Here is a 72,089-nt window from a genome sequence, read left to right as displayed (position 1 = left end):
TATTGAATTTATTGTGACATTGGTTAATAAAATGATAGTTTCAGGGGTAATTTATCACTTTTCTTGATTTCTCATGTTTAGAGGTCTTTTGACTTTCTGAAAGTGAAGATTTAGCTATTTCTTTTACTGTCCTACTAAGTTTCTCCTATCTAGTCATATAACCATTTTTTTTTTTAAGTCATTCAATATTAATAACTAAATATTTTGTTTGCTGATATGCACAGCACGAGTGTACTGTCTCTTGCTTTATTCTACTATTTAAAAAATTGTTTGGAGTTCCTGACTGCCCTGTGTGTATACAGTTTCTTTCCAAGTAGGGAGCCCAGAATTTTAAAAAATGATTATTGATGTCAGTTTCCCATTAGTCTTCTAAGTTTTCTTTTTAGTAATCCATACAGTTATTTCTTCTGTACCTCTTTTGATGTTCTTTAGACCAGGTTGGGGCAGTTGAGTTATTGAGAACTTGAAAAAATCTGGAGAGGTGAACTCTAATTATTCTGCTGTGTCTACCTGCTGTGTCTGCCTTGATACAGACACTAGTCTAAGAACAGGCCAGCTACTGCTTTATTAGTTAGCCCATAATCATTCTGTCTTCAGCCAAGAGGACATAAGTAACTGGGCCAGATCTGTCAATAATAGGATAGACTAGACTCCATGTTACAAAATTCACCCAAGTTAAGGAAAGGGTATCAGTAATATACATTTTTAGAGAATAATATTGATCTTTGGGTATTAGCAGCCAGCTCTTGGCTGAAACATTTTGTCACATAACAATGGCATCACTGTTATTAAAATATAGAAAACTGAAATATTTGTAACTGCCTTTTTTTTTAAGTCCATTTAAAAACTAAAGATTATTTCTTTTTTTGAAACAGACGTTATGATAGTGTTATAAATCGACTGTACACTGGTATTCAGTGTTACTCTTGTGGAATGAGGTTTACAACATCACAGACAGATGTATATGCAGACCACTTGGACTGGCATTATCGGCAAAATAGAACTGAAAAAGATGTTAGCAGAAAAGTCACTCATAGACGTTGGTACTACAGTTTAACAGTACGTAATCCATATGTCTCTGAACTGTCTTAGCCTTCAGATTCTATCATTCTAAAAGTACATTAGTTTAAATAATTTCTGGGATCTAACTTGTGAATGTTTTAAATGATAATTGACCCCTAGAATATAAAAGGTTTTTTTTAAAAAAGGAATTTGAACAGTATATATTTGCTTTTTGTTGAAATTAGAACACAAATACCTTCTAGGCCTAAAATTCCAAGTTGCTGTGACTGAATTAAAAAAAAAAATTGTATGTAAAATTTATCTTGTTTAAATTTAGTAGTTGTAATTCTAGATGTAATGGAAAATTAATATTAAGGTCTTAATTGTAATTAATTGTTTTATGTTGTCTATTAGTTATGGGGCTCAAAGGGAATGCATAATTTTAAATAATATTAAAGTATATTGTAGAAGTACCTATACCTTTAAGTGGCATTATATTGAAGATATGCAGTAAGTGTTTAGGAACAAATGAAAATATTCTTTTTAAATCAACTCCTTTTAAGGACTGGATAGAATTTGAGGAAATAGCTGATCTGGAAGAACGTGCAAAGAGCCAGTTTTTTGAAAAGGTACATGAAGAAGTTGTGCTCAAAACTCAGGAAGCTGCTAAAGAAAAGGAGTTCCAGAGTGTACCTGCAGGGCCAGCTGGAGCAGTTGAGGTAAGAGAAGAATGTTAAATTTTCAACCTCTGGTCCTGTTGCTCACTTTAAATAAATAATCATAAACATTTTATATCACTTTATTTACATCCCTCTTTCAGTGATTTTAAGATTTTATGTAAGCTTTACTCGTTAGTTGTACTCTGTGATCTGACTTGGGGTTTTATAACCACTGTAGTTATTTACGTAATATCAGTCACCAACAGCAGTGAAATGTTAGCTATTTTTGCATGGAAGAATGCAAAATTCTTAGAATTTATTTTGTGTTTGTATTATATGTCGGACATTGTTAAAACTTGCAGAAAACTCAAATTCCTTCCTCCACTTAATAAAATGTTTATATATTTTTACTTAATGTGTTCTATTAGTAAATTTCATTTTATATGATTCTGTTTTAGAGTTGTGAAATCTGTCAAGAACAATTTGAACAATACTGGGATGAAGAAGAGGAAGAATGGCATTTAAAGAATGCTATTAGAGTGGATGGAAAGGTAATTTTCAGTTCTTTATTAAGAAGTTTTAAAATTAGTGTTTTTTTTTGTAGGGGTAGCTCACCATTTTGAAAGAAATGTTTTTGTTTTTGATTTTAATAAAAAAGGTTTTTTGGAGGTATTGGAATTTAGAGTCAGTGTTTGAGTTGGAAGGCATCTTAGTAGTCATCTGGTTCTATACTCATTTATATAAGGGGTTGCATAACTAGTTAATGATAAACTCAGGACTAGGTTTTCTGAATCTAGTTAATTTTCTTCCTGCCTAACCATACTTTCAATTCTAAATTTATATTTCATCATTAAAACTGTTACTGTCTTGAAAGCATACCATTGCTATCTCCTTAAATGTAGAAAGTCACGTTTAAAGCCAAGAGAAACCAGGATGAGAAATTTTTTTATCCATTGTCTGCTTTCCAAAGATAGTTATCTTCTGGTCTAAATTAGAAAAGAAAATCTTATTAGAATAGCCACTAGAAATGAATATACATGTGAATACCTACTTTTTCTTTTTGCTTCAGATTTATCATCCATCATGTTATGAAGATTATCAAAACGTAAGTTCTTTTTGGTTAGTGTTTTCATTTACATTAATAAATTGTGTTATTTTTTGCATCAAAGCATTATTGCTATTTTTAATCTTATTTAGCTATTGAGCTGTTTTTGTGTTTTGATATAGCATTTAGGTTGTCCACTAAATATTGGTGCTAGATTGACAGAATCTGATTTAAATTTTGAAATTTCTGTATTCCTTTCATTCCATTCACTTCAATCTTGATGTCTTTTACTAGACCACTAGTCAGAGAGAAATGTGAGGGAAACTGAAAGATGAGAAGGATCATGATGGGAATAGGTTTCTGGAATTATGGGTAGCATTTACTGCTTTTTTTTCTTACACTTCACTCAGCCGTGTAACACAGGAATAATTTTTAAATGATCACACATGAAATCTGAAAAAGACATCAGTGTGTTTCCCTTAGAAATTAAAACCAAACAATGGAAACACATTGCCTTTCAAATATTTGTTCCATGGGTTCAAGAGGCAATTAGGTACATATATGTAGGTCATCAAAAGATTAGAGTTTCTAGGATGTTTTGATTTTTGTGGGACTTTTAAAAATCCTTTGAGTGTTTGAAATTAGGAGTCACACAAATTCCAGGATATATGTAGGGGTTACCATCTGTGTGGAATAAAATACAGAAGCATGTCTAATCAACCTCTTCTGGCCTTTTATTGGTTACTGCTAAGTAATTATTAAATGTTTAGTAATCTGCCTTTATGGCATGTTTTGTGGGGAAGCAGGTATTTCAGTTGCATTTGGTATGTTTCTTTGCCCACATAAGTGACTTATAAAACTGTCATTTAATGTGGTACTTTTGAAGTTTAATCAGTACTTATATAGGGCTTTTCATTTTGTAGACATCGTCATTTGATTGTACACCATCTCCCAGCAAGACACCAGTTGAAAACCCTTTGAACATTATGTTGAACATTGTCAAAAATGAATTGCAGGAACCCTGTGAAAGTCCCAAAGTTAAGGAAGAACAAATTGATACCCCACCAGCTTGTACAGAGGAAAGCATAGCAACACCCACTGAAATTAAAACAGAAAATGATACAGTCGAGTCAGTTTAAATAAAATGAGAAAGGTATGTTTTTCTTTTTTAAAAAAGCTGCTGTTTGGATCTAGAAGGTGAAGAATTTTTTTATGTATATATAGACATATCTATATAAATTGTCTAGCTGAGGCAGGGCCTTCAGCTATCATTTGGTTAATAAATACATTTTAGTATTTGCATATCCTACTGCCTGCACAGTTTCAGGTGCTTGTTGTGTGAAAGTTCTGTAGATGTGTGCAAATTTAAAATGAAATTGTATGTGTAAAAATGTACGATTTTCACTTGTGAAACTGTAAATTATAAATAAAAAATATTTTTGCTATCCATGGAGTGTAATATTTATGCACACCATCAAATAAAGACAGTGTTTCTGTACTTTTTATTGGGTGAAAATGGAATTAAACAGCAACCTCAACATAAGATTTTTTTCTGGTAGTTCCCATGATTAAAGCAAAGTCTAAGTTTTATCCTTCAAAGGGGGTTGTGAGAGAGTGCTGTAGAACTTTTCTCAGAAAAGCCAGATTTGAAAAAATTTTAAAAATAGGACATACATGCATATCTATCTATATCTATATCTCCAGCTATAGAGAACCATCCAGATGTCCATTTTTTGAATACTATCGAATGAAGCAACTTTTATTCTTTAACTTGGGCACTGATGCCATCAAATAATTAACAAATATACTTAAGGATTAAAGGTGATTTTCTTTTTTTTTAAATGACATTTTTCAAATTTGTCATGATTTAATGCAGTGAACATATTTCTATTTTAAGTTACAGGGGAGTCTGTAAGAATGTTCATTTGAAACATGGTTAACGTTTTTCATTTGTTGGTTTGACTGAATTAGATGGATACCATGAGATGTTAATACTTCATACATGTAATAAATAGAATGATGATGAAATGTCGTTTGTGTCTCTTTATTTCTTGAATGGCTTTAGATTGTGACTTCTTTCTTTCATCAGCCTTAAAACATGAAGTGGTGGCACTTATGAGCCAGGCACTCTGAGATGCAGCATTAATCTTTCCTGCCATCTATTGGAGGAGATAGGCATATAAAACTAATGAAACAGTTTAAGCACTATGTGGTAGGCATTGACAAACATTTTCCAGATATTCTCTGGTACTTATTTTAATCCTATATTGCCCGGCCTGGCGTGGCTCAGTGGTTGAGCATTGACCTAGGATCCAGGAGATCGGGGTTCGATTCCGGGTCAGGGTACATGCCCAGGTTGCAGGCTTAGGCAGCCGATCAGTGACTCATCATTGATGTTTCTCTCTCTCCCCCTCCTTTCCTCTCTCTGAAATCAATAAAAATATATTTAAAATAATAATCCTATATTATAGATAGTATCCCCAATTTACAGGTGAAATTTAATCACCCAATTAGAAAGGTGAAGAATGTAAACCTGCTTTGCTTCATTTTAATGCAGTTTCCAGTTAAAAAAAATAGCCTAAGATAAATGCTAGAATAGAAACAGGCACACCAAACTATCTGGAGATAGGTTAAGCAAGACTTTATAAAGGTGGTGATAATTAAGTGTTAGAAGATAACTAGCAGTGGAGTCTACATTCCTGGGAAGGCTATGTATGGAGAATGAACAGCAAATGTAAACACTTCAGGTGTTTTCAAAAATTAAATTTGGTATGGTTAAAACCCAGATTATGTAGTCTTGTTGGTCATGCTAAGGAGTTTGTATTACACTGATGACAACTGGAGCCACTAGAAATTTAAAACAATATCCTAATGTGCACCTGAAGTTTTCAAATGCTATAGAGAGGTCTAGTAAAAAAACTGGTTGGGTCCACTGGATTGAGTTATAAACACGTGAGATAGCAGAACTTTTGAATGAAGAGTCATGGAATAAATGCTGGAGTCTGAATCTAAAAATGTGGGAAAAGTTTTCTGTTGTGCCTTTTTTTGGGGGAGGCCATCATAGTTTTTATCAAATGATTAAAAGTATGTGACAATCGCCTTGGCTGGTGTGGCTCGATTGGAGCCTTGTCCTGTTCACCAAAGAGCTGTGGGTTTGATTCCTCGTCAGGGCACATACCTGAGTTGTGGGTTCAGTTTGATCCCCGGTTGGGGTGTATACAGGAGGCAACTGATGTTTCTCTCTCCCTTCCCCTCTCTCTAAAATCAATAAAAACATACAAAAAAGGTAAAAGACACTTCAGTTAAAAAAAAAGTACCAATTAAAAGCAAGGTGATATTCAAACTTCCTAGTACCTGTATAGAGGAAGAGATCCTTGGGGAACAAACATTTAGATTTGCAGGTAGGAAGGTGAGAGTATTGAAATAGGAAAACCAGCAATGGGGAAAAATTTCAAATGGGTAGTCAAGAAAATATGGTAAGATTGAGAAACATCCCCTAACCTGAGTATGAGTGCCAGTGCCAGTTGCAATGGGTTGTATCGGTGAGAGGTGACAAAATAGTTAAGAGCTACTCCTAAGAAATTTAACTGGAGATTTGTGGTTAGAATGAGATGAATAGACATTAGTATGCTAAAAGTTCCTTGGAGAGACTGGTAGAAGAGGCAGATGACTGTCCAGTTGGAGCTGGAAATACTATTGATAGCACAAGAGAAATTAGCTTTGGAATGGAGGGACAGTACTGAGATGGTCACAGGTACTGGGCCTGGAATTAAGAATTCAATTCCCAGTTTTTCTTTGAGGTAGGAGGCTAGATGTAGTGATTTAGATGCACCCCACCCCCAATTAAACTAAAGCTGTGCACTAGAGTGACAGTGAATGTTAAGAACGAATTCCTTATCTCTGGAGAGTCATTTAGATTATCATTCAGAGATATCTAGTATTTAAGATGCTCCATAGTTATACTCAAAACTAATGTTGATTATATCAATAAAAAAGTTCCATACTTAATTCTAACCAACAGCCAAATCTCATAACTGATCTAGACACCAGAAACATTGAATTTAGCCCCAAAAGATGGGAAATAGTCCACACATAGCCCTGGGAACTAGCAATAGTAATTTATACTGGAAAGTGTAGCAAGGAAAGCTAGAAACCACAGGGTAGAACACTGTCACTTGAAATGAGTTTGTGAGAATAAAAGGAATAGTGTATTTCCTGAAAACTACAAATGTCATTGTTTATACCCTTTACAAAGTCAATATAATTAACCTACTTAAAACTTCCAACTTTCATGTTCTGGAAAATATAGTAACCTGCTATTCAGCTAAAATCAAAAGCTTTAGGGAGAATAGGACTTGATTACATATTAAAAACAAGATTTTCACTTAACAGCTTAACCTAAAATACAGAATTCTAGATTTTTCCTGGCTGGCTTTTTTTACAACCTATTTTAGTGCCTAATATGTGCTCTGAAAGGTTTATACAAAAATAATAAGCATCTAACCATGTATCCAAGTGAAAAGACTATGCTGACTAAAGAAGTAATCTGGAAGTAGAAATGGAAAATCAGGCTATTGGCAAGGCCTGAACTTCTGGAAGAGTAGGAAGTTTTCTCCTAATCCTATACAAGGTCAGCTCCCTGAAATAATCGACACTTTGTTGAGCAGGCAAGGAAGAGCAAGTTAAAGAAACAGCCAAAAAGCAACAGTGGGGTGCCCTAGCGAGGGTTTGGAGGTGCACACCAAAGAACGTGCAAGATGCCTGGAAAGCATGAGGGTACAAAGGCAGGAGTAGAGACGGTTACCAACGCGGCCCCCCCCCCCCCCCCGTTCAATTTTTGGTCTGGGGTTGGCCCTGCTTCCTTCTCTGGAACTATATTGCAAAGAGCTGATTTATGGGGGATTATGGGGACTACCTAATTACCTCACTTTGGAAAAGCTGAGGTAGACAGGTGGAGGACTAGACATTTTTCCAAATTGGAATAATTTTCCTACTTACAAAGGGTTCCAATTATCTTGAAAGCCCAGATGCCCACTTCAGTGTGTGTTCTGAAACATCTCACTTGAGAAGCTTCCTTCATGTCAATCCCTTACTTACCTTGAATCCTGTGCAATCTGGCCTTTACATCTTGACCGCTTCATTAAAATTGCTCTCGTATTATCAATGACTCCTTGCCAAAACTAATGTGTGTTTCTTAGCCTCTTCATTGCTCCTGGCCCACATACTCTTTAAAGGTATCTTTTGCTTTACGTGACAGTGCATGTCTTCCTGTGCTTCGCTGTTTTCACTTAGGAAGAATTAAACTTCAAAAATCAAATACAGGAAGTATAGAAAATAAAGTCTCCTTTCACACCCTCTTTCTTGTTGTATAAAGTAACCACTGAGTTAGCAATTTGGTATAGACCCTTCCCAAACTCTGAAAAAAATTCTTTTACAAAGTAATTTTTAGAAATTAAATGAGATTACATATGTACTTTTGCCTCTTCTTTCATTCTCCACACCTTACAACCCTTTCCTTGCTGATTCATGCATGTATTTCTGTAGGTTAGTCCTTTCACTGATGGATATTCAAATTTCTAATTATTTACAACATGAAGTGTTACAATGACTGTCCTAGTACATACATCTGAGCAAGTTATTTTGAAGATTTTATAACTTGATAGTTGTTGGTTCAAGCTTATATACATTTGGAATTTTGACAGTGCAAAATTGTCCTTCATGGGTCACACCACTTTAGTCTTTCACCAGCCCGGTCTTCAGAGTGCTTGTTTAGACCACCTCTTCCAACACAGTATCCATCTTTTAGTTTCTATCACTGTGATGTTCCAACAGTCTGAGTTTGAGTATCCTTTCTTTTGTTAATTTGCTCTTGGTATTTTAATCATGTTTTTGCTCATTAATTATTCAATTGAGTTGTTCTTTCTCACTGACTTAAATTTTTTAGAAGAAAAAAAACTAAGTCTTTCTGGTCTTGACTTTATAGTAACATAGCTTGTAGCCTTTTAAATGTTTATTATACTAATTTTTTTCCTTTGTGTTCTGGGGCTTGTCTTGCTTAGGAAAGTCTTCCTAAGATTTATTTGTAAAACAAATTTTCTGTATTGTCATCTAACACTTTATATTTAATATCTTTAATTCTCCCAAAGTTTTTGTATATGAAAATATCGAAGAGCCTACATTTCTCTATTTGAAAAACTCCACCTCTATAATAAATGGGGTATTTCTGGATTCTTGTTTGACTCATCTATTTGTCTAGTCCTGTTCCAATACCACTCTTCTAAATACTCTATTATAGTTCTAATATGTATTTGAGTTAAGTCCTCATTAATTGTTCTTTTTCAAAAATGTTTTGGTTAATCTTGCACATTTAATCTTCCAGATAAACTTTAAAATCATCTTACCAATTTCCACTAAAAATTAATTAGATTTTTACTTGAAGTGCAACAAATTTAGTCTCAGGAGAATCTCCTCCTCACACAGGGACACAGTGTCTTTTCATTTAGTTGAATCTTCTGTAACATCCATATATGAATTTTCCCTTTTTTTTACAAAGACTTTGCTTACTTCTTGATAGTTTTTCTAGACTATTTCACCACTATTGCTGCTAATGTGAAAGAGATTTTTCTTTACATTTAAAAATTGATTTTAGTTTATAGGAAAACTTACTTCTGTATGTTGCTCTAATAGCTTACCATCTTACTAAACTTTTTATTCTAATATTTAACATTTTAGTTGTCTTAGCTTTTCCAGGTAAACAATGACATCACTTGTCTTAATTTCTTCCTTTCTAATTTCATACCTTATTTATCTTATTACACTGGGTCCAGAATTTTCAGAACAATGCTGACTTGTAGGACAGCAGATAACCTGACCCTAACAGTAAGTGTGCTTTTTGTTCACTCAGTTAAGCAAGCTTCCTTTTATTACTTAATATGAATTTTACCTTTTTTTGAATCAGTAATAGATGCTAATTTTTCAAGTGATTTTTCAGTATCAACTAAGATACTAAACTATATGTTTTTCTCCTTATTAGGAAATTTTTATTGCTATACTGTCTAATGCTAACTCATCCTTGTACTGGTAGGCTAAACCCAATTTGGTCATGACATTACAGTGGTACCTCAGTTTTTGAACGTCTCCATTGACGAACATTTCGGTTTAGGAACGCCGTAAACCAGGAAGTAAATGCTTTGGTGGTTTTTGAACACACCTCGGAAGTCAAACATGCCATACGGCTTCCGCTGAGTGCAAGATCCTGAGGCCTAGCTGTTGGCTGTAGATCCCTTGGTTTTCGAATGTTTCAAACTCGAAGTCTTCCGGAAAGGATTACATTCGAAAACTGAGGTGCCACTGTATTGTCTAAATGCACTGCTGGCCTCATAGTTTCCTGAGGATATTTGCACGTACAGTGACTGATTGAGACTGAGATGTAAGTTTCTCCCCTGTTCTCCTTACTTAGAATCTATTAGGGTTACGGTACCTTCATAGTTGGGAAGTATTCCATTCTTCTCTATGCTTTGTTCCTGGTGACTTCTGTCAGGGATATACATAGGTCATTCTTTTATGATTATTACTTCATCTAACTTGAGCCAATTTTTTGAAATTTATATTTTCCTAGAAAATTATGCAAGTCAATTTTCAGGACCATTAGAATAAGTTCACTCTAAATCATTTCTGATTTTCAAAAACCCACATATCTGTAATATGTCCATCCCCTTTGTTTCTAATATATTATTTTCTCTCCTCCCTCAGATCTGCTAAGTGTCTATTTATTGTTCTTTTCAAATACCAGCTATTATTGTGATCAATTTATTTTCTATTTCATTAATTTCTGCTTTTCTTCTTAAATCCTTTGAAATTTACTTTGGGAGATTTTACTTTTTCTGCTTTTCTTCTGTTTCCTTTTCTGATCTTTCTTGCCTTGTGTGTATCCTTTAAGGATGTGCTGCCTCATTCCCTCAGTGAGTTTAATCACAATGAAGCAAAAAATGAAGACTTTGCCATTATTATATAACTAGCTACAAGCATTATATTAATTTGCAGTCAATCAGAGTGGGTTCCAATTCCCCACCTCCTTGTTATGTGATCTTGGCCAAATCTGAGCAGTTTCTTCATCTGTAAAAATAGGAATAGGAATAATAATACAGATTAAGTATGAAACTATTTGCAAATCTCTTCGCATAGATACTGTCCCATATTAATAATTCAACAGATGTCTTGTAAAAGGCCTCAGTTGCCCCATTTCTAAAAATGAGGGTATTGGGATGACTAATCCCCAAATCCCTTCCAACTGTAAAAAGCTTTACTTTCAGTCTACAACCTCATCCACCAATCAACCCATCAATCCACCCACTCACCCACACATCAGTAAGCCCTTCCCCCTTAAACTAAGTATTCTAGATGTCAGGAACTCCAAGATGAATAATGAAACAGTCCCTACCTTCCAGAAGCTCAGAGTCCTTGAGGAGTAGGGGTGAGGATCAACTGTTAAACAGGTAATTATAATACAATGTGATAAGTGGTCTAATATAAAGGTTGTGGAAATTCAGAGACTTTGAGGAGTATGTGCAGCTAAATCAAAGATCTAGGTAGAAACCATAATTCAGGTACTTACTACTTATTAGCTGTGTATCCTCAAGCAATTAACTTTGGTTCTTTAGTTGTAAAAAGCAACCTTAATACTATCCTGGTAGGTTATATTAAGGATTAAATAACAAATATAAAGCACTCAACACAGTGCCAGACCCATCTTATGAACTCAACAAATGGCAGTTACTAATATTACCAAGAGGCTATGAAAGTTAAAGAAAGGCAATTTACTGTATTTCAAGAGAGGAAAAGTGGGGTCGGGAGAATTTCCCAAATGTGTACACAGCACAATACCTATGGTTAAGGCAGAGGTGCAGGGACTTGAAGGGTTGGATGAAAAAGGTGAAGGGACTGAGTACAGATTAGTAGTCACAAAATAGTCACGGGGATGTAAAGTACGGCACAGGGAATATAGACAATAATATTGTAATAACTACATATGGTGCCAGGTTGGTACTTGAAATATCAGGGGAAACACCTTGTAAAGTATATGACTGTCTAATCACTATGCTGTACACCTGAAACTAATACAAAATAATATTGAATGTAAGCTGTAATTGAAAAATAAAATTTAAAAAGTTTGTAGCTAAAAAGAAAAACAACCCAAGGTAACAACAACAACAAAAACCCCTGTGACAAAGCAATAACGATGGGGGTAAAAAAAACCAGAGAGGGGAATCACCCACCTCCAAGGTGGGTGATGCCCTTGGAGGTCAGAGAATTCTAATTTCTGCATTCTCAGCTGCTAGCACATTTCCACATATTTGACCCATACATTTATAATAGAGAATGAAAGAATACAAATTCAGCAACAGGGTTGGAGAAAAAGATTTGGACTAAATTGTTGAAAGTAAACAGTTTACAGCGAAAGGAACCTTGGGTTTGAAGTCAGGAGACCTGAAGCAGTCTTTTGACTAATGGCCTGTGTTTTTATACTGGCTCTACAACTTACCTGCTGTTTGGCATTAGCAAAATACTGATACCTTCAATCTCCTCACCTGTAAAACAGGGATAACACCTACCTTACAAAATTATTGTGACAATTAAGTACCAAGCGATTTCAAAGGGCCGGGCAGGGCACTAGTAAGCACTCAATAATGATAGCGGCTGTAGCTGCTAACTTCTCCTTTAGATCTTCTTCCATACTTGTGAGAAGTCAGGGTTAAGAATAGCTTTTCTTCAACGTTCCAACCACCACTGAAAAAATTATACTTGGTTTGCCAAGGACGAAAGGCCCCGCCCGGCACGCGCCACACAGGTCACCTACGCAGACGGCGGTCCCGGAGCCTCCGCCCGAGCGCCGAGCCGCGGAGGGCGCGATCCCGGCCCGGCCGTTACAGAGACGCGGCCCCGACGAGGCTGGGCGCGAGGCCCAGCGCACCTTCACCGAAAACCGGTCTCGACCGGCACCCGATTCCTCTTGAGGCGAGGCCCTGAAAAAGGTGAAGGAAGACAAGTCGGAAGTGACGCATGGCCGCAAGGAACCGGAAATGACCGTAGCGCGCCGGAAGCCGGAAGTTTTCTTCGTTTCCAAGGCGACGGCTCCGCCACCGCTCCAGCCCAGCGGCCCGAGTCGGGACGCTGGAAAGCTTCTCCGAGGAGAGGGTACCCGTGGACGGCGGCCGCCGCCGCAGCGACTCGCCAGGAGTAGCAGCCGAAGACGGCGGCCGCCGCACCGGCCCTCGCGTGTGGAGGACCAACGGCCGGCTCAGCCCTCGCGGCGGCCCCGAGTTCAGTCTCAGCGAGGACACGGAAAGCATCCGTGTGGATGACGACCAGCGCTGCAGTGTCTCTACAGGAAGAGAAGGCGAGGACCTCGGCTTCTCCCGCAGTGACTCCAGAAGGGTCCGTGAAGACCTGGGCCGCCGCCGCAGTGGTTCTCCGGCGGCTGTGGGGAGAAATGGTGGCCGCGGTCTCTGCAGCTCTTGGGAGAGCGTGAGGAGAGACAGCGGCTTTCTCAGCAGCGACGTCAGTTTCAGTAAAGCAGGCGGCCACCAGTTTAGTGACTCGGGCGGGACGGTCGGAGAAGACCGCGGTCCCCGCCTCTGTGGTACTTGGGAGGGTGTCAGAAAAGTCCGCGGTCCCGGAACCAGCGACTCCGGGGAAAGGGGCAGCGACGACCGCCGCCGCCGCCTCAGCGGCTCTTGGGAAGGAGGGAGTGTCGATGGCTCTCCCAGCGTCAGTAGTTCTTGGGAGGGAGTAAGTGAAGATCGCGGCTACGAGGCCAGCGACTCCTCCGGGGTGAGCGGCAGCCAAGACTCCAGCCGCCGCCTCCGTGGCTTCTGGGAGAGGGAAAGTGAAGACGGAGGGTCGGGCTGCAGGGGCTCCTGGGACAGAGCAAGGGAGGACGGCGGCCCCGGTCCTAGCGAAGGCGAAGACGAAGACGGCCGCTGCAGTGGCTCGTGGGGGACAGCAAGTGAAGACCGCCGCAGCAGCGGGGGCCTAGACTCGTCTCCCCGGAGTCGGTGGGATCGCACCATGCCCGGGGTGCCCCTTTCGGGGCCCTCCACCTCCTCCACGGAGACTGCAACCCCGTGTGAGTCAGATTAGTTGCTTCGATGGCCCTTGTCCCCGCCACACTTCCTTTCTGCCTTCTGCCCTCATCAGCCTTACCCCTTTCTGGCAGTTCCCTTTCTCAGCTGTAATTCCGCTTTCCCCCTAGTGACCTGTTTTCAATGGGTCCCAAAGCTGTTCACCTTTCCCCTAACCTCCCTCATTTGAGCTTTACTCCCTGTCTTTCCATCTGCACATTCCTGAGACTTCTCGCCCACTGATGGCCACACTTGTTAAATCTTATGAACCCCTTTAAGTTCTTACTTGACTTCTCTAAAGCATTGGACCCTGTGGAGATGACATTGTACTTGCCTAGTTTTCTTCCTTCCACTCCGTTGACTCTCCCTTTTCTTTGCTGACTTTTCTTCCTTCCTCTCCTTAAATGTTGCTTTTCCGCCTGGACAGTGCCATCACTGGTGCTTTTTTTGTTATGTACTATGACTTCAACCCTCCTGAGGACTTTCATATCTATGTTATTTATTCAGCCATCCAGTAAATATTTATTGAGTGCCTAATATGTGCTGTGTCTTAAGGCTGTATCATTAAAGAACACAGGCATATTTCCTTACCTTCTACTGGTGAAGAGAAATACTGAACAACTAATGACTAATGTGATGAATATTATGAAGAAGAGTAGAGTGCCATTATGGTTCCATTATGGGGTGAGGATGGGTATCAGAAAAACCTACCTAATACTGAGACACATTTAACGCTGAGATCTGAACTCCAGATCTCTCCTCTGAGCTGCAGACTCATATGGAAAAGTCCCTTCTGGAACTCTTTCCTGGGACACCTTACGATCAACATGTCTAAAATGTAATTTTGGCCCTGGTTGGGTGGCTCAGTTGGTAGGAGCCTTGTCCTCTACACCAAAAGGTTTCTGGTGTGATTCCCAGTCGGGGCACATACCTAGGTTTCAGGTTCCATCCCCAGTTGGGGCGTGTACTGGGAGGCAGCGGATTGATGTGTCTCTCTCACATTGATGTTTCTTTCTCTCTCTCACACACAAATCAAATAAAACATATCCTCAAGTGAGGATTAAAAATAATAATAATAATAAAATAAAATAAATAAAATGTAATTTTGTAACCACATGCCCTCTCTGTTCTTCAGCATTCACTGTCTCAATTGCACCACATCACTGAGGGAACTAAGCCAGGCTCCTTGGAGTTATCCCAGTACTCTTTCCTTATTTTGCCCACTATATACATCCAACTTCAGTTCAACCTGTTTTCATAATATTTGTTGAATATTCTGTTTCTAATGCTATTCTCTTAGTCGAGGGTCTCAACCTTTCTGCTGTAGACTACCTTAGCTACTTTATTATGTGGTCGCCCTGAATTGCTAGTGTTGCATTTTTGCTCCCCAATGAATTCCCCTCACCTGTAGCCAGTCCTGTAAACCCAGCATTACAAATCTGATCATTATTGGTCTTTGTTTAAAATTCCTCAGTGACTCCCCATTTAAGTGCTTCTAGCTCTTTATGGCTCCAGTGGCTTCTGCTCCAGGTAAGCTGAACTTGACTGTGTTTCTCTGTATTTGCCTGCCTTTCCAGATTCAGGGTGGAAAAGTCAATGGTTTTCAGTTGTTCAACTTTTCTCCTGTACATAAAGGAATGACATTTCCATGCTCTTTACACATAAGAACTGAAATGGAAGTCTGGTTAAGAAGATGTTAATCACAAACACCTGTGTACTAGGTTTGTTTGGAAAGTCAAAGTGATTTTGTGCTTGCTTTTGACTTACTGCTTTAGTCTTTTTTTTTTTGGTATTGTAATATATTTTAAGCAATTTGATTTTTCAGTAGGTGCCAGGAAGAAGGTGCATTTTAGTAGCATACATGATGCAGTACGTGCTGGAGATGTAAAGCAACTTTCAGAAATAGTAGAACGTGGAGTCAGCATTAATGAAGTTGACGTTCTCCATAAATTTACCCCTTTACATTGGGCAGCACATTCTGGAAGTTTGGAGGTAAGCTAAATAAAACTGGGGTAAGTTTCCAGCTCTTAGGAGTGTTGTGAATTTAACAAACAGGACTGAAGCCCTTTACTAGGCACTGCAAATAATTTCCTTTTCAACTGTGTCTATTATTGGGTGTTTTGGTTACAATGGCTTTGTAACAAATTGTCCCAAAACTTAGGGGCATAAAATAACCATTTATTTATGCTCAGGAGTGAACCGGGAATTTCGATCTCAGGGACAGCTTGTCTCTGTTCCATGATGTCTGGGGCTTCAGCTACAGATTGAAAAACTGGGCCTGGAACCTTCTGAAGGCTTGTTCACGCAGATGTTGGTGGTAGATGCTGGCTGTAGGCTGGGCACTTAATTCTTCTCCATGTGGGCCTATTTGTAAGGATTCTCCACCTGGCTAGCTTGTGCTTCCTCACAGTATGGTGGCTGGGTTCCAAAGGCAAGCATAAAGGATAACTTAAAAAGGATAACATAATGAATACCTAGGTCTCTTAAATCCTAACATTTTTACTATAGTTGCTTCAGATTTTTAGAAAACAAATGGAATATTATAGATACATTTGAAGTCCCTTAACACCCCTCCCAGGCTCCATTTCTCTCTTCCCAAATCTAGAGATAACAATTACCCTGAATTTGATGTTTATTATTCCTATCTATGTTTTATGCCGTTACTGTGTATGATTATATCATTGTTTTAAATGAGATATTTTATATAAATGACATATGTATCATTCTGCAGCTTGATACATATGGTTAAATATATGTACTCTAGTTTATTTCTTTTGGCCATGTTGTAATAGTCTATTCTTAGACTAGTATCAGAATTTATTCAATGGATGGACATTTAGTTGGTTTCAATTTTTAGCTACTACAAGCAGTGCTTAGTGAATTTTTTTATGCAAAACTTCTTATTCTTGGACTGTATACAAAGCCAACTAACATTTTTCTCATGGTTCAAGGTTGTGTGTGGGGAGCTTATTTTAGCTACTACATTTCCCCACCCTGTAGGCTGCAGTAGGTCTATCCACTACGCAGTCTTCCCCCTCTCTCCTCCCCCCTGCTACACAAACAGAAACTGCTTTCTATGAATATGGCTTCTCTGTGTGATTTCTTGTTTGTCTGCGCTTCTCTGCTTCTTGGAACCAAATCTGGTTTGGAGAATCTCTTTTCACCAGTTTGTGTGCCCCGCTTGAACTGTTGTAAACAAGGATTCCCCTTTGGCCTTTTAGTGACTTCCTCTCAGCTGGGAGAAATGTGCCTTGACGGATCTTTCTGCACATGCAGCCCTGGGTGGGGATTTTCTCTGCTGTTTCCTCCCACTTCCCTATTTGATCTACACCTTGGCAGCTTTCCCATCTGTTTTGTGCTTTGAGTTTTAGATGTCTCCTAGTTTCATCAAAGATGGGTTTTCTTCCTGTTTTTCTTTTTCTTTTGATGATTTTGAAGAGAGGAAATACTGATTTTACTCTGCCATATTCCAATAGGATAGGACTTTTTTTTTTTTAATCTTCACCTGAGGAGTGAGGGTATTTTTCCCCATTGATTTTTAGAGAGAGTGGAAGAGAGGAGGAAGAGGGAGGGGGAGAGAGAGAGGAGAGAGAGAGGAGAGAAAGAGAGAGAAAAGCATCCATGTGAGAGAGAGACATGGATTGGTTGCCTCCCACACGCCCCCTTCCAGCAGGTGGGGATTGGACCTGCAACCCAGGTACATGGGACTTGAACCCCAGTGACCCTCCAGTGCACAGGCTGATGCTCTTACCACTGAGCCAGGCAGGCCAGGGCATAGGATAGGACTTCTTGACATACTATTTATTTAATCTCTTTCCTGGTATTCTTTCAGCTTCTCTTATTACTCTCACTTAGGCTTCTTTGGTTAGCCTACCCTGCCTATTCTATAAATATAGGTATTTTTGTATGTTTGCCTTCTCCAGGCAGTTTTTAGACTTTCTTGGCTTTATCATTTCTACATAATAATTCACGGATTTACTTTCCCTCCTGAATTCTGTCGTATGTATTGGGTGCTTGATCAACAGCTCATGTGTATCTGACTAGCATCTCAAATTCAATTGCTGTAAAACTAAGTTTTATTGTTTTCTATCCCTTTTTTAGTTTTCTAGGCTAATGGCCTTTGAATCGTTGTTGCGTTGTCTCAGTTTTTTCACCATCTAAAGTATTTATTTAATACCAACCTCAGAACCCCCCCGAACTATTGTAAAACAATATTGTCAGTCAGTGATCATTGTAATATACAATACAAAGCAATTAATTTCCTCAGAAATCTGAGAAGCACCAAATGTGACTATTTTTTTAAATGTCTCCTTGAACTTTTTCAGTTTTTCACAGAAGCATTACACATTATTGACATTTGTCTAGGTGAATGGTGCACATTGATGCAGTAAGAACTGAATCACTGGTGAGTTGATTCTGTTCTGTCTTTGTCTTTCAAATTTGCCCTCTTCATCCTCACAGCCGCTGTCTTCGATCTAATTGATTTTCTTCTTTTTTGTCTTGTCTCCCTCTAGTTCATATTCTGTATACGAACTTACCACTCTAAAACGAAAATCTGATATTACTTAACACCCATCCTCTCTAGGATAAAGTTCAAGCTATTTAATATGGTAGATTTATATCTCCCATCTCATATCCCAACACACTTGGACATTTTGAAAACTGGACATTTTAGATTGTATATTGTAGCAACTTCAGAGTCAGATCCTACTCTCTCATCCCTACCCAGGAGTGGTGGTTGCTGTGTTTATATGTTTAGTCGCCTAGACTGATTATATGGAGTCTGTTTTCTTCATAGTGTGTGGCCACTGCTGAGTTGTTCTTTTAATTATTGTTTATTATTTTTAAGCCTGGCTTCCTAGGGTTCACCCCTGGGTCAGCCTAGCTTAATGGTCAGCCAGTGACTTATGAGAGCATGTGCTTAAATACCTTGAGCCAGTAAGGATTTCACCTTTTACTGATGGGTCTGTGTGTAGCTTGGGGAATATTTTCAAAATTCAAGTAGCTTACAAGTCAGCCTGACATCTTTTTTTTTTTTTTTTAAATGTGTTTGCAAGGCCTCATGGTTAGCCATGGATGTCTAACTAGCTTAGTCCCTCTTCAGCCTTTTCTGGGTCTGAGCAGCCTTGTACATTCACATGGTCTTTTAGATCTGAAGGGATAAGTGGCCATCTCATTTCTTGGATTTTCCTATTAATTTTCTGGGTAGTATTTAGTATCATTATTTCAGGCAAGCTCTGTTGTTGGCTTTCAAATTGTTCTGAGGAGTAGAATTGTTTTTGACAATGTGCCTGGACATGGAATTTTACATGTTCAGCTCCTAATAAAGTCAGCCCCTCCAGCAGGACAGTGGAGCGGTCCACCCAGGTAGATCTTTAGCACCATGCAGTGGGGGATAGGCATAGCTGTAGTCCCAGTCTCCCTGTTCTTACTGAGATTCAGTAGATTTTCTTGAGTAAATGCTTCTCATTTTGTGATATGCCTGTGGTCAATTTCCAGAGTCTCTAAATTGTTGTTTTTGACAACGTTATTCAGTTTTATCATTGCTTCTTTGGGAGGATTTGCCAAGCTCCTCACTTAGCCGTTTCTGAATTCCTGCTTCTTTGTCCATTGATTTTTGATAAGATGCAAATGTAATGTAATGGAGAACAGGTTATTTTCATTAAATGGTGCTGGCACACTTGGATATTCATATGTAAAAAAACACACAAACCTTGACCCATACCTGGTACCACATGCAAAAATGTACTCAAAATAGATTATTGGCAAATTTGAAACTTAACTTCATAAAACTCCTAGAAGAAAACATAGGAGAAAAATCTTTGCAAATTATGTCTGAACTTGTAACCAGAATAAGAGACAACTCAGTAGTAAGAAAACAAAGAACCCAATTTAAAAAAAAAGGCAAATGACTTCAATAGGCACTTAAAGATAATATGGATGGCAACTGAACACATGAAAAGATACTCATCATCATTAGGCATTAGGGAAATGCAAATTAAAACCACAAGAGATGCCACTACACATATATTAGAATGACAAAAAACCCCAGAAAACTCAAGAAATGACAATATAAAGTATTGGCAAGGATATGGAACAACTGGAACTCTCATACATTGCTGGTGGAAGTGTAAAATGATACAGCCACTTTGGAAAATAGTTTGGCAGTTTCTTATAAAGTTACACATATACTTACCTAGGTTCCAGCAATCTTGCTTCTACACATTTATGTAAGACAAATAAAAAAAACCTGTACATGAATGTTTATAGTGGTTTTATTCCAGTACCTGAACTGTGTTAGTATATAGTAGTCTCTACATAAATATTTGTTGACTAAATGAATGATTTACAGTGATTGTTAATGAAGTTGAGCTTTTTAAAAAATATGTTATTGGCCACTAATCTCTGTGACAGGCAATTGATACCTAAATGGTAAGCCTTTTCAATAAGTGATATGGCTATAACTGATTTCAGTGTATTCCAATGATACAGTCAATTTAAAAAAAAGAAACTTCTTGAAGGTAGAATCTACAAACTTCAGCATATAAAGACAGTAATACTATATGTGGCAGAGACCTCTAAGTACTGTATTATAATGAGACTTAGGGTAATTTTTATAAATCTTAAATGAAGATGCATTTGATTCCCCCCCTTTTTATATAAACCACTGTGGGTTTTTTTAGAGAATATCATCAGAATAACAAAGTTTGCCTTGATACAGAAACTTCTGGACACATTTAATATCTATGGCAGAGGTTGCAAACTAGCAGTCCTTGAGTGAATTTGGCTCACATATGTTTTGTTTGACTTGTACAGTATTGGTCAAACATAAAATTTGGATCAGCATTTTACAGCAATGACTGGCTGGAATTGAATAGCATCTGCACCTTATTGACAAGGAATGTTGTCTCCAGTTTGTCACAGTTCCCACTGCTCCCTATTGTTTACCCAACAATAAGGCCCAATGTTGGTTACCATGTCATTGTGCTTGTGCTTTTGTTTTTCTTATACCTGGTGCTCTTATTCACTTATGATGCTTCTTAGGCTGCAGTATTTCATGATGACAGACTAAATTTAAAAGATATAAAAATGTTTAAAACATCTGTCTTATCATTTGTTAATACGGTTATTTTCTTAATTTAGTGTCTTCATTGGCTCCTCTGGCATGGAGCTGATATTACAAAAGCAACTATGAGAGGCTGGACAGCAGCTCATGTAGCTGCAATCAGGGGTCAGGATGCTTGTATGCAGGTAATAGTAACTTTGTTTACTTTTTAAAGATTCAGTAAGTTTAATTACTTTGGCATAGTTCTGTTAAGCTATTGCTTTTATTCTAATAATTTAATCCTATAGATTTACTTCTGTGTTTTAAATAAAAACTTATTTTGGTATCAACTGTCCACTTAAACAAATGATATAAGACAAAACCCTTTTATCTTCAAAGTAGTTGCTTATCTCAGTTGTTTTAAGAGATGCCACAGTCATGCACAGATTATCTCCTTTATAGTTTTCCATGCCTAAAATTCCTTATTTACTGTGTTTCCAGAATAGCACATTAATATGTGGGAGGACCTAATTTTTTAGAGTAACTGTATTTAATCAATGGACTGAAATAGACTGGAATTTGGAGGAATACAAAATCATATAAGCAAACAGTCCCTGCCTGTAAGAATCCTGAGATTCTGTTTGGAATGGCAGGAGCTCTGTTCACTGAATTACAAAAGAATACAAAGCACAGTTTATGATTAAGGTGCCAATGAAAAGTACAGATGAGAAGAATTATAGAACTTAGCTGGAAATAGAAAAATCTTAAATAGAGGAAATACAGTTTCAGCTAAGCCTAAAAGAATGGGTTGATTTTAAAGAGGTAAGTGGTAAAGAAGCATTATAGGTAGGGAATATATCAGGAGCACATAAAAATAATGAGTAATGTGTCACAGTCTCCCATGCATCACCTCATTTAGTACAGCAATCCTATGAGATTAGGAAACAGATTCAGAGGGTTAAGTACCTTGCTAAGTAAGTGACAAAGCAAGGGTTTAACTATGCTTTGTCCTCTAAACCTCTATACTGTAATTCTGTGTGAAGTCCCTGAATTGGAAAAAGGAGATGTGTTCAGGGGATATACTATTATTTAAGTTTGAGCGTAGATGGTTTGTTCTGTGGACTGTTATGAACTAAGTTTGGATAAGCTAGTTTGTAAAATGTCTGAAAAGTGGAATAAAGATTTTCATTTTATTTGTATTGAAAAGAGATTTTATACACATACTACATATATATGCATATATACATACATATATGCACACATACATACACATGCACATGGACATTAACAGTAGAATGAGGTGATGAAAGCAATATTTCAGGAAGTTATTCTTGTGAAATGTATCCAGGATTACAGAGGACAAAGAGGGAGTTTGGAGGCAAGAAGACCAATTAGAGATTTTTGGTGTACTCACCACAGAGGGTGAATTAGGTGGTGGCAATGGGAAAGAAAGAAAATGATTCAAGACATCTTCCAAAGCAGTCATTGACAGAGTATAGTGGGAAGTTAAAGTTTTAAGTCAGAATGACAGATAATTATGAAACTATAGATAGGGACACTTGAAAGGCTGGGGAGATTTGGGAGGAAAGAGGTTGAATTCAATTTGGCACATTTTTAAGTTTAAGGTGCCTGTAGGCCATTCAGGTACAGAAGGTGCAGGCAGTTTAAAACGGGCTGGAGACAAAGCTTTCAGGAGTAATAAAGTATAGAGAAGAGTGTAGAGTACTGAGGCTTGAATGTTGAAGAATGCTATAGTAGGCATGGGAGGAAGCAGAGAAAAGAGTAAGGAATTTGGAGGAGGAAGTCTGAGAGAGAGAGACAGGATCCATTATGGCTGTGCAAGTGAAGGTAGAAGTTTAAGAATTAGGCAGAGTATCAGGTACAGGATAAAACTAAGGGGAATAAAGCTTAAGGAAATGCCACTGAACTTAAGAGCTCAGGGGGGCTGGTTGTATTTCTATGCAGTGGTTGGGGTGACACTCAATTTATACGTGGATTTCAAGTTGAGTTCTTAATTTGAGAAGTAGGAAGTGGAAATGGTAACTTTAGGGGACATCAGGGTCAAATGAAGCCTTAATACTTTCCTTCCTCTAAGCCAGGGGTGGGCAAACACATTTGGTCTGGCCCTGTCAAGGCAACTGTAGGCAGGACTCGAAATTCAATAAATCTAGGCTTTTTTCATAGCTAATTTTTAAGTTGATAATTTTGTATGGCCCTCGAATGATGTTATAAATATCCAAATGGAAAAAAAAAAAATCCAAATGGCCTTTGGCAGAAAAAAGGCTCCCGACCCCTGCGTCTAAGCAGTAGTTCAAGCCATTCCCTCTGCCTGACTGTCCTCTTCCTCAAAGTGACCTCTTCCTTCTTGGAGCTGGGGTGATGCTTTTTTTGTGCTATACTGTTTAGTTCTTGATTATCAGGGACACCTTTGTATAGCAGATTATCTTTGTCTCTGTATAAGTCCTAATTCCCTAAGTTGATATGTCTTCATATTCTTTGTAGTGACATTGAAAACATAGTGAGCACTCAGTATATGGTTTGTGATGATGATTAACTAGTTTGTTAATGTGAGTCAGACAAAATCATGGAGATTATTCTTCCTAAAACTCTCGACAGAAATTATGACTAAATAAACGTTTGCTGAGATAATACTGGTAAATATGGGCTGGTTAAATAAGAAAAAAGGCTGAGGGAGAAAATAAAATTATATTAACTAATAATTTTTTAAAGCAATAACTCTGTACATTATTTGGGATGTGCTGTGTATATGATATAACCCATATACAGGAACTGGGCCAATTGTAAAATCAGATGGAATCTTCTCAGATGCAGTTAGAAGTTTGATTTGAAGCTTAGAACTAGTTACTTTAATAATGAAATCCTTTTATTGTATTCAAAACCAAGTTAATAAAAGATTCTGTTTTTGAAATTGTGGAAGTTTACATTTCAGTTTTATTAGCTTAATGTTAAAGTGTTTAGCTTAGTGGTTATTAATCAGTGCTCATGAAAAGTGTGCCTTATAAATTGTAGATCCATGCGCAAATCCGAATGTGAAATCAGGTATTATAAATGTCTCCTAACCAATGTTAAAAAGGATCTCAAACATCTTCTTTGGATTAGCTAAGAACTTTCCACACTTTGCCTGTGACACATATTAAGAACATATATAATAATTTAGGTTAATAAGTTGCTTGCCTTTAAATAATCTGTATCTGCATTTCTATGATTTAATATCTATATTCATGTAAACTCATTCTTATTTCTCTATTTTTAGGCTCTTATAATTAATGGAGCAAATCTGGCAGTTCAAGATGACCGTGGTTGCACTCCTGTACATCTTGCTGCGACACATGGACATTCTTTCACTTTACAAATAATGCTCCGGAGTGGAGTGGTGAGAGATTCCTGTTAATATGTGAGAATGTATAATCATGTAAATGAAATAGCATTTGGTAGTCTGATTTATCTTCCTGACTTTCTAAGTACCCTTTCTGACTTTAGGGAAGTAATTTGATTTTTCTCTTTAGCTTTTTCATCCTTAAACACAGGAGCAATAATTTTGATAAGTCTTCAGAAAAACTCTAAAACACCCAGTTTAGTAGGGTAAACTGTTTCAGAGGCTATGGGCTCTTCATGTCAGCTCAGAGTTTAACTGGGAAGATTATGAAGCTTCCAAGCACATGTAAATCTTTCTGATTGTAAATCTTTCTGAATTTCTGTGTGTACTCTTATATAATTTATAAATTGATTTACATCTCCAGAAATTTCATTTATTACGATACTTATTTTTAATATTACCCAGTGGTTGTAAAAAATAACTTCTTATAAGAACTACCTATATTGAAGTGAGAGAGAAAGTGAAAAATCTTAATATTTTTTCATTAACTCTTTGTGCTCTTAAGGCTATGATTTGATCATTTGAATTCATTCCTTTCATTTTACTGGTCAGGAGCTGTTACCAGTAAAATGACTAGTGAATTTCCTTTTTAAAACCTATTTTCATGTGACTAGTTATGTTCTTTTTAAACAGACTATTTTAGCCCCACTGTTGTGGCTCAGTGGTTGAGCGTCGACCCATGAACCAAGAGGTCACTGATTCGATTCCTGGTCAGGGCACATGCCCAGGTTGCTGCCTCAATCCCCAGTAGGGGGCATGCAGGAGGCAGCGATCGATGTTTCTTTCTATCCTTCATCTCTTCCTCCGTCTCTAAAAAATCAATAAAAACATATTTTAAAAGACTATAAAATTTCATTAGTATGTTATTAGCTTGTGTGTTCAAATCAGTGGTTTCAATAAATTTTTCTTTTATTATTTAGTGTTTGCCATATAGCTTTTTTTTAAAAAATATATCTTTATTGGTTTCGGAGAGGGGGAGGGAGAGAGAGAGAGAGAGAGGGAAACATCAATAATGAGAGAGTCATTGATCAGCTGCCTCTTGCACGGCCCCCACTGGGGATCGAGCCTGCAACCTAGGCATGTGCCCTGACTGGGAATCAAAGGAACCTCGACCTAGCCTGGATGATAGGTTGATGCTCAACTGCTGAACCACGCCAGCAGGGCTATTGTTTGCCTTATAGTTTTAAGAGCAGCCTCCAGTTTTCAGTTGCCAGGTTAAGCTGCTACACTTAGTGTTTCCCCTACAAAATGGAAGGAAACTTAGTCCTTGTGAATGTTGCCTCTAGGATCCCAGCATAACTGATGTGAGAGAATGGAAACCTGTACATTATGCAGCTTTTCATGGACGGCTTGGCTGTTTGCAACTTCTAGTGAAATGGGGATGTGGCATAGAAGATGTGGACTACAATGGAAACCTTCCAGGTATTCACAAAAGTGAATATTTTGGTTTTTCATTAATGTGAGTTTTAAAATGTTGATCATGTTTTAAGAAATTTAAACTGCCATTCTAATAGTGCCTCACAAAACTTAAGTAGTAAATATGTTAACATGAGCATTTTAAAATTTTATATGACTCCTGTATTGTATATCTGTCATGTGATTGATTTCTTTTTTTTTTGGAACTGTATCAGCAAAAGAGAAATTGGCAAAATTAAACTTGAATTTTTCTCTTCCATCCAGCTGTTTCCTTCATCTACTGTCTAGTGTTATTATTTTTTAACTTCACATATCTCCGCCCCACAGACTATTTTTTAAAAAATTTATTGATTTTTAGAGAGAGAGAGAAAGGAAGGGGGGAGAGAGAGAGAAACATCTATTCTACTTATTTATGCATTCATTATTTGCTTCTTGTAGGTGCCCTAACTGGAGTTGGACCTGCAACCTTGGCATATTAGGACAGTACTCTACCCAACTGAGCTACCCAGCGAGGGCCCCAACAGATAACTTAAAAAAAATAGTATAAGTAGTGGACACTAGTGTATTTGAGTTAATTTGCTAACTACAGTTGTCTAACCTGCAATCAGCTGGTCAATTGAGATCTATACCCTGTCTTCTTCTAAGAGGTGCTGTAGAAATTCATTAGAGGGATAGCTCACAGTGAGATTGGAGTGAGGGTTACTAAAAATGATACTTGAATTATGTCTTAAAGGAATCTTCAGCAAACATGAGTGGGAAGTCCAGGCAGAATGATATGGCAGGTTTGATCAAATCACTTTGCTGCTTAAAAACTCCATAGTTCCCTGTGGAGCTCTGATTCCTTAGCTTGGCATACTGGGCCTTCATTATTTGGCTCTTACTTACCTACCTTCCTGGCCTCATCTCCACCCCTTTACATTACTATCTGTAATCACTTTGCTTCTTTCGGAAGTACATCCTTTAATGTTCATTTAGTGAATGTCTCTTGGTATAAACTTTTTCAATTTTTGTGTATCTGGAAATTATTATTATTTTTAGTGTTTTTATTGATTTCAGAGAGGGGAAAGGAGAGGGAGAGAGATAGAAACATGAATGATGAGAGAGTGTCTTTGATCGGCTGCCTCCTGCACGTGCCCTGCTGGGGATTGAGCCTGAAACCCAAACATGTGCCCCGACTAGGGATTGAACTGAGATCTCCTGGATCATAGGTCGATGCTCAACCACTGAGCAACACTGGCTGGGCTGGAAATAATTATTTTGCTCTCATTCTTTTTTTGAAATAAATTTTTGAATAAAGTTTTTAAAATAAATTTGCGTATATGGTATAAGAAATGGTCCAGTTTCATTTTTTTGCATGTATCTGTCCAATTTTCCCAGCACCATTTATTGAAGAGATTGTCCTCTCCCCATTGTATATTCTTGACTCCTTTGTCATAAATTAATTGACCACATAAGTGTGGGTTTATTTCTGGGCTCTCTATTCTGTTCTGTTGATCTTTATGTCTTTTTTGTGCCAGTAGCATACTGTTTTGATGACTGTGGCTTTGTAGTATTGTTTGAAATCAGGGAGCATGCATGATACCTCCAACTTTGTTCTTCTTTCTCAGGATTGCTTGGACTAGTCAAGGTCTTTTGTGGTTTCATATAAATTTTAGGGTTGTTCTAGTTCTGTGAAAAATGCCGTTTGATATGTATAATACACAAATGTATTTTGATAGAGATTGCATTGAATTTGTAGATTGCTTTGGATAATATAGACATTTTAATGATATTAATCTTTCCAATCCATGACCACAGTATTGCTTTGTGTTGTCTTCAGCTTCCTTCATCAAAAGTCTTATAGTTTCAGAGTACAGGTCTTTTACCTTCTTGGTTAAATTTATTCCTAGGTATTTTATTCTGTTTGATGTGATTGTAAATGGGATTGTCTTCTTAATTTCTCTTTCTGATAGTTTGTTATTAGTGGATTAAAGTCTTAAATGTAGGACCTGATACCATAAAACTTCCTCGTAGAAAACATAGGCAGTAAACTCTTTGACATTGATCTTAGAAATAGATTTTTGGATATGCTTCCCCCAGCAATGACAACAAAAGCAAAAATAAACAAATGGGAATGCATAAAATTAAAAAGCTTTTGTATAGCAAAATGAAAAGACAACCTACTGAGTGACCTGGCCAGGACTGTATAGTATATTTTTAATAATATACTATAGAGGTTAAGAATGCCCTCAGCATCAGACTGCTTGTGCTCAAACCTCTCTCTTAAAAAATTATTAACTCAACATTTATTTATTGAGCTTCTATTATGTATTAATCCCTCTTCAAGGTGCTGGTTAGAGCATCCGCCTGAGCACCAGAGGGTCTCTGGTTCGAATCCCAGTCAAGGGCACGTACCTGGGTTGCAGGTTCGATCCCCGGCCTGGTCTGGGCCAGTTCAGGAGGCAACCAATCAATGTGTTTCTCTCACATTGATGTTTCTCTCTCTCCCTCTCTCTCTCCCTTTCCCTCTATCCCTCCCTTCCACCCTCTAAAAATCAATGGAAAAATATCCTTGGGTGAGGATTAACAACAACAAAGTGAGAGTGTAGGGGAGTTTTGGATTTTCTTTAGTCTGCTTTATTGTTTTACTTTTTATCTTGGGTCTGTCTGGTTTTAATGGGGTTTTTGTTATATTATTTCATTTATCCTTGGGTTTAGCTGGCACAAATGGCATGAATTGAGTCTTTGTTCTCTATTTTCCCCAACCAGGGTGATTTAAGCTATATATTCTCTGGTTGGGGAAGAGAGTATAAACACTTTGCTCTCAAGTGTCTGGTTAGGGGAGATAAGGTCTTGCGATTCACCAGCTGGCTGTAAGTTGTTCAGATTGTTTGGTCTCATTTAATTTTCTTGACTCGCTTTCTCCATTCCACTTTCCTAGCTTCTTACTGTCCTGCCACAGGTACCATGGGGCGGGGGGCATTTTCAGAAAGAGGTAACAGTGAGTAGAAAGCTCCTGAGACGTGGCGTGCCTATTGTATTTGAGTAACAGCAAGAAGTAACAGTAAGTTAGTGTGGTTGGAACAGAAGTAAGAGGGTAATAGATGATGAGATCACAGAGGTAACAGGAACTACTGAAAGATTTTGAGCACAAGAGTCGCATGGTCTGACAATGGAGGTGGCAAGGACTAGAAATAAAGCAGTTAGGAGACTGATGCAATAATTTAGGCTACTATTTGATTGCACCAGAGTAGAGGTAGCAAAGATAGTGAGAAGTAATTGGAGTCTTTATATCTTTTAAAGATAGAACCATTTTTGCCTGGCCGGTGTGGCTCAGTGATTGAGCATCGACCTATGATCCAGAAGGTTGGGGTTTGATTCCAGGTCAGGGCACATGCCCAGGTTTCAAGCTCGATCCCCAGTGGGGGGCATGCAGGAGGCAGCTGATCAATGACTCTCTCATCATTGATGTTTCTGTCTCTCTCTCCCCCTCTCCCTTCCTCTCTCTGAAATCAATAAAGATATATATATTTTTAAAAAGAGCAATTTAGATTTGCTGATTGATTAGATGTGGGGAGTGACAGCAGAGTCAAGGATAGCTCCAGGGTTTTTGGCCTTAACTATGTGGAAAGGAGAGAGTTTCCATTAACTGATATGGAAAAACTGTAAGGAAAATGTATGCAAGAAGTATAAGGAATTCAGATTTTGACATGTTAAGTTAGAAATGCCTGTAAGATATAAATATATATGATGATTAAGTAGTTAGAGGAGTTTGAAGTTTCAAGGAGTTTTTAGTGGGAGGTTCAGCTGAGAACGTATAGAGTGGTGTGTGCCAGCAACTTCTGGGCATTGTGACTTGTTTCTCTTGAGTTATATTGGTCACTTGAGCACTCCTACTTCTTTAGGGGCAAGATTTGCATATTGATTGGGCTATTTCCCAAATAATCATTTCTCAGGAGTGTAAAGGCTCTTTTGTTCTTTGTAATCATTACCTGTAAGTTTGTAACACCCCAGAACTATTTTTTTTGCACATTTTGGGTTGTGGCGCTCCCTCAGTCTGATTCAATATATTTTCTTTCAAGGATTCCTTAACATTTCTTGTCTGTTCATGGCGTTCTTGTTTGTTTTTTAGTCCTTTATGGCTTTAAAATATATATTGATTATTATTTTCTAGGATTTAGAGTAGAAAAGGTAGTGTGTATGCTTAGTTTGTGATTTTGATCCAGTCTTCTTGTTTATAATAAAAACGTTTGTGGAAAACAAAATACATAGTGATAAAAATAACATCATTCATATTTGCATAGTGGCTATTTTGGTTTATTCTCCCCTCCCCCCCTTTGCAAAATATTAAAAATATTTGTCTGTCTGTCATCTCTCTGTCTTACATAGCAAGCATTGTGTCATGTAATGGTAAGCTGCATAACTGGGATTTCACTTTCCAGCGCCTGCTGTTTGGTGACCCTCATCTGGCCTCTCCACACTCATACTAAGTATTGCTTTGGCATGACTGAAGGCTAAGGACATATAGTCTGGGAAAAGGTCTGTTATCCTTGCTCAGAGCATTTCCCTATTATATAGGGCAGGATAGTCATCTCTCTATGAGGATTAGAGCCAATGTGTCATTTCTTTTTTGATGATTATTTTTATTGTCAGTTTAAAAATGAAATTCTTTTTTTTCTCTCACCTGTAGTTCACTTAGCAGCCATGGAAGGCCACCTTCACTGTTTTAAATTTCTACTCAGTAGAATGAGCAGTGCAGCACAAGCTTTAAAAGCCTTCAATGACAATGGGGAAAATGTGCTGGACCTGGCCCAGAGGTTCTATAAGCAGAACATTTTACAGTTTATCCAGGGGGCTGAGTATGAAAGAAATGATCCAAAAGATCAGGAAAGTAAGTAATAAACCTGAAATGTTTCAGTATTTAATACGTGGAATAAATGAAAAAGGAAAAGAAATTATGAGTTAAATGTTATATTAAAGTCTGTTACATATCATTGTCCATGTATTTATTCATGTTCTCATCTTTATATGAAATATTTTAGGCAGAAATATACAGAGATTAATATAATGAACAATTTTCATACCATTGGATTTAATAATAAAATATTATAGGTACAGTTAAATCTTTTGATCCCTCTCCTCTAATACTACCCATTCCCTTTTCTTTTTCTTCAGAGGTAACTATTGTTTTTGGATTTGTAATTCCATTCTGTGGTTTTATATTTAGTATATATGTACTCACAAAAATATCCAGTATTGTTTTGTGTAATTTTAGAGTAAGAGACCAAACTGCTACAACTAAGAAATCCTAAAATTCAGCGGTTTAAATGGTATAGAAGTTTATTTCTTTTACATGACAACTTGGGTTGGAGAGTAAGTAAATCTGTTCTGTTTGGTCACTGAGGGACCTACTGTCTTCCCAACTAATTCTCTGTAGTTGTTGCTAATCCAGCAGGAGATGGGGAGAGAACAAGAGTATATGCCTAGGAATAGAAATTTTCAAGGTCTAATTTTCACATCATTTTGCTAACTTTCCATTACATAGCTGCAAGGAAGCCTGGAGAATTTACCACCTAGCTGAGAAGCCTCATCTCAGTTGCAACTAACTGTTTTACTAATGAAGGAAAGGGATTTTAGTAGACAGCCTTTGAATTAGCAGTCTTTGAAACTTCTTTTAAACTTCATAAAATGGCATAAAAGAGTACATATCCTTCTATGACTTACCTTCTATGACATATTTTTGAAATTAGGTTGATAGATATATCGTAGTTTATTCTTTTTAAGTGTTTGTGTAGTATTACATTTTATACAAACCATTATTTATCTGTTCTCCAATTTGCCATTTACATTGTTTACAATTTTTCACTATTACAATCAACATGGTTATGTCCATGTTCCTTATGTACATGTACAAGAGATTCTTTAGAGAAGTGCTTCCCTACCTTTCCACACATAGCCCACACAGAAAATTATATTTGTATGGCACACTGGGACATTGGATGAGGGTTCTTGGGGTACTGCCTAACTTTATTAAAGTACAATTTATATGCAATAAACGGTATTGATTTCAGGTGTGCAGTTAGATCCCTGGCTAGGAAGCTCAGTTGCTTAGAGTGTTGTCCCAACAAGCCAAGGTTGTGGGTTCAACCTCTACCAATGAATGCATAAATAAGTGGAACAACAAATCAGTGTTTCTCTCTCTCTCTCTCTCTCTCCCCACTTCCCTTCCTCTCTTTATTTAAAATTAAAGTGTTCAATTTGATGCATTTTCACAGTTGTATACACTCATTAAACCATTACCACAATCAAGGCACAAAACATTTCCATCATGTCAAAGGCTTTTTTTCCATACCCCCTTGAAGTTCATCCCTCCTTTGCCCTTGGCCCCACACAAACACTGATTTGCTGTCACTGTATATCAGTGATATTCAACCTTTTTTATCTCATGGCACACATAAACTAATTACTAAAATTCTGTGGCACACCAAAAAATACAACTTTTGCCAATCTGACAAAGAAAATAGGTATAATTTTGATTGATTCACACTGGACTGCTATTGTTGAGTTGGCTATTGCCATTTTTTAATTTGATAGTCTAAGGGAAAAAAAGTCAGTGCCCTGAACTGGAATTGAACCATGACCTCCTGGTTCATGGGTTGATGTTCAACCGCTGAGCCATGTTGGCTGGGCAGGTATTGCATGTTTTAAAAATTCTTGCAGGCACACCAGGTGAAAATCACTGCTCTAGGTTAGTTTGAATATTTTAATGGAACTGTTTTGAGTTTCATCTGTGTTATGTGTATTAGTAGTTCATTCCTTTTCATTGCTGAATACTATTCCACTGCATAGATGTACCATATTTTATCACTTCATCTGCTGATGAGTATTTGGATTGTTTCCTATTTTGGACTATTCTTAATAAAGCTGCTCTGAACATTTACATAGACATATGTTTGCAGTTCTCTTGGTAAATACAGAAGAGTGGGGCATATGGTAGGTTTATGTTTAACATTAAGAAGTTGTCTGTTTTCCAAAGTAGCTGTATTGCTTTATATCAGATATGCATGAGAATTATATTTGATCCGTGGCATTCCCAACATTTGATATGGTCAGTCTGTTTGATATTAGCCATTCTAATGGATGTATAGTGTTATATTATTGTGGTTTAATCTGCATTTTCTGATAACTAATAATATTGAGCATCTTTTCATATGGACATCATATATCTTCTTTTATGAAGTGTCCAATTCTTTTGCCTATTTTTATTGGGTTGCTTGTCTACTAATTATTGAATTTTAACAGTTCTTTATATTTTGTCAAATATATGTATTGCAGATATTTTCTCCCAGTCTGAAGCTTGCCTATTTTTATTTTTAGTAGTGTCTTTCAAAGAGCAAAAGTTTTAAATTTTGAAAAAGTACAATTTATCAATTTTTTTACAGGTCATGTTTTTTGTGTGTGTCCTATCTATGAAATATCTGCCCATCCCAAGGTCAGCAAGATATTCTCCTATGCTCTCTAGAAGTTTTCTAGTTTTAGCTTTTTAATTCATATCTTTGATTTATATCAAGTTAAATTTTATGTGTTGAGTGAGATAAAGTCTTGATTTTAATTAAAAAAAAAAAAAGTATAGCCACTTGTCCTAGCACCATATTTTTGGAAAGCAGCTTTGTCAAAAACCGGCCACCTGTATATGTATAGGTGTATTTCTGACCTCTTCATTCTATCTGTCTTATTGATAATGTCTGTTTATTTGCCAGTACTACACTGCTTTGATTACTGTACTTTTCAGGTAGTGTAAGTCTCCAACTTTGTTCTTTTTAACATACTCTTTGGTTATTCTAGGTTGTTTCCTTTCCATATGTAAAAATGAGAGTAGCTGTATCTCAGAGTTGTTGAGAGTGTTAAATGAGGCAGTCCTTACAACTGTGCCTGGCATTCAGTAAAGGCTGAATATATAAAAACATTTTATCAAGTATTTACTCTGTGCTAGTCACTAGGTCAGATATGTTCACACATGTATATGTGTATATGTATTTATATATGTATTTGTATATGTATACATACATACATACATACATACATTTTATCTGCTTCTAGTTTATTTTGCTTTCTTCACTCCCTTGCAAGCACAGAGAAAGAGTGGTTTGTGCAAATGTAAGACTTGAGACCAAGTACGTCTTTAGGCAAAGGGTTGAAAATGACCATCTCCTTGTGTTTTGTGGTGGCCCACCAGTAAAAGGGAACATGACTAAGAATAGTTCTGATATAATACTACTCTTAGCATGTTGAAGTGTTGAGGGGTGGAAGTGTGACACAATTAATAATAATTTTATTTTGTGGTTCTCTTTTCATTACTTTATTATCAACTAAAGTAAGTCCAATATAATATTCTCATACTTCAGTTAATATTGAAATCTAAAATGTGTGACTGCTTAAGGCAGGAAAATGAACTCATGTGTTTTACTGAAATGCTAAATTTTTTATTCATAGCTTTAGCATTTCCAGGTCATGTGGCTGCCTTTAAGGGTGATTTGGAAATGCTTAGGAAACTAATAGAAGATGGAGTAATCAATATTAATGAACGTGATAGTAACGGATCAACTCCTATGCATAAAGGTGGGTATGATTCCTGCTTAATTTTGAATTCTGATACAGTTGGACCTTTTAAAATAATTGTCCATCAGAAACACATGAAAATATACGGTATATAGAGTGCTTAATTTTTTTTTTAAAAGAATATCTCTTTATTGATTTCAGAGAGGGGAAGGGAGAGGGAGAGAGAGAGAGAAACATCAATGATGAGAGAGTCATTGATCAACTGCCTCCTGCACGCCCCCGACTGGGGATGGAGCCCGCAACCAGGGCATGTGCCCTGACCAGGAATTGAACCACGATCACCTGGATCCCAGATCAACTCTTAACCGCTGAGCCACGCCCGGCCAGGCTAGAGTGCTTAATTTTTAATTCAAGTGTGATATTCCTTTTATGATGTCAGACATTCACACATTATCAGATTTGAAGATAATTCCAATAGAAATTCTCTTTTGATATTGTCATGTAGTTAAGATGTTAATTTCACTGCTAGAGAAGTTTCTTAGGACTAGCATTTTCTTTGTACTAAAAATGAACTGTTCATGTAAAACAGAAACCATGTCTCTTGAAAAAGATCTAGCAGAATTTTCTTTGTTCTTATACTCCCCAAAAATGTTTTTACTTCCATAGAAATATCAATTAACATGATATGAACACATTTTCAAGATGTCTGCAACTTTTCTCTGCCCTCTCCTTTCTTCTGTGTGGAATTCTAAAATATTAATCAGGTTTTTTTGTTTTTTAATCAGACTTTGTCAAATTGTCAACTAGGTGTCAGGAGTATATCTCTAGGATTTATTCTCACTAATCTTCCTTTTATTTATAAAATATAAAACTAAATCTTTAACCTATTGCACCTGAAATTTCCGTTTGCTTCATTTGTGATGTTATAAGTTTCTTTATAATCTGACAGCTGGTAATTCTTGTAAAAGTCTTAGAGTAAAAAGACAGTAGTCTTGTTAATATAATGTGTTTGAATTGGACTTTATTTCATAAATAACCAATCACAGATTATGTTCCTGTTGGTTAGGTTCTTAGCTTAATCATTAAAGTTTGTTTAATTCATAATGTATCTTAAGAATATTAAGCACCATGTGTACCAATAGTTTTATGAGAGAAAAGCGTGGTTGGGGCAGGAAGAAGGGTAATGAAGGGAGTTTCTCTTATACATAGAAAGGGCCCCTCTTTGGTAAACACTACTTGGAGAATCTTGCTCCATTGATCTCTTCTATTTGTCTAGGTGCTAAAGCTTTTTCCTGTGGGATTTATGAATGAGACAGAGACTTAAAATGTGCATAAAATATTGTGTGTGTGTGTGTGTGTTTTAAAGAAATGTTCTGCCTTGTAGTAAAGCCCCCAATTCATAATATAGGTATAACCAGTTTTTATTCCTAATGTGTATGTGGGGTGTTTATGAGAGATCAAAAGAGAGGCTCACTCATGGTATTTATAATGCATCTTTGGGGGAACGGTAAAGTAAGTTTTATTGACAGATGGTTCACAGCCTATCTCAGTCATTTCTTCACCATTTGAACTGAGATGGGAATGAAGGATCTGGAAGAAGGTTCTAAAGAGATTGATGTACAACAGAGTGTTTTGGATACAGCCATTGTGAGAAGGTGAGAGGGTGAAAGTGAGGAGGAACCAAAAGGATTTGTCCTTCAGTCCTTCTCTTGTCAGTCTGTCTGTTAAGGACTCCTGGGGCCAGGGGTGGATCAGATGGTGTGGTGGAGGGGTAATAAGTGAGTACAGCAGGGGCAAAGGGCATTTTTGTGTATATTATCCTTTTCCTGGGAAATATCTGTATGTTTAAATTATACCCAAATTGGATAAATAAAAGTTGCCTTATAATTTAATTCACATTTTGTCAATCTATCTGCTTTTCCTTTCATTTAAATTTTGATTCAGTAGGTAAGCTGCAGTACCTATTAGTCATTTAATGGTTGTTAAATCCATTATGACTTCTCCTTTCTTTCATTTACTTTTAGGCCATAATTATTTCAAATATTTCTTAAAAATTTCTAGGCACTGCATAATTTTATCTTGTTCTCTTATAAAACATTGGTCAAATTAATCAACATACTCTAATCAATGTACAATAAGGGTCTTGGATAAAAAATTCTTTTATTGTATTTCATTGTAGATAAATTACTTAGACCTCCTCCCCCCTTGTAAATATTACCTGCGTAATAAAATGGAAATGTTGGGTTAAACTCACTCTGCCTTATAAAACTCACCATTGTTCAGGATTCATAAATATGATTTTGTAACTTTTACAGAAAATAGATGTTGCTGTTTTTGTGTAAAGTGAAGTTATTTTTAGAGATATGGGAAACCCTGTAGTATTCTTTGTTTGTTGGTTTGGATTTGCTGTAGGAGAAAGAGAAGCCCTAAGCTCCTTAGGAGCCAACTCTGAGTTTGGCAGATGGCTCTGAGTTAGTTATGGAAAAGTAGTACAAGAGTGCTTACAGACCTTTTGTAAGTTGGGCCATAGGGCTGTAGTGATGGGGCTGCTTTGTCACTGGACCTGGCTTTGCGTCCTTCCCTCCCTGTTCCTGCTATTGGAGGTGGATTCACTTTTTAAGGTACAAAGCCATACCAAAAGTTCATGCTCCGATTTATTTTACAGAGGCACATATATATTTAGCACCAACCATATGCCCACATCATGAAGACAGTATGAGATGCAGACTTTACTGTTCAGGTGCTATACATACTTATACCATGAACAGCTAGAGGTTTGAATGTATAAGTCAGGATGTAATAAATGGCAAAAAGATTTGGTTGTTAAAATATATGCAGTGGAATTCAGGAGTAGAAATTGAACAGAAGAAGTTGTTAAGAGTCAAATTATTGAGGAAGTGTTCATGGGAATTCAGAAATGATACCTTAAGTTTACATGACATTTAACAGGGTGCAAAACTGTCATATTTAATCCTTATTGTAATTTTTATAAATATGAAATTATCTCTGTAAAAGATGAGGAAATTGAGGTCTAGAGGAACCAGGTTTTTGTACTGAGGTTACACAGCTGGTAAGAGCAGAGCTGAGATTTCATTTATTTTTTCTTCATTCATTCACTCATCAACTCTATAGACATTTCACGGCCGTGAAAATTAATATTGAGGGAATGTGTTTTGAGGACAAGATTTAGAAAAAGATGGAAATAGTTTAGGTAATCAGTGGGGGACCTGTAAATTTTGAGTTGTGAGGGTCAGAGGAATATGCTATTAATATAAGATGGCACCAGATTTTCCAAGTCAGTGTGGGTCTCTGGCTAGATTGCCTCCCGTCCTGGTGTGATACGAGGTTGGTCAGGAGCTGTAAACAGCAGCCGAGAAGCAAGCACTGGATAAGGTTCAGGAAAGACTAGATGAATAGTTTCAGACCCATTACTTCTAGCTGTGTGGTGTGAAATAAATACCCTCTTTGAGCCTCAACTTCCATATCTATGTAAAGTTCTCTGTATAGGGGATAAGCACAGTACATATTCGATTAAATGTTTGTCTAATGAATGAATAAATGAAATAGAGAAAATTATATCTGCCCAACTTCCTTTTGTCAGTTATTGCAAGGATCAGTACTTATGAAAGTACCCTCTAATGGTACTATTCAAATTTTTGGAAAATTGCTCCTAATAACAATAACTCTTTTTGTCTATTTTCTGGTTTTGTGTGTGTTTGTTTATAGCTGCTGGACAAGGCCACATAGAATGTTTGCAGTGGATAATTAAAATGGGAGCAGACAGTAATATTACCAACAAAGCAGGGGAGAAACCCAGTGATGTGGCTAAGAGGTATCCCTATCTGCTTTACTACTTCTTTTGTTTTGTTTTGTTTTGTTTTGTTTTTAAAGTTTTGCATGTACTCTCTTATACTCAGAAATCTCTGAAGGTTTAATGGAATTATAAGACTCAGTCAAATGATGGAATGATAGTACTCAAGCTGAATAGACATTTGGCATTATATCAACTCTTTAAAGCAGTGATTCTCAACTGGGAGGTAGTATTGTTTCCCTTCCTGGGAGGAAGGACATTTGGAAATATGTGGGAGTTTGTCACAGTGATTAGTGACCATCACTAATATTTAGTGAGGTCAGGTCCAGGAATACTTAATGCTAAATATCCTACAGTACTCTGAATAGTGGTGCACAGCATAGAGTGATCCCACCCCAAATACTAGCACCTCTTGAGAAATATTGTGTGATAAAAAGGGGTAATCAAAAGGAGTCACATGGGTTTTGAAACAAATTTTGGTTTCAGGTTCTCAAGGAATATTTACTCCATTCATTTGTTTATTTGGTTGCTTTTTAAAAATTCAACTGTATTATACTTATCATGTTCCAAGTGCTATGGTTAGTGTTAGGATTACAAAGATGAAAAAACTCAGTTCTTGCCCTCAGAGAAGCTTAGAGTCTTGTGGAGAGACAAATTATAATTATTGTAACAATCATTATTAATTATAATCATCATTATGTGTAAACATTATTAATTATAATCATTATATTATATTATAAGGTACAATAAGAATGTAGGAGGAAAAGTGCCAAGTCTTCCTATTTGAAAGTTGTGGAGGAGAAATTTTAATACAGATGATAAGAGACATGAAGGAAACTCTAGGACAGAATTTATATAGAGGTAAAGGAAAACTATTTTTTTGGAGAAGCAACATTTATACTGACACTTGAAGGAGGAAGAGCTGTAAGAAGACACTTGTGTGTTGGAAGAATTGCATGTGGTTCAGAACTGCTTGAATCTAAGGTAGAAGTGTGTGCCCTGACCTGGTAGCTCAGTTGGTTAGAGTGTTGTTTGTAAAGGCCAAGGTTGTGGGTTTGATCCCTGGTCGGGTCACATACAAGAATCAACCAATGATACGTAAATAAGTGGAACAACAAGTTGATGTTTCTCTCTCTTCCTCTCTCTAAAATCAATAAATTAAAAAATAATAAAGTAGAAGTGTGGGCTAAAAGATGCAAATGAGGCTTGAAAGGATGCAAGGACCTAATTCATTAAATGTCCGTGCAATTTTTGTTTGTGAGTTCATGTTTCTTAAAATTTTGTTTGTAGGATTTCTTTGAAGCTTTGGAGTGTGGTTTTGTTGTACCATGTACCTAATCAACTGAGGCGCACTTTATTTTTATTTTTACAAACAGCTTTATCAAGGTAGAATTGGCATACGATAAAGTACATATACTTGTACCGTACAACTTAATGAATTCTGATATATGTATATACCACCCATGAAACCATCACAATCAAGATAATGAATATATTCATGACCCTCCAAAGTCTCCTTGCTTTCCTTTGTAACCTCTCTCCTTCCAACTACTGACTTCTCTAAGCAAACACTGATCCACTTTTTGTCACTGTAGATTAATTTGCATTTTTAGAGTTTTATATGAATGGAACCATCCTGTAAGTACTCTATAAAACTGGCTTCATAAGTATTAGTAGTTCATTTCTTATTGCTGAATAGTATTCCATCAGATGTAGAATTCCATAGTAATCCATGGTTTGATTATCCACTAACCTTTTTAAGGAGATCTTAATTGTATCCATTTTTTGGTGATTATGAATAAAGCTGTTGTACACATTCACATACAGGTTTTTGTGTGAATATAGGTTTTCAGTTCACTTGGGTAAATACTTAGGGGTAGTAATTGGTGGATCATATGCTAAGGGCATGTTTAACTTTATAAGAAACTGCTTTCCAAAGTGACTGTAGCAATTTGTATTCCTACCAGCAATGGATGAAAGTATCCGTTGCTCCTTAACCTCCTCAGCATTTGATATTGTCTTTGATTTTAGTAATTTTAATAGATGTGTAGTGGTATCTCATTGTAGTTTCAATTTGCATTTTTCTAATAAAAATAATTTTGATTTTGAGGGTTTTTTTTTCCATATACATATTTTCCATTTGTATATTTTCCTTTGGTGAAGTGACTGTTCAGATCTTTTGTCCACTTTTTAAAATTGGGCTGTTCCCTTATTGTTGAGTTTTAAGAGCTCTTTATATATTCTGGATACTAGTTTTTTCCTTACATTTTTATTTTGTAAAAATTTTATCTCAGTTTTGGCTTGCTTTTTCATTCTGTTAATGTCTTTGAAGAGCAGAAGTTTTTATCAATTTGTTCTTTTATGGATTATGCTTTTGGCATCATATCTAAGAAATTATTGATTAAAACAAAGTCACAAAGATTTTCTCCTATGTTTTCTTTTAGATGTTGCATAGTTTTAGGTTTTACATTGAGGTCTGTGATCCATTTCAAGTTACTTTTTGTATATATTGTGAGACATGCATCCAAGTTTTTCGTTTTTTTTTTTAATATAGATACCCAATTGTTGTTGCACCATTTGTGGAAAAGGCTGTCCTTTCCCCACTGTATTACCTTTGTGTCTTTGTCCAGGTTAAGTGTCCATATATGTGTGGACTTATTTTTAGACTTGTATTTTGTCTATTGACCTATTTGTCTATCTTTATACCAATATCACATGGGTGATTTAGTACTATGGATGTATCTAGAGTTGGTCATAATTTCTGGCCCACATTTCTTTGTAATTCATGCACCAAAATGCTAGGTCTGAATGTAATGTTATAGAAATAACCTTGAATCTGGTATAAAGCAAGTACTCAGTAAATGAGAGCTGTTAAATTACAACCTAGTAATGGAGCTAGTGATTTCTATTAACCTTACAACTTCCTACATATGTTGATTACTACATCTTTAATGATTTGTATTACCTGGTGAAAGGTAAGGATATATGTATTTGCATGTGTGTGTGTGGTTCTGTGGTTACATATGTGAAAAAAATAGAATATGAGATTTTTGTGTTTAGTGAGTAATTCTCCATGTCTTAAAAGAAAGCATTAAGCATCTCAGTTAGCAAAACTGTGGAAAAATATACAGATTACATGCAATTACAGTAACTCCAAAAACAAGAGTATATTACTGGAAGCTTCATTGAGATGTGAGAAAGATCAAAGAAAATAGAAAATATGGATGGAAAAGTCATTATTTTTCCATTAAATTTCAAAGCCATGCCAGGTACTTTGGATTGAGGAAGGGTGAAGATTAAAGGTAATAAAGCTATAGTTAGCCCTAAAACTAGAACCAGAACTAACTCGACAATCTGAATTAGGCCATCAGAAAAAGGTAGTAAATGCACGTGATCATATAGAGTGGTTTTGCTCTAAAATAAATAAAAACATATTTTAAAAAAATAGAATTATATGTCAAATAGAGTGGTTTTGGGCTTTCTATCCAATTTAGCAATTCTGTTTGGGTGTCCTCTCCCAGTTGGGTTTTTGCCAATAAAAATTATGGAATCTGTCTTTAATGCAACTGCTTGTCCTTAGTGTCCAGTAACTGTTTGAGTTTCCCATATAGCTGAATATAGTACCTGGATATAGTACATCAAATTGGCACTGATCTTCAGATACAGTTTTGCTTCTTTACTGGGAGGTGGGTTGGTGGCATAATAAACAAAGTGTAATTCCCTAAATTAAGTTCAAACTGCAGTCTCAATTTGAAAATTGTGGTTCTTGTTAATTGTTGATTCTTTCCTATAGGTTTGCCCACTTAGCAGCAGTAAAGCTATTAGAGGGGCAACAGAAATATGATATAGATGATGAGAATGAAATTGATGAAGATGATATGAAGTTTTTTATAAGACATGGTGTTGAGGGAAGCACTGATGCCAAGGATGATTTACATCTTAATGAGTCAGATAAAACAGATGCCAGAAGTAAGTGGGTCAACTCTGTTGTGATTATTTAAGAAATGCCATAGTCATCTTTTATTTTATTTTTTTACCACAAATTTGGAAATTATCCTAAAGATAGTTACTATCTACAAAGTAAAATACTTTCATTTTGGGGGGAACCAGAACTAGTATAATTTTTGTACTAGGGGTTCTTGAACATATAAAAAATGTAAGACATGATCTCTTTCCCTCAAGGAGGAAAATGTTATATAAGAGAAAACATTATTTAAGTGGATCATAGGAAACAGGAAGAGACATCTCAAGGATTTCCATGGTTAGTTGGCAAATGATGTTTACAGATAATAATAGCAGCAAATAGTTATTGTCTACTATGTGCCAGATACTGTTGTAGATATTGGAGAAACAGTGAACAAAATCCCCACCAAGAACTTACATTCTGGTGATGGTGGTGGCGACAGATGTTTAATAAGAAAATAGATACATAGAGAAAATAAAGTAGGGTGGTGCTATAGATAACCATTAGAGGACCCCTTTCTAAGGGAGTGACATTTGAGAAGAGACCTGAGCTTATAGATGCCAATAACCTGTTCCCCTCCATCCATCAAGTTCATAAGCAACAGTATATCCAGATGATGTCAAATGTCCCTTGGGGGAGAAAATCACCCTAGGTTAAGAAGCACTGCCATGCAGGATAGGAAATTCATAGGTTCAATAGTTGGAGAACAGCTAAAAGCAGCTCTCAGCACACTTCATTTGCCCGCTATCCTCTTGCATAGATATTACAAGTAACTAATCATAACATTTGGGGGCTGGATTAGCTCTTATTTGTTTTAAATCAGCATATATCAGTTTTTTAAATTTTTTGACATACCATAGATTATGCCTGGTCCTATAATATACGGTTAGCCCTAAAACACTTCTAGTCTTTAAACCTTTTTGTTCATAGTATTAAAAGTGAAAACAATCTGGTACATCCTCCAAGAGCAGGAAAAGAATCCTCTGTTTAGGTTTGTCATTGCTTATTCATCCAAATATTCTGTTACTGATATTTAACCTTCTATGTATATGGCACCTCCCTCCACCCTCATCCCCAAACCACGCAGACACTGGCTTTAGAAGAAGAATAGGCTCCAGGACGAGCATCCTTTGGGCACCTGTCTAAACTACATTTCTATTCAACTCTGTCTTGCAGTGAGAGCTTATAAGAAAATTGTAGAATTGAGACACCTCCTAGAAATTGCTGAGAGCAACTATAAACACTTGGGAGGGATAACAGAAGAAGATCTAAAGCAGAACAAAGAGCGGCTGGAGTCTGAAAAGTAATGTCCCTCAAACTTTAATGGTTTGTTTTTAGTTCTCTCTCTAAATGCCATGTGAGGGTTTGCTGACCAACAACTTGTTTTTTTGTCCTTGGAGTGTAAGATTCTGTTCTGTTTTCCTCCTAAGACCCAAGATGGAGAAGGTGTTAAGGTTTTTTGTATTGTGGTAAAATATACATAACATAAAATGTATCATCTTAACCATTTTTAAGTACAATTCAGTAGTGTTAAATACATTCACATTTTTGCACAACCAAACTCCAGAACTTTTTTCATCTTGAAAAACTGAGACTCTATAGAGTTAAGATTTTTTTTTTTTTTTGAGACTACAGCTACTTCAGGCTTTTCAACTGACACATTCTCTAACCACCCCTATCAAATTGGACTGCTTGCTCATGAATCTGAGACTGTGTCCACTGTCTTGGTACCTCATCAGAGGATGCCGTGTGTCTAGAAGCAGTAAGCAGGTGCATCCTTTACTTCCAGTACCTTTAGTTGGCTCTCTGCACGTTTGGTGCCTCTCTCATTAATTAATGGCTGCTGGAATAGAGGATGCCTCATGCTTTATTTCCTTCCACTGCCTCTCTGCTTGTCTGTCTGCTTTTCAGAGTGGACAGGGAACAAAGGGAGATAGGAGAGGAGACTTTTAATTTAATTAAGACTTGGGTCTGTAAAGAGCAGTACACATGGATTCTCCTCTTTGCCTGCCCTTTCCTTTGGTTGAGTCTCTTTCCCTCATACTCTTAGAACCTCCTGTTTCCCTTTCCTCCATAGACTCAGTAAGAGATCTGGTAAATACATTCAGAGTAACATCTAAATCTTTGATAAGGGTTAATATGTTATCTTTCCATGGGTGCTTGGAAATTTGAACAGAAGACAAAGCTTTAAGCCAAAATACTCTCTTAGTGGGATTTTAGACACTAGGAAACTGGCAAAGCAGAAAAAAAAATTTTTTTTAAATTGTGGCTTCTTGGTATCTCACAATCACGTTCTTTAGGTAGCTGTCCATTTTCTCTGTATTGATTACAGTATTTTGAGATATAGAGTGTTTTTAGTATTGGCCTTTGCCTAAGAGCCTAACTGAAAGTTTTTAGATCTATTGTAGTCTAGAAAATTCTTCACAGTGAAGCAATTCTTTCCTAGATAATGAGCTTTAAATTTTGGTTTCCTTTGCTTCTCTTCTAAGGCAGATTACTATACTATTGCTACGGCTGCTTGAATTACTTCTGAGCACTACCACATGCTAGCCACTAGATAAGTTTCTTATATACATTATCTCATGCAGTCTTCACAGCTCCAAGAGCTCACTGCATGGATTAGGAAACCAAGACTTAATACAGAGGTTAAGTTACTTGCATAAAGTCACAAAGGGAGGAGTAAGGGTGTGTGAGGGGTGGGGGTGTGTGGCCAGGATTTGAGCTTGAGTCTATATGACTCCAAACCCGTTATCTAAGATTATTATGATTTTAACAGTCCTTAATAGATAATGTTCACATTTCAATGAGAAATGGTTATACTATTTATGTAATTTTGAACAGAATTTTTTTGAAGATGGCTGTAGCTTTTGTTCCAGGATATAGTTTCCTGTCAGCTGAGACTGTCATGTTCCGTCTGAGCTTTGATTCTTCTCTAGCATTTGTTCTGCAGTTGTGTTGAGTGCATCTTAAGACATTTCTTCTCTGCGTACAAACTCCTGATCTTAGACCTAATTGTAAAGAAAAACTGGGTAAGCATTGATTTGAGGGATGTCCTTTTGGTTTTTGTTGTTATCCATTAGTTGCTCAAACTTACAATGCACCAAAACATGGTTGTATTACTCTGCCTGGGGCATGATTTTCTCTTATTTGCTGAATCCTAGCCTTCCACGCTTTACATTCTTCCTCCCTATACCCAGTCTTAACCCCACTCACTCCTCTTGCCTGGATTTATTTTAACTTCTTCCTGATATGTTTTCCAGCTCCCTGTTGCTGCCCTCTAATCCTCTGCCCCCATATCCTGCAGCCTCTTCTCAACACAGTGTACTGATTTTAAAACCTAAGGCAGATAAATCTCATAAAGAAAGAAGCCAGGCACATAAAAGTATGTAATGTACAATTTCATTTATAAGCATAGGCAGAGCTAATCTAAATGGAAGATATTCAGAAATGTGGTTGCCTATGGGAGGATTGCCTGGGAAGGGCATGAGGGAACTTCTGAGGTGATAGAAGTATTCTGTGTCTTGGTAGCAGTGGTGGATACAAAGGTTTACATATTAATCAAGACTCATTGAATTGTCCTCTTGATATTTGTGTATTCCACTCAAAGTAAATTCTACATCATTAGGAAAAAACCCAAAGCAAAACAAAACAAATCTCAGTCAGATCATGCCATTTCTCTGCTCAGGCCCTCCAGTGGGGTCTCCCACTTCACTCAGTAAAAGCTCTATTTTTACGGATCCCCTTTACCTCTCTGACCCACTCCCCTCCCTTTTATACTTTATTCTAGCCACATGGCCTTTGGTTTTCTTTCAGTACACCAGGCATACTTCTGACTTGGGGCCTTTGCACTTGCTGTTCCCTCTGTGTGGAATGCCCTTCCCCCAGATGTCTACTTGATTCTCTCTCTTACTGCTTTAGAACTTCGCTCAGAAGCACCTCCTCGGTAAGGCCTTCCCTGGCCACTGTGTATGAAGTGTTAATCCCCTCTTCAACAACATTTTCTACTACTCTTTCTTGCTTTATTTTTTCTCCCTTAGCATTTATCAACTTCCAACATTCCATATTTACTTTTTTTTCTTCTTTCCTTGTCTGTCTTCCTCCATTGCTAAGGCAAGACCACGAGGGCAGATTTGGCCTGTTTGGTTCACTGCCGTATCCCCAGTGTCTAGATCAGCGCTGGTTCATAGTAGACTCTCAATTCATATTTGTCAAATAAACAGTTGTTTTTTATTTGCCTTAAATACAATGCATGGATGCTTTTCACTGTTACCAAAAATAATATTTAGTTCATATTGGAGACTGACTGAAAATAATCTGTTTTTGACAGGACTATCCAAGAGCTGCAGGGCCAGCTGGAGTACGAACGACTACGAAGAGAAAAGTTAGAATGTCAGCTGGATGAGTGTCGAGCAGAGGTGGATCAACTTAGGGAGACCCTGGAAAAGCTTCAGGTCTCCAACCTTATGGCAGTGGTTAGTGTCCTTCTTAACATATTTGTCTTTCTCAGGAAGTAGTATACAAGAGTAGCTAAGAGTTCTAGCTTTGGACTGGGGCTGTTTGGATTTGAATCCTGGGCACAACCCTTTTTGCTTGAACATGTCATTTAACATTTCTATGCCTTAGTTGTAAACTGGAGATAATACTTTATACTTTCTAGAGTGTTGTAAGGATTAAAGGAATATATATGTGTGTGTGTGTGTGTGTATATGTATTCTTTTATATATACACACACATATATCCATATATATCCATATATATATTGGTTAGAACAGCAGCCTGGTTAAGAATTCTAAGGCAGTTAGAGAGTATATATATATTTTTTAACATTCTAAAGAGCCAAAATAAAGTGGTTTGATTGGAATCCATGTAAGAAAGCTTCAGCTTCTCAAAAGAGCAGTTCTAAGAAATAGAAAGGAGCCACATGGAAGTTGTCCTACTGTCCCTTTGTTCAGGTTACAGAGTAATAAAAAGAACATTTGTAACACTTTATAAAGTTCTCACACATGTTATCACATGTCAACTGACCTGCCCTCCTTTAACATCTGAGGAAAGTGAGGCTCAGAGAGGTGATTTGTCTAAATTCTCACAATTAGTTATGGTAGGATCAGTATTCAGTCTCTAACTTTTGATGTCATAGCCTAAGCTCTTTCTATAATTCCCAGCTGCAACTATGAATTTGGAATTCAGAATATAGCAAAACTTCTGAATCTGAGTCTCAATTTCCTCATCTGTAAAATGGGGATAACATCTACCTCATGGCATTGCATTGATGTTAAAGGACTCTGTATAGAAACCCTGAGCTATTTTCTGTCTAGTAGTATTCATAGTATTATTATATTCTCCTCATTGCCTTTTCTCCATTTTTCTTCCTTCCTTCCCATTTTTTATGTTCAAGCTGAATAAACATAGTCTATGGATAAGTAAATGTGTAGAGCCCTATGCGTTTGAGAGTAGGGGTTAGTTAGTTTATTTTGGAGTCTAAATAAATAAAGTATAAATAAAATGAAGTTCATTTAGTGCTCAGTTATATTGATTTTTCAAGACGCTCTGACTAAATCTCCTGCCACCTTCTGGTCAGGACCTGTGATTGATTACAATTGTATCTTTAAGACCTTTCCCCATGTAATAGATTCTTGTTATATATGTGAAGTATGAAGTATGGTGGCACCATATGCCAGGTTCCAATGAAAGGTTCGTTCGTGGGTTTTAGACTAGTTGGTCTGCTTTTCGAAGGGAAGAGACCATCTATATTACCCTGCGCTCACCAGTGCTTGCCACACTGTAAGTGGTGCTGCCAGATTCTCCATCTAGTCCCATCAAGTTTGCAGCTGAGAGAGGCGGGAGGAACAGACATGTGGTTCTCTTTTTTCAGGTGGTGTTGGGATAATGGCAGCTTACTCCTATGTTTGTATAGTACCATTTGAGTTAAGCTGACTGACCTCATTACAAAGGCATGGGCAGGAACACCCAGGGGAATACTGACTCCAGCCATGGCATCTCCCCATGGGCGTGCGCCTTGTGCTGTTCTTGGAGCCCCTGCATTCAGATCTGTCCTCCCTAACTGGGTGCAAGCATTTTTGACTGGAAGAATTACTCAAAGATGATTAACATCTAGTGAGCATCCACTGTGTTTCTAGCCCTCTCTTGCTCCTTCCCATAGCATTTATTAACTGAATCTTCTGTGCTAGGTCCTGAGGATACCATGTGAACACGGAGGGAATGGAGGAGCCAGGAAGTGTGATTTCTGGCTCTATGGGGCTTGCACAGAATACAGAAGATGACAAAGTAACACTGTGCATTTCAGTCAGCAATCTGTTGTGGAATGTTAGTCTAAGTTAGAAGCAGAACTGAGGTGTTCATTTTGGGGACTTACTAGGGGGAGATAGTACTGGATGGTTTCTCAAGGTGCCTCCTAGTTTTATGAGTCAGCACAATAGGATGTGCTGGTCCTTCAGTTTTAAGAATTTATTTATACAAAATCCTAAAAGAACTTTAATCCAGAGTTGAAAATATCAGTATCATTAATTTTTTTCTTTTGGAACAGACACCATAGAAAGATGAAATGCGTCTAGGGTAGAAGTCAGATTTGGTTCTTTTTCTTTATTTGTAGGAAGATGACTCTTCCTGTGAGTTAAGCAAAGAGAAGAGCCGAGTGAAGAAAAAAGTGTCTTCTGGGGGAGTTTTTGTGAGAAGGTACTAATCAGTGAAATAGCTTTAAATAAACTTGCTTGATTTTTCTCTTTTATTTAAAATTTGATATGTTTATTTGTGTAAACTCTTCTAAAATTAATCTGATAGCCTATTACTCCAATTCTGAAGGCAGAAATATGTTACATAACATCAAAGAAATTGTTAAAATTACATGGACTCAGTTGTACTCCCCTCCCAATATATTATTTTTGTATTTATGTTGGCAAGACAAGATTCTAGATTTATGAGTAATTAATTTAGCAAATATTCACATAAACTTTAAAATACAACATGGTACAGTCTAGTATTCAAAAGAAATCCATTTCTAGATGTTAAAAATTATGCTAGATATGAAAAATTAGTAAAAATTCTATTATAGCTTCATAATAGAATTATAATATTTCTTTTTTTTTTTTTTTAAATATCGTTATTGATTTCAGAGAGAGGAAAGGAGAGGGAGAGAGACAGAAACATCAATGATGAGAGAGTCATTGATCGAGCCCACGACCTGGGCATGTGCCCTGACCGGGAATTGAACCCCTATCGCCTGGATCCTAGGTCAATGCTCAACCGCTGAGCCACGCCCGGCCGGGCTAATATTTCTTTTACTTTCTAGAAAGTACCATGTACTACTATTAGGGTACTTTTTTTTTTTTTTTTTTTTTACTTTTAACTTTTCAGGTGACTTGACTGTTAAAAAGCATCTGGACTTGGGAGAAAATACAACATAAGACCAGTAAGTTTTGGAAAAGGACAACTTTACAGTGACAACCAAATATCTCACTCAGGAAGGTTTTACAGAAAATGAAGACCAGTGCTTGTAAAAGGATAAAAACCCAAACATAATGTGTGCTTACTAAGAATACCCATGTAAGTAACCTGCTTTAAAATTCAACCGTTGCTCTGCCTTGCAAGCTCTGTAAGAAAGGAATATAGACACAAGGCAGATTGGACAGAATAAAACACATGGTTTTACTACTTTTTCCCCCTCTACTTGGCTGACCAAAAAGACAACTGTGGCATTTCAGTTCAGTTCTGACTTCAATTCCCCCACTTTTCCTCCCCGACCCCACTCCCCCTCGACCTAGCAAAGATTTGTCACTCTCCTGGGTCAGTTGCCTAGATCCTGCCTCCCCCTGAAGATCTGATTGCTAGCTTTGGGCTTCACTGGCAGCAGCTTCACGCCGTACATCAGACTGTTCACCCTGCAGGCCCTGGCATGTACCTTACATGGATGCTAAAGGCTATTTGGACCCTATCACTGGGACCAGTTTGCCCTGGCATGAGTGCATGCGGTTGCTAAGGCCAGTACAGGGCTGGTCAGCGGTCTGTAAGCAAGTATTAAAACATTTTTGGTAACTTTCATGGTCATTATTGTTAGTTTTTCTGTGGTTTCCAATAGGCTTTCAATCTGTAGTAATAATAGTTGTCAACATTTATTGGGCACTTATGTGTGAGATCTGTGCCAAGTCCTTTACGGATATTCTCTCAGTTCTCACAACAAACAGCTGTATGTAATAGATATATTTCATACATGGAGGTTAATTAATTTGCCCGGAATCGCACAGCAATATGGAGCCAGGATTCTAATCTTAACAGGGAAAGTTCAGAGTCTGCATTATTCTTACCCACTGCTGGAATTCCCAGCTCCACCATTTCTCTCACCTTCTGGGATTCTTAGCCTTACATTTTCTTTCTAGCCTGGTGACCCTAAAGTTAAACCCAGTCCTGGAAATAGTCTGTTATACTTGCTCCAGTTTTCTCAAGGCTGCGTCTCTAGTCTCTCTGTACTAGGGAGGTAGGAAATAGCAGAACAGCGTTGCAGAGGTTGCTTTGTCATCTCCCAGTATCTATCCTCCCCTTTTTCTGTAACATTAGGATTTTCCTGGGCTTGTGGCTGCTTGTGGCTGCTCCAGCTTCCTTTGCATCTAAGATACCAAGTTGTGGCCAATAGAGCGTGAGCAAAAATGGTATGTATAACCTTAGGGTCATGCCTCTAAAGGGAGAGGTTTGCCCACCTCTTGCCAATTTCTTCTTCTGGAATGTGGATGTGGTGGTGAGTCATTGGACCTTGTGAATGAGGGCCACACAGGGATGTTAGAGCAGTGAGATAAGTAGGAGCCTGGCCCCTGATGCAGAGAGCTGACACGCTAGCCCTGGAATGCTTACACTTGGATTGTAGGTAAGAGAGAAATAAACCTCTGTATTATTTAAGCCACTATTATTTTGGGTTTATTGTAGCAGCTAAATCTAAATTGTAGTCTAACACCCAAAATTATGTGTATCTGATTTTAAATTACAAAAATATATTATTGTCATGTTACATGTGGTGTTTTCCAGCACTAACAACCACTTCTCTGGTTTCTCTGGACACCAACTGGGTGTTCAACAATTCAGTTTAGACATCAACTATCCAAAATTAGTGTCAGACTCCACAAGTTAAGGGCTCCATCTCACTAAACTGCCCCACTTCAGATACCATTTGCAAATCCCAGGTTGTCATGGGTACTTCTAATTGCTGTTCTTCTGGGGGGTTCCCATATCACCCTCCTTAGGTTCAGTAATTTGCTAGAATAACTCACAGAACTCAGGAAAACACTTTACTTACTATTACCAGTTTATTAAAATGGATACATCTCAGGAACAGCCAAATGGGAGATGCTCAGGGCAAGGTATAGAGTGAGAGGTGTGTGGCACTTCCACGCCCTCTGGGTGTTTCACCCTCCCGGCACCTCAGTGTGTTCATCGGGTTGGCTGTTGGTGATTGAACTCAATGGCTAGCTCCTCTCCTTTCTTTTCCCCTCCCTAGAGGCTGAAGTAGGGAGTAGGGGAGACTAAAAGTTTCAACTCTCTAATCATGTGTTGGTCTTTCTGGTAACCAGTCTCCATTCTGAAGCTATGAGGCTAGGGGCTCCTAACTACTGGTCATCTCAGCATGAAAAAAAAACACTGTCACTCCGGAGATTCCAAGAATTTTAGGGGCTGTGTGCCAGGAAAACAAAAGCTCCTTATCACCTCTATCACTCAGGAAATAAGGGTTTTATGAGTTCTGTGCCAGGAACTGGGATGAAAACCAAATATATGTTTATTATGCTACATTATAGTAATATAAATAAGTAAAAATATATAAAGTAAAAAAGATGTTAAAAGAGATATGGGTAGAAACTAATATTTTTTCCCCGTGCCTCATTAGACTGTCCATCTCTTGAAATAGAGGGCTCAACTTGGAGGTTACTAGGATATTAAGTAAGAACATGAGATTTGGAGTTTAAGTCTTTGTCACTTATCTACTGTGTGATCTTGGCAAGTTACTTAACTTTGCTTAGCTTGTTTCTTTAGCTGTAAAATGAGGATAATACTACTTGCCTAAGAGGATTGCTGTGAAAAATATGTGAGTTGCTACATATTTTCTTTTAGCATATTCACTGTTGTATAGTCACTAGTCTACAAAATGCAATCACTGCTTTCAGTGTTGGTGACCCTTAGCCTTTTCTACTGCCTCACCTCATTTATTCTTTATATTAAAAAAATATTTAGAACTTTTGAATATTTAAAACTTAAGACGTTACATATCTAAATTCTTGAAGATTGATGAAAATGGGCGCTATAAGCTTTAAATTGTTTTTCAAATATAGTGAAAGGATTTTACTGACTCTTGACTAGTCCTTACATTATCTTGCCTGGTCTACTGTCACTAAATAGTATGAATGGGCAAGTCAGGATCTAGTCTATGGCCATAAGCAAGGTGAAGGTAACTAATCGTCTTGGAGACTTACCACCTACTGAAAACACCGAAAAGGTGTATAGTGTTCTCAGAACCTCTATAAATGAAAGATTCCCACCACACCCATAATAAAACATTTAAAGTATTAAAAAGTTTGGGTTAAGGTTGAGATCTATGCATATCGTTTATTCCACAGGCATTTAAGAAGTACCTCATATATGCTTAGAGGCCTTCTGGGAACTCACAGTTTAGTATAAGAAACAGACATACACAACAATAGCTATTCTATAGTGAGTGGAAGTGCTGGAATAGAGGTGTAGTTTTGAGGTACATGGGAACACAATCCTCTCATTTTTCATTTCAGATATTTCCATTCCCTAAACAAAAATCTATCTAAACTCCAAAAATAACACCAAAATGAAGTATCCACAGAAAAGATACAGGATCTAGAAGTAGTGGGAATAGGGTATGGTATATATACTTCTATTCTTCCATTATTAGATGCAAAGCACTTCACTTGCCAAATCCTTACAGATGGAACAGATCTATTTTACTATTAATGGCTATGAACTGGGAATATGCATCTTTATTTGTTGAGGTTTCAGGAGATCCAATAAATGGCACCCCCTCCGTCCCATCTGGGTTGTGAACCTAATTGAGATAGAGAACAGATTGAATTGATATAGAGTGCTAAATAGTACCTCTATTTAGTAATAAAACTGATATTGGAGAATATGGTTTAGATCTTCAGTCCAGGTGTCCTATCACTGAACCTCATAACTGGACAGATTTATTTACCCTGCCCCAAGCATCGTTGTAGTGGGGTAGGCTTCACCCGCAGAGGAGCAGCCTGCCCCTGGGCTTGGCCCACCCGAGCAGAACAGAGTGAATGCTCTGTCGTCAGGCTGGTCCCGAACAGGACTGCGGAGGAAGTGGCAGCAGCACAGTGCAACAACTTCAGACTGCTTTCTGGCGGTGTAGCAGTCACAGTATGACCGGCCACCTAGAGTTACCAGCCAAATCACTTCCAGGGTGCGACCTGGGCCGTTTCTCCCTGCACGTCACTGGGGCAGGTGGATGAGGAGAGGAAGTGACGACAGTGTTATGCTGCTGGAGCTGCTTTCACGTGGAGGGAAGAGTACGCCCTCTCAGTACTTTATTGTAAATTATAACCAACCACTAACTTATTTACTTGCTCACCGCCCATCTTCTCCGCTGATTGTCAGTTCCATGAGAACGAACTGGGTTCACCTTTGTGCACATGGGACCGGCATGTTGTCCAGCACTTAGCAGGGATTCTTATTTATTCAGTGAACGAACGCTTTGTAGAGTTAATTATAATGAACCTTTTGGTCCTTATTCATTCATTCATTCAATAAAAATTTACAGTGCACCAAGAATTTTCTTAGGCAAGAGAATTCTGAGATAGAAATGAATCAGAACGTAACAGGATATTAAAATAGTTGTTTCAAAAACAACAGATCCTTGAAGAAAATTTAGGTGGAAAGTGATTCTCACGGGACCATATGGGCCAGTCTTTGACTTGACTGCTCTATTCAAATTCCCCACTTATAACTAAAGAAATGATGGGGTTATTTTTAATATACTGAATAAATAATGGATTATCAAACTTTTAAAGCTATTGCCAAGGCGTTATGAAGTCCTTGGCTTTTTGTTCTGGTTAAAACTGAAGGTCTGAGTTGAAAATATTTTGTACTTTCTTTGAAATTACATGTATTCTATTAAGATACTATTACATAAGGAAAAATACACAGTAGACCCAATAACAATAAAAACAAAAGTATGAGTTTCTTTAGAGTAGGGATTATATACAAATAGATGTCTGCTGAATCTTAGTATCATAAGAAAAAGCTTTATTTTAAGCAATAAATTTGAAGCAAGTACAAATGGGTTCTTGTAAATCAAAATTTTTTTAAATAAATGTACTAATCAGGGCTTAAGATTTAGCAACTCTACGAATTTCATATTAAGTGTCATACACTTGCACTAGGGCACACACTTAAAAATTTAAAATTTATTGTTTTTAATTATTCAAGAATATATGCACCCCTATGTTCATACCAGTGTTATTTATAATAACTAAGATCTTGAAACAGCCCAAGTGCCCATCAGTAGATGAGTGGATAAAAAAGCTGTGGGACATGTACACCATGGAATACTCAGTGACTATAAATAAGAAGGATCTCTTGCAACAGCCATGGATGGACCTGGAGATTATTATGCTAAGTGAAATAAACCAGTTAAAGACAGGCAAATATCATGTGATCTCACTGTTATGTGGAATCTAATGAACAAAATAAACTAATGAGCAAATAGGTCCAGAGGCATGAATACATGGGACAGAGTGACAGATCTCAGAGGGGAGGGGAGACCAGGACGGGAAGAGATTAACCAAAGAATTTATATGCATATATACATAGCCCATGGACACAGACAATAGTGTGGTGAAGGCTGGAGTGGGGCAGGGGTTGGGGGTGGGGCAGGGGAAATAGGAGACATCTGTAATACTGTCAACAATAAAAAATAAAATTTTTTAAAAATTTATTGTTTTAAATTGTTTATTACAAAACAATCTCCAGCTATATGGTAAGTCACTTTAAGCAGCAGATACCAAAGAAATCCTATGATTTACACAACTGTTCAAGCAAACACAAGAAAATTCTAGTTCACTTTCTATACACTATCAAAAGGATAAAAACAAAAAGCCCTTCTATCTCAAATTAACCAGGTTTTGAATGGCAGCTTTTCAACATAATAAGGACATAAAAAACAAAGACAAAATACATCTTCTAAAACATGTTTTTAGTCCATATGTACTTCAGATAATCTTGTATTAAGTTTTGCTTCAACTTTCAATGTCCAAAGGAAATCTATCCTGGTGCAGTGTTTTAAGAAGTCAATAGAAGCAGCAGCAGGAGCATCATATAGTCGTTTCATTGCTATTTCCAGATTCTATAAAATCCTAATGCTATTGCCAGGCAAGTAAACACCGAGGCTGTGAACAGAAGAAACCATGTTACAGGTCATGCATTTGTGATTATTTTGCAGAGAGAAACAGAATAATGTCATCTTCGGTTTAAATGAAGAACAAAAAACAGGGAATCCAACCAATTTTGCAACTTAGGTTTTTCATTCCCTAGAAAATTACGCTTCAGATAAAGGGCATCCTTTAGGGTAGGACTGATACCAATTCTTAAAAGCTTCCTGTATTTCAGACTCCTTTACCAGTTAATATACACCTGCTCTCTGCTACATCATCTGGACAGAAAACCTTCCTGTTCTCCTTAAGCAGCTGAATCTGGGTGAGGCTTTTAGGGACTCCCTAGTTTCTAGTTTGTTTAAACAGCAATGACTTATTTTTTGTCAATACACAAAGATATTTATTACACCATTATTTACATAGAGAAAAATTGGAATCTACATTATAATAGAACTAATCTATGATACTGGGTGGCCTATTATACAGCCATTAAAAATGGCATGTACTCATAGAATAAAAGACTAAATAAAATACAATAACATGTCAGTAATGATTACTTCTAATTGGTAGGATTATGGATGATTTTAATTTTCTTTATAATTTTTAAACAGCCATGACTTTTTTAAAAATAAGGACTGCTTCACGAATTTGCATGTCATCCTTGCACAGGGGCCATGCTGATCTCTGTATCATTCCAACTTGAGTATGTGTGCTGCCAAAGCGAGCACAAACAGCCATGACTTTTAAAATAGAGAATCTGAAATGAAGGACAAACTTCAACTAAAGACACAAGAGACAATCTGTCATAGTAAAGCTATCCTGATTTTAATGTATAAATTTAATTATACATTATCCCACTACTTACTGAAACCTGGTTAATGACATGATCATTTTCTTAATTTTAAGAAATGGGATTAGGTCTAAGACACACAGGGAATGAGGACATTTGAGGAGAAAGTATAATGCTAAGTTTCTTATCTTGGTCAATCATACATTCTTCCATCCATGTGCCAGGCAGTGTGCTGAGCAATGACATACATTACCTTATGTAACCATAATTAAAACCCTATGAGGTTGGTGTTATCAGTCCCATTGTATAGACGAGACAAGCCCAAGTGGTGGAACCAGGACTCAACACTACATGTTCCTGACTCCAAAGTAGTTGTTTTTAAAAAACAGCAACACTCTATTATCCTATTTATCCCTTGTCACCTGAAGGACTCAACCCAATTTGTCACTTTTTGGGCCACGTAGTGCTATCTAGGTGGTATATTCTTTGCTAACCCCAAAAGCTGGTTAAGTTGTCTTAGACTGCTAGTGAGCACTTTATTGTGAGGAAGGAGGTATTTCATTCCTTTATTAGAAAACACAACACAACGGTTACTGTATTTAAGTTTTTCTCAATTGTTGTCAACTGTTACTTCTCATTGCTGTCATTGTGCCAACCCCAAAGTGCTTTCAAATTTGTTGTTTATCTTCTATGGCCTGTCTAGGGCACTTCCTTTGGATGTGTAATGCACAGGTGAGCATGGGCCTGATACATCTTAAGTACTCTATGTTAGATTTCACTGTTTATCTGCCTAGAACAGAATCTGTCACATTAACTATAAAGATTAAATGGAAACTGCCATTATTTTACAGCTCTCGCTCTTAGCAACAGTGACCTGGTTCAAAGGGTGGTGTCTGACCCAAGATAGGCCATTCAGATCCCTTCCCTGGGATTTTCTGAATTGGAACAAGGAAAGGGATAATTTTTTTGGTTGGTGAAACTGGAATGATACGAGTCTGGGAGCTACTGATGGCCATGTTTGTAATCCGTGGAGGAAGCTGGTATAAAAAATGAGGCAAATATTCAAAGACAGGATACAGAGAAAGCTGTGATTCCAATTATCCCTGGGCTGAGGCTATACCTCTGTCCTTCTTCCATAATTCAATATGTAAGCCAATAAGTTCCCCTTTATACCTAAACTGGTTCAAATAGGAAGTATGATCCTTGAAACACAGAGCCTTGACTGATGCATGATTTAAAAATATGATTAATATTTACAATTTTAGAAGGATTTCTTCTCTAAGGTAAACACAGGACCTTTACTGCTGGAGCTTTATTAATATTTTTTCTGTGTTCATGATTGCATTCAATATGTGACTCTCAGATGTGCGGAGTATTATTGACTTATTGGCAAAATCTCAGGTATTCCAGGACCTAGTGGATGCACTCGTGACATTAACTTCCCACCTGCTGAGTGTGTGGGATTCAGATTTCCTAAAAGGCTTGCCAGTAACTGCGGCAGTAAACAAACATTTGGAGAATAAGGACAGGGAACAACAACGCCTTCAGAATCGTGGCTCGCACGTCCTCAGTGGAAAAAGGAAGATAACCTGGGAAAGGTATTTTTCCAAACCATGACTTGCTAATTTCTTTTGCCACTGCCATTAAGTCTATTAGAGTCAGCCTTGTATATATCCACTACTGAATGAAAGCCTTATGGAGACCATCACCATCTTCAAACAGTATAAAAAGGATTTTATTCTTAACTAAGGTATTGATTCTTTTGGTAAACACTAGAGGAAGCTGAGTGGAATTTGAAGATCTTCAAGAAATTTGGTTAAATTTTAAAAAGTTGTAGTCTGTACAATGTGATCTAGTTATTATTTTAAAAAACTGTAATGCTTATATAAAGAAGAAAATACCTAGAAACCTTCCTAACCTGGTTGCTTTGAAATCTGTTTTGAAAAATGGGAACACACATTCCAAACTGGGCTGTTTGGACATTTCCCCTGAGCATTACCATTGAATTGATCTCCAGTTCCAGAAACTTTGCTAGAATGGGGGTTTTCAAAACTTGTTTTCGCCTTAGAATTCTTTCTTCAAATGAATCTTTGGTGGAAGCCCAATATTTTAAAAAGACAGATGAGCCATTCAAGTTGAAAAAATAAAGGGAGTGTGCATCACTGAGGGCTGGGGCTCCATCTTCACTCCTGCCACTTCAACAATATTAGCGGCTGCCCAGAAAACCATTGATGGTATAAATCAGCAATTTTGTCTTGGACAACAGTTCAATAATATGAAAAATTTTAAATGTGCATATCTTTTTGACCCAAAGTATAGATATGCAAAGCAATTTATACAGAAATACTATCATGAAGGCACAAAGGGGTGTGTGTGTGTGTTTATCCAAGTAAACATATATATGGCTGTTCGGTGCATTGTTTTTAATAATGAAAAACTGGTAGTAGAATGTCAATAGACGTTTGGATAAATTACGGCAATTTCATACAATGGAATACTATGCCTTCTAGTAAACAGATGTCTATTGATGTGAAAAGATATTCAAGAAATTTGGTTAAATTTTAAAAAGTTGTAGTCTGTACAATGTGATCTAGTTATTGTTTTAAAAAATTGTAATGCTTATATAAAGAAGAAAATACCTAGAAAGATATATACTACTATGCCTATGAGGAGGGAGTAGGTTTTCACTTTTACTATATTGTTTTTGAATTATATGAACAATTTAGAATGAAAAAGAAAAAAGTACTATTTGACTAGGGCATTCTTCCTGTCTCCTTGGGGTCCTATAATTGGTTCAGGTCCCATGGTACTTGAAGAGCACAGTATGGGACAAATAATCTAATTTGGGGGTAGTATCTGTCCTCTGTCAGTTGGATTCAAGGTAGGAGATATTTTCCCCCTTTGCTTGCTATGATTTTTAATGGCCTATATATATTTTAGTTATGTTTCCCTGTAAATCCACTCAAATACTGATGGAAGAGCACAGCAATAAAAATAACATTTTTTTCATTGAAGAATCCAGTTCATCTTCGCATCATTTGGACTTGTGTTTATATATTTCTTCGGCATCTATAAGTTTTTTCCTATTAGTAAGTTGCAAAGTTGCCTGTTAAACTTATATCCTAAACATACTACCTTTCAAACTTAGATTCTTCATGCACTGCAAGGGAATAAATAAAACTTGTTATAGCTCCTCTATTTTTTCTTCTGTGACAGCCATGGTTGCCTTGGGAGGTAGGAGCTGACAGGTCTGAAAACCAAAGGACAATAATTCCTTTTTCCGAGAAACACAGCCTTACCTGCAAGATAACGAATTGTCTCAAGCTTGTTAGATTCCATTAGTGTTTTTAAAGAAGCAATTTCAGTGTCAATTTTATTACTCGTCTCTGAAATAATACTTCTGGTTTTCGTATCCTATAGTAAATAAGAATAATGACAATTAAGTTTTATCCTTATATATTATTGGCAAAAATATTTACATTAGAAAACCTTATTTATGGGTGAATCGTGTATTACAAACGTTTTAATTGGGGAAACATAGTAAAAGCAGTGTGATATTAAAAAAAACATTATGGCCCAGCTGGCATGGCTCAGCGGTTGAGCATCGACCCATGAACCAGGAGATCACAGTTCAATTCCGGTCAGGGCACATGCCCAGGTTTCAGGCTCAGTCTCTAGTAGGGGGCATGCAGAAGGCATTCAATCAATAACTATCTCATCATTGATGCTTATATCTCTCTCCTGTCCTCTCTCTGAAATCAATAAAGACATATTTAAAATAAATAAATAAAACCATTATGTGAACATTACAATCTGACAAAAAATATTCCTTCTACTTTGGTATTTGGAGACCATTTATTAGAATTACCACATTCTGGGCACGTTCTACTAAAAATTTTAGTCACTGAACTATCACTTTATGTGTAGAAAGTCCTTAGGATAAGGTAGTTAAAAATTTAAATGTATTTTGCAAGAGAAAAACCCCAACCAGGTTTATGATGAGAACTGGCACCAACAGTAAGGAAATGGCAGAAATGCCTGTTGGGTAACACTGACTGCTATGTGTGCAGAAGCTACGAGATAGGAGAGGGGAAATGGTACTTAGAGCTAGAAATTAGCTGTGAGAGAATTTTTAAATTTCTTGATCTCCTTTGGCCAAAAAGTAAGAGAAGAGAATAGGATGCCAAGAAGGACAAATGGGACTTTCCCTTCCATTAAGCAAGGAAGAGTGCTGTCTCTTCTAGTAGAATGCGCTCCAAATGGCTTTTAACTCTCAAGAAAAGGACTGGCTAAGCCAGAAAGCTGGGTTTTACTCAAGCGACAAAGGTTAATGATTGCAGTTTAGGGTCACTGAGAAGGTAACCATTAACAACGACTATGGGGTTTAAAACCCAGGTTCATATCCCAGCTCTACCACTTACCAGCTGTGTGACCTTAATGTCTCTGCGCCTCATTTTTTAAATTGGTAAAATGGGAATAAGACTGCCTGCCTCACAGAGGCTGATAAAGGATTAAATAAATTGACAGAAGTACATCAAGTAGAACAATATCGACATATAATAAGCACTCATTAAGTATGTACTACTATTTTTTAAAATTTAAAAATAATTTAATCTAGACACTCAAATACTAATTATGAATCCTTGTCTTTTAAAAAATAATTCTTTTTTATATAAAAATAATTTAGTTTAAAAAAAGTATGCTACCTGGAAGGCTTGATTCTGACTCAGAGGTCACAGTTCAGGTACTATCATCCACCTGGTGGCAGTTATCCCCAGTGCTGGTTAACCATAAAAGCTATGAGGAAATCATGGATTCTATAAGGCTAGCTGTTTAAAGTCCAAACTTATAAAATGATACACATTAAAGCAGTTGCACAAGGCATGAGTGCTATACAAGAGACATTTTTACATACTAACTTACCTTTCTGGTAAATTCTGTGGTTGCTTCCATAAGTTTCTTTTCTTGATCTGTAAACTAAAGGATATGATGCATCAGGAGGTTAATCAAAAAGCCTAAAAGGGATTAAAAAGCATTAGGTAACCAAGAAAGTACATTTAAAAGCACATTACCATATCTGTTACTCTGCTCCTTTCTAAGTTGATGTCCAGTTTATTATCTGCTCTGATACGAGTGGTTTCATTCTTTAAAGAAAATAAAAATATTTCAAAAGTGAACTTGTAATGAATATTTTGAAATTAATAAAATATTTTGAAATGGGAAGAAAGTTTCACTTACTATTAATTGCTGCTTAACTTGTTCTAATTCACTTTTCATTTTCTAGATGTAAGAAAGGTCACATACAATTGGAATTAAACCAAAAGCCCATATTATGTTTTTTTCATAAACTCTAAAACCCTAAATTACCCAAAATTGGACAATCTATAGATTTCTCATACAGAATTTGACTAAAAATAAAGACAAAAAAGAATAATTTATCATATTTAGAAAGTAAATCTTAGGAAAACATTAGAAAATGTATTTGTGTTTTAGTTTTCTACTTTTTAAAACAATAGATATTCTAAATTTAAAAAGTTAAGCTAATGGATAACAAAATTACAAGTGAATTACAAAAAACATTTTTCTCTTAAATTACTCAAGTAATTAGTACAGGATCAAAAAACGAAAAATGCCACATTACTTTCAGTTATACTTAGAGCTATTCTAAAATTGTATATAATAGATAGAGCTCAAATATTTATGTGACTTTTATACATATAAGATACAGCTCTTACTCTTTAGTATTCCAGAAACTATGCTTTATACATAGAAAGATTAGGCATGGTTAAACATACAGTATATTTTTATTTGAAAACTCGTAAATAATTATTTAGTAGCCACATAAAATTATTACTTGGTCCTATTATTCACCAAATAGACTGCTTGGGAAATCAGTTATTTTTAAGCAATAGACTGAAACTCGTGCCACCTCGTTCTCTGCTCTCAGATTCGCAAATTCACTCTTCTCGAGGATGACCATGTCCTTCCTGATGGAGTCCAAATGGGCCATTAGCTGCTGCACTGTTATTTCCTAGAAAACCAAATAAAATAACCTCATGACCTATGGAAGGGGTCTCATGAAACTTCAGAGTTTCATATGCTATAAGATACAATGTCGGCTAAGTAAAAAAAAGTGACAGACCATATGAAACCTACATGTCTGAAATACCAAAATGAAAAGGAACAGGAGATTCAAGGAAGAAAAAGTATTTCCCAGTGAAGAGAAATAAATGTTTAGAAACATTTATAAAAGAATCCCAATAAAATGCTTATTTAACATCTAAGAGTTCCTCAACAAATATTGTTTTTCTTAAAATGGCTACATGGAAAGGGTTTTGTTATCTTTTAGTGTGTTAGTTTTGAGGGATTTTCTATCATCAGAAAATTCCAGGGTACTGGATAAGACTCAGAAGTCAGGTAGTAAAACAAAATAGGTAGAAGTATGGTTTAAATAACTACCCCTTGTCAGCATAACATAATTAGTGGTTTTTTAAATGACATTTCAGTACTCTCAGCTGAAAAAAGAAAAAGCAAGAGACATAAAAATGAAAAAGGAAAAAAAATTAAATATTTTCAGCTATTAAATAGTTGATTTTTGTAAATCCTTTAAGCCAATTTGTGTTTTATCCAAATAAGTTTGCCCACTCCTGGTGGCAACATCATGGAAAAGAAATGTGGAGATGTTTTGCCTTAAATATCAATACTATTGTAAAAAATTATTTTTTTCTGTGCACAACAGGCATCCCTGAGTCTTATGCCTTCCCTAACCTTCATCCTTATTATTGGGGAAGGGGGTTCATTTTCTTTTTTGCAGTTCTGTTTGAAACAGTCATGAGAATTAGCTCAGAAGTCATATAGATGTGGCTCTCTGGGCTGTGTTAGTCCTATTCCCCCAAAATGTCACGATGAAGGAGTTCTAAAACATTAACTCTGTTACCTTTATTTAAATCTTTAATAAAATGTTATTACTGAGGCTACATAGAGAACAGTTGAAAATGTAATTATAGATTTCTTGTGGATTCTGAACCTGAGGTAAGGAATTGTACCATGGCCCTAATAGCCTCTTGTTATCTCCATTTCCTCCTTTAAATAGTTTGTGACTCAAAAAGGCCTACAACACAGCACAGGTGTCCAGCTGCAAAAACTTTAAATGGAAAAGAATAATCCAGTATCAAGGAGTCAAATCTGTTAAGTGTGACCATTATAACTATTGTGGAGCCACCAGAGAATATCAATATAATTCAGACAATAAGTGAATTCAGAATATAACTGTATTCTCAGGTTGAGCAGACTTGATTTAGAATGGCCCTTCCTGAAGGGATCAAGTATGAAGCTTGTTTGTCTCATGGCCCTGAGCCTTAGCCCCATCTTTCATGGCATCTTTGTGCGTCATTCTATCCTAGAGGTGGGGTCAGCAAGGGGATCAGGCTCAAGGAAGGAATGGGATTTTAATTTCACACACCAGTAATAAAAAAAAATCCAAAGTTCAGTAGTCATGTTACTACATCCAATCCTATATTTTGTATATATGATTAAATGGTCCTGGCAGCATAAACATTTCTCAAACCAGTTTTAACTCATTAATTATATAACAGGTAAACTTAAAAACCTGATTTAAGAGCATATTACTTTATTTAAAATGTCAGTAGCTCCATTAGCTCTTTCAGGATAGCTCAGAGGTTTTGGAAAATTAAATGATTGGCTTTTTCTTTAGTGGATTTAATAGTCTGTTATGATTCTGAATAAATTAAGCTAAAATAATGCACAAACTTATAGGTAAGTTAAATCCAGGGGTTCAAAGCTCTTAATTCTAAATGTCTAATTGAAAATTATTGTAAAAATCTTTAAAAAGTTTTTGATCCTTCATGACCTTTAATGTAATGAAATTTTATGCAAGGGCTTCTAATTTTACATAAAAAAGAAACCCTAATTTCTCTAGGCTGTGAAATATTTATCTAAGGAAGGAAGCTGATATTTGAAAAATTAAAATTTAGGAAGATTCTTAAACACTGAATTAATTAATGATGACAAACTAGGAATTATTCCAGTTAAGCTCAATGAGCTTATTCTATCCTTTATATAAAATCATTGCTTTTGTCCATAGCACCACAATGACAAGTCTTGCAAACTACTCAACCTCTCTGATCATCTCTTCTGTGGCAAAAGAGAAAAATTCTACCTACATTTCAAGGTTGTTAGAGGGGTTAAATAATATGTGAGAAGTCCCCAACATTGTGCCTCACATCTTAAGTTCTTAGTAAATGGTGTTATTTGACTTGAAGGATTTGTATATCCAGTCAAATTAAAGCATCTTAGGTGATTTGTGAAGTCCTTCCCAGCCGTGCAAGTCCCTTCCCGCCTTCTAAGTTTTTGTGAAATTTAAGCAGAATATACACATGACTGCAGTAAAATATTTTTATTATATAGAAGGGTTAGCTCTTCTGTGGTGGGCTTTCAACAGGGAAAAAGTTGTTTCATTAACAATCTACCACCGTCTCATGATCCATATATAATTATCTCACAATGAAAGATTTGACAAAATTTTATTTTCTTTGTTAACCATAATTCTGTTACGACTATTCTAACTCTGTAATCTCTGTAGGTACTGACTTTACTAAAGGGTTTTTTGTTTTTGATCCCTTTAAAGAGGACAATAAGGAAGATGCAGGTATGTTTGGGTGGTCAGTGGGCAGGGAGGCAGTTATAAAAAACACTGTCTAATGAAACTGTGAGAAGTGATAAAAATGAAGATGTTACCTGTTGAGCCTGAGTGACCATCTCCTTATAAATAGTATCCAAGCTGACATTTGATAAAGTGCTTAATGCTGATACAATTGTTTCTGCTTGTGCTTTGTCAAATCCTGTAGGCAGCAAATAGGTATTTATATTTTTTAAAAAGTACACATTCTCATCAGAATAAACAGCTGATATAACTTTCCCTATAAAAATCTGACAATTTATGCTATATTACTCTCTAAAAGCACTCTACAATTTTAATTCCCACTGATCCATTTCCCCAATCTTATCAACACTAAAAATTACTAGTTTATTTTTAATTGTACATTTGGAGATAATTTTAGTTTTATTTACTTTTTAAATAGGAAATATATTTACATGGTTTAAAGTTGAAAATGTATAAAGGGTAAACAGCGGGAGGCCTCTGTTCCAGTTATATTTTGCAGCATAGCAAACCACCCCCAAACTGGCATAGAACAGTAATGAACAGGTCAGTTCTCCTTCAGGGTGTCTTTTTTGAGTGTATAATTGTTGGATTCCTGTTCAAGGCGCATGCCTGGGTAGTTGCTCTCCATGGATCCCCAGTTGGGGGCATGCAGGAGGCAGCCAATCAATGATTCTCTCTCATGAATGATGTTTCTATCTCTCTCCTCTCCCTTCCTCTCTCTGAAATAAAAAAATATATATTTTCAAAAAGGTATTAGTTATTTTAATCTATACTTAAAATTTGCATTTCCTTGGTCAAGTATCTACATATATTTATTGGCTACTGATATTTTTCTGTGAACTGTTTATAGCTTTTGCCCATTTTTCTGTAAAACTGCTGAACTTATTGATTCATATGAACTCTTTGTATATTAAAGCAGTAGGCTCATTGTCATGCTTGTTGCTGACAATTTTAACTTTATGGATGATATCCTTTGAGATACAGATTTAAATATTTCTGTAGTCACATCTGTCAGTCTTTACTTTCACTGCTTCAGAGTTTTATGTCTTGCATCCTCTAAAAATCTATATTCTAGTATTCTTTTATAGTTTGTCTTTCATTTTTTACATTTAGCTTTTAGTCAATCTAGAATTTATTTTTCAGTAAGGGGATGATACATATTTTTCCCAATGGCTAGCTAGTCAGTTACCATAACTCACTTATTAAATATTCCTTCCTTTACCTATTTGTAATGCTTTCTTTATTGCTTACTAAAACCGTATGTGTGTCTGATTCCTATTCTCAAATCAACTTTCCTATGTGATATTACATAATTTAAATAACATGGTATCTGGTCATTTTTTGTGTTTTATTTTGTTTTTTGCTGTTCTTAAACACTGTCCTTGTAATTCCACATGGATTTCAGTATCAGCATAGAAACTCTAGTTTTTCTTCTTTTTTACATAATAGGAATCATTCTATACATGTAATTTTACATAATGCTTTTTTCACTTATATACCTTGAGCATTTCTCATAATCAAGCAATACCATTTTTATGATTGTAAAATATTCCACTGTATGGATGGCACTTATACTTAAATAGTGACTCTTAACCGTTCCTAACAGTGATATTGTCTTGACTAGGTAATTTGTCATGAATGGTGTTAATTTACTTCTTTCCAGATACCCATGTTTCTCACCATGAGTTTCCAAGTCCTGAACCAATGCATGGGTATCAAAAGTTAATTTCCTTTGTTCTAAAGGAGTTATGTCCACTCGCCTCATATCATGTCCTTCCTTGGTTGTGGTGGTGAAGAAGTCTGAAAAGAGAAGACAATATTTTTGTTTCTTGAAGTAACTAATGGAAGCATCACACTTCAGCTTCTAAAGCATTTCCCCCATGTATTTACAATACAGTTCCAGCTCTTCTCCTTAGGAATTCTGTAATTTCAGGCAAGATAATTGACTCTTGAGTCCCTCTTTTATCCAAAAGTGTCTATCATCATTAGGCTTAGCAAATATTCAATAAATGTCTTCTTTCCTTCTTTTAGTATTCAGAAATGTTTAAGGGTCAGTCTAAAATTGTAATATACATGAAAAGTTTTGACTATCGCTGCCATGTCTCTAATTACTGGAGAACATACACTACCCAGCTTTCCTCAGTGCTCAGAAGTTGTTTATAGTGCTAAAAGAATTTTTTATACCTATATCCCCATCCAAAGTAGCTTTCTGTATCCTACGCTTATATATTCAGTTTATTTTCCAGTTTTCAGTTCTAATCTGAAATTATCTTGTTTACTGTTTGTCTCTTTGAATCACAATATAAGCTCCATGAGGTACTGACTGTTTTTCATTACTATATCTTTAATACCTAGAACACTGCTTGCTAAATAGTTGGGTTACAATATTTTATTGTTAAATAAATGAATTTTATTTTAAAAGCTGGACTATTTACTGTTAACACAAAAGCCCTAGGAAAAGTTTCACATTTTAAAAACAGATGTCCTGTTTCAATAAATTCCCAATTTTTAAGGCACTGGGGATGTGAGCAAAACCAGACATACCATGTTTTCACTGACTTTATAGACTAGCAGGTAGGAAACAGATTTAAAAAAAAAAATCTGTATATAAACTCCATCATTTTCAAATGATGAAAAGAGTAAGGGGCCACTTAAGGTTTCTCCAGTAAGTCAGATTCAAGAGGGTAACTCAACAAATATGTTGCAACGTTACCGTTTACTTATGGTGATGTATTTTCCAGTATTAGATGCAGTTCAAAGTTCATTGTCTGAAAATATTTAATAGTTTTCATTTGAATATGTGAACAAGTTCATCTCTAAAGATTTGCACAGATAGGATTGAGGTTGGGTGATTTCCCAGGGTTCAGAAAATGCTACCTCCATTTTGTAAGGGCCATCTAATGTGTATGCACGCTCAACACCTAAATATATAACCAGAGGCACTGTGAGGGACCCTGGCAGCTCACAACTGCGTAAGAACAGCACAAAGTGCAGTGGGTACTGGTTGGCTCATTTCACCTGGCGTTGAAGATTCAAGGTGAACAGTGCCCACTCTGTGGACAAATTGAGTTTAAAATGGGGGGCGGGGGGGGTATTCTGAAAACGTCTGTCAGAGTAAGGTCAGATGTCCTTCAGGGCACACTGCTAACAGGGGTGCCACCTAGTTCAACACCTGCAGGTTCCAGCATTCACGCTCTGCTTTATTTTTGAATGGCTCCTATGTGCTAACTGCAGAGTAATGAAAATTACAGCGAGAATACAGCGGACCTGACGTAAGCTGCAGTCTACCAACAACCTGGGCTCGAGGCCAGCACCGAAATAAGTCTAAAGTTGAACAGGCCACGAAAGAAATCAGGACTCTCCAAGTCTGCACCTGAGAGATCTACGAGAGGGCGGGGATCACCGGCCTCATTTCACAGTAAAAAGGCAACGAGCTCAGAAAGAAGCGGGACTCCAGTGGTGCCGCTAGCAGGGCGCCCCAGGCCTTCAGAAGCTCGCGCTCAGACCTCTCACAGTCCTGGCCCTCCCGGGGCGAGCCCCCGCAGCAGGGTCCCCCGCGCCCCGCGGGCTGGGCAGGAGGGCGTGGCACCCTCGCCTCGGGGCAGCACCAGCGTCGATCTCTCTAGAATGCACTCGGGCGTCGGTGACTCGGGGCGTTCTCTCACCTCTCCGCAAGGCCGGCGAGAAACGCCCGCGGGGGGTTGAAACCCGGCGGACCCCGCGACTCTCGGAGCGCAAGAGCCGCCAGACATTGCGGCTCCACATATCCTCAGTTTCCCAGTCGGTGGGAGGAAGCCAAAGGCTGGACGAATCACGCTCAGGCTTTCGGGCAAGGTAGTTCTGGCGCCGCGAGGATGCTGGGAAATGTAGTTTCCGACCTGTAGCAACGACCCCACGCAGCGCCTGCTCGACCTGCGGTTACGCAAAGCTGGGCCTCGTCACAGACGGACCCACAACTCACTAGCATGGTTCAGAGCCGCTCCGCTTCGCCCGCCACACCTTCCCCACCCCTGCACGCCGTTACCGCCCTGAGAAAGCGGGATCTTGTCTTTGAACCTTCCGGCGCCCGCTTCCCGGCAATGAGGTATAGTTCACCAGCAGAATAACCCTGGGCAAACAGCAGCCATTGCGCGTTCGGGTCGGTGGGAGTCACGTTTAGCCGCACAGCAAGCTGGGACCTGAAGTTCTCAGCCGCTGAGCATTCTGGGGGTTCACGCAGATGCCTTCTGGGAAATGTAGTCCAGAGACGCCCACACTCTTGCTGCGTTACATTCGGCAGCTTCGCCCTCTGGTGCGCAGGAGGAGGAACTTTAGTTAATTTAGTCCGTCTACATAGAAACAGAATTCCTCTGCTTCTAGTGCAGCAGACTTGATGTTCACTACTTAGCCATCTCACGCCTCAGTTACTACAGACTTTGCTCCACTTGGTAAAATGCGGAAAATAACAACATACGGTAGTTGCAGGGCTAATACATTGTTTGTAGATCTTAAAAGGGTACACACTCGTTAGTTTTTAGTGGCTTAATCTCACAAGTATCCACACAGTTACCACTAGATTTTCCTACTTATTTGTTTTCAAAGCTCCGGGACCATCAGCTATGTAACAAGCACCATTCAACCCACCGAGGCACATTAAAAGAACAACACTTGACTCCTGGCAGCAGGGGCTTTAACAGATAATTCATGGAGAGGAAGTATAAGGGCCACTCATGCTGCTGGCAGGAGTGTAAATTAGTGCACCATATTTGGAAATCAATTTAATAATATATATGAAAACTCTAAAAAGTAAATAGCCAAAGTTTCATTTCTAAGAATCTATCCTAAGAAAAAATAATCACTTTTGTAGCTAAGAATTTTTAAATTTATAGCCCTTGCAATGTTATTTATAATAATGAAAAACTTGAAATCATCTAAATATACAGAGTGATTCAGTAACTTGCAGAAATGTCCAAAGTTGGAATAATATGCAACCACTGTTCTTGTTTTTTTTAATTCTTAGCAACAGGAAAATTTGCATGCACATACACACACACACATCACATATACACACACATACAGTTGACTCTTGAACAATGGGGCTGGGGATTGCGGTGCTGACCCCAGCCTAGTCAAAAATACGTATATAACTTTGACTCTACAGTAGACCCTTCCCATTCACAGATTCAACCAACTGGAGACCAAAAATGGTATTTTCCATCTGCAACTGGGTACTGTGGTTGTGAATGCAAAAATACTGTTTTCTGTCCAAGCTTGTTTGAATCTGCAGGTGTGAAACCCACGGATACCAGGGCCAACTGTATTTACTGAAAAAAATCTGTGTGTTAGTGGACCGGTGCAATCCAAGCTGGTCTTGTTCAAGGGTCAAATGTATATTTCCAATATGATTATAATTCTGTTAAATGATATGATCCCTGCTCTGGAGGAGTTCACAGGCCCTGGAAGATACAGACCAGTAAGTAGGACCATCATATGTTTACTTACCTTAAATTAAATAATGATAATAGAAAAGTGTACCTCTTTATTTATTAATACTGTTTATTATTTATATTGCTGTAAAACTCTCTCCCCAACAGAAATACAACAGTGTTGATTAGTCATGTGACCAAAATTGGACCAATCATGTTCTCTTTCGTGGAACTGGCATTTGGATTCAGGGATTCTTAATCATTTTCTAAACCTGGCTGGAACTATAGCAAGTGAGCTCAGGAGCTGGGACAGCCATATCCTGCTCAGTGGGCAGGAGAAGTACAGAGAGGCATCAGCAGGGATAGCAGATGGAGTGAGAGTGGAGCTAATAGATTTAGCCACTCCCTGAGACCTCTCTAATGCTTCTGTGTGCTTCCAAAATCTCCATTGTTGCTATTATTCAAATGCTGAAAGTCTTAATTTATGAAACTAATTTTCCGTAAGTTTGTTAATGTTTTTTACAAGTGCGTTGAGAGAATAAAGGAGCTAATACACATAAAATGCTTAGCACAGTACATGGCACATATAAACACCTAATAAATAGTAGCTATTTTTATTAATAACGCCTGTTTACCTTTCTCAATGTTGGGAGATAATTCTCCATGGGTCTCTCATACCTCGCATGCAGAGACCCTCTCTGCCTTTTGTTATGGACTCTCTTTTAAGGAAGTTTGTACAGGGTGGGACAAAAGTAGGTATACAGTTGTGTATATGGAAAATAATTCAATAATTAATAAAGAATAATACAGGAATAAACTCTGTGTTTCACGTACTCACAACTCCAAACCTACTTTTGCCCCACCCTGTAAAATGAACAGCCTTGGGAAACATAGTGTCTCTCTCTGGAGCAATAAACCTCATGCCTGCTGCAAGCCTATTATAAAAGATTTGGGTTTTCTTAGTTCAGGGTTTCTCTTGGTAATACAATCCACTGCACACTCAGTTACATTCCTGCCCCCATGGGACTTGGGAACAACACAAATATGCTGATGTTCATGCTGCTTGCTGTGCCATGAGTAATTATGTCCTTTGTCTCTGGCCAAGGATTCTCATGTCTTCTGCCAACAACCATGCAACTGTGACAGGCTAACTTGTTAGTCTGTAGATAGGGTAACATCTCAGACCCCTCATTGTTCTTGACAACCATTGCCCTACTCTGGACTAAATTTTTTTTTCATCCTTTCAGTTGAACTCACAGAGTGCCAGCCAGGTTTAAGGTTAATCTGAGGAATGTAAAGAAACATAATTCAGTCCAATAACTATTTGACTTGTTCCTATACGCAAATATTTCTGCTCTTCAAGAACTTGTAATATAACTGGGAGAACAGAACAAATATACCTACAGCTTCCACACAAGGCAGTAATAGATTAGTGTCATATAAAGATTATGGAAAATAAATACTGTGGTTCAGGCAAGAATGATATTTTTGGGTCATGGTTATCAATAAGAGATAAGGTTAGGAAGATTCAAGATGGCAGTGGATTGAGTAGAAGCTACACTGACACTCTTCCAGAACCAAACTGGAATTACAACTAAAATATAGAAAAACCACCCTGAATAATCAACTGCAACTGAAGACGACCTAGGGAGCACCTTTGTCATAACCAAGGACAAAAAGTGGAGACCACACAGAGACTGATAGTAAGTGCAGAGGCGCGAGAGAACTGGCTGGGCTCCCACAGGCAGTAGCTGAAGGTCTGGAGGGATATCTCAGCTGTGGGGGGTTCCCACTGAAAA

At 37.2% G+C, this 72,089-nt stretch overlaps 3 protein-coding genes across 9 annotated transcripts in view; 2 read left to right on the top strand and 1 right to left on the bottom strand.

The window, feature by feature from the left end:
• The window catches only part of PCF11 (PCF11 cleavage and polyadenylation factor subunit), a 23,155-nt gene extending 18,417 nt beyond the window's left edge, over positions 1-4,738 (top strand). The window contains exons 12-16 of one of the 2 annotated variants that reach the window (XM_081154985.1): positions 876-1,059; positions 1,566-1,721; positions 2,120-2,212; positions 2,731-2,766; positions 3,630-4,738. In XM_081154985.1, the coding sequence (XP_081011111.1) occupies positions 876-1,059; positions 1,566-1,721; positions 2,120-2,212; positions 2,731-2,766; positions 3,630-3,845 (685 nt within the window). In that variant the 3' untranslated portion in view covers positions 3,846-4,738. The remainder of the gene's footprint in view (positions 1-875; positions 1,060-1,565; positions 1,722-2,119; positions 2,213-2,730; positions 2,767-3,629) is intronic. The other variant, XM_081154986.1, reaches the window with a different exon arrangement.
• Positions 4,739-12,827: 8,089 nt separating this feature from the next.
• Positions 12,828-50,050, top strand: ANKRD42 (ankyrin repeat domain 42). Of its 6 annotated transcripts, XM_081153067.1 has the most exons (13): positions 13,728-13,831; positions 15,652-15,818; positions 20,970-21,077; positions 24,146-24,265; positions 25,555-25,690; positions 30,354-30,554; positions 34,157-34,282; positions 37,949-38,054; positions 41,827-42,002; positions 43,174-43,300; positions 46,325-46,469; positions 48,608-48,690; positions 49,369-50,050. In XM_081153067.1, exons 1-13 carry the CDS (start codon positions 13,774-13,776, stop codon positions 49,370-49,372), a joined length of 1,557 nt encoding a protein of 518 aa, XP_081009193.1. In that variant the 5' UTR covers positions 13,728-13,773; the 3' UTR covers positions 49,373-50,050. The 6 variants fall into 6 exon arrangements, with proteins under 6 accessions (XP_081009191.1, XP_081009192.1, XP_081009193.1 ...); XM_081153065.1 differs by lacking the exon at positions 49,369-50,050 and having other exon boundaries at positions 12,828-13,831; positions 15,655-15,818; positions 48,608-48,745; XM_081153066.1 differs by lacking the exon at positions 49,369-50,050 and having other exon boundaries at positions 12,829-13,831; positions 48,608-48,745.
• A 4,906-nt stretch (positions 50,051-54,956) lies between these two features.
• Positions 54,957-69,048, bottom strand: CCDC90B (coiled-coil domain containing 90B). The gene is made up of 9 exons (XM_081152730.1): positions 68,551-69,048; positions 66,566-66,685; positions 64,960-65,063; positions 62,132-62,233; positions 61,441-61,482; positions 61,275-61,346; positions 61,126-61,179; positions 59,502-59,616; positions 54,957-55,427 (listed from the first exon to the last, which is right to left on the bottom strand). The coding sequence occupies exons 1-9, from the start codon at positions 68,648-68,650 to the stop codon at positions 55,372-55,374; spliced, it is 765 nt and encodes a 254-aa protein (XP_081008856.1). The 5' UTR covers positions 68,651-69,048; the 3' UTR covers positions 54,957-55,371.
• Positions 69,049-72,089: the final 3,041 nt, after the last annotated feature.

Source organism: Miniopterus schreibersii, assembly GCF_964146895.1.
Source record: "Miniopterus schreibersii genome assembly, chromosome: 12".
Classification (NCBI taxonomy): Eukaryota; Metazoa; Chordata; class Mammalia; order Chiroptera; family Miniopteridae; genus Miniopterus; species Miniopterus schreibersii.
This window is presented reverse-complemented; position numbering and strand designations above follow the sequence as displayed.

What these genes read in the sequence shown, in the direction of transcription:
- ANKRD42 (XM_081153066.1), top strand. Translation starts at nt 13,774, where the DNA reads ATGCCCGGGGTGCCCCTTTCGGGGCCCTCCACCTCCTCCACGGAGACT. An exon ending in CACGGAGACTGCAACCCCGT is followed by an intron (nt 13,832 to 15,651) that starts GTGAGTCAGATT and finishes TTGATTTTTCAG; the next exon opens with TAGGTGCCAGGAAGAAGGTG. An exon ending in AGATAAAACAGATGCCAGAA is followed by an intron (nt 42,003 to 43,173) that starts GTAAGTGGGTCA and finishes TCTGTCTTGCAG; the next exon opens with TGAGAGCTTATAAGAAAATT.
- CCDC90B (XM_081152730.1), bottom strand. Translation starts at nt 68,650, where the DNA reads ATGTGGAGCCGCAATGTCTGGCGGCTCTTGCGCTCCGAGAGTCGCGGG. An exon ending in CTCGCCGGCCTTGCGGAGAG is followed by an intron (nt 66,686 to 68,550) that starts GTGAGAGAACGC and finishes TTCTCTTTTCAG; the next exon opens with ACTTCTTCACCACCACAACC. An exon ending in GACAATTCGTTATCTTGCAG is followed by an intron (nt 55,428 to 59,501) that starts GTAAGGCTGTGT and finishes TTCTGTTCACAG; the next exon opens with CCTCGGTGTTTACTTGCCTG.